The 69,806-nt window shown below is 55.6% G+C and overlaps 1 protein-coding gene and 1 non-coding gene across 7 annotated transcripts; one reads left to right on the top strand and one right to left on the bottom strand.

Annotated features, from left to right (window-relative positions):
* Positions 1 to 9,228: 9,228 nt before the first annotated feature.
* PAK4 (p21 (RAC1) activated kinase 4) lies at positions 9,229 to 57,306 on the bottom strand. Of its 6 annotated transcripts, XM_052655319.1 has the most exons (12): positions 29,222 to 29,410; positions 25,991 to 26,117; positions 25,740 to 25,849; positions 20,990 to 21,060; positions 18,848 to 19,102; positions 15,923 to 16,384; positions 15,304 to 15,741; positions 13,586 to 13,719; positions 13,264 to 13,390; positions 12,048 to 12,173; positions 10,679 to 10,813; positions 9,229 to 10,196 (listed from the first exon to the last, which is right to left on the bottom strand). In XM_052655319.1, the coding sequence occupies exons 5-12, from the start codon at positions 19,049 to 19,051 to the stop codon at positions 10,041 to 10,043; spliced, it is 1,782 nt and encodes a 593-aa protein (XP_052511279.1). In that variant the 5' UTR covers positions 19,052 to 19,102; positions 20,990 to 21,060; positions 25,740 to 25,849; positions 25,991 to 26,117; positions 29,222 to 29,410; the 3' UTR covers positions 9,229 to 10,040. The 6 variants fall into 6 exon arrangements, with proteins under 6 accessions (XP_052511279.1, XP_052511281.1, XP_052511283.1 ...); XM_052655321.1 differs by lacking the exons at positions 25,991 to 26,117; positions 29,222 to 29,410 and adding an exon at positions 57,177 to 57,306; XM_052655323.1 differs by lacking the exons at positions 25,991 to 26,117; positions 29,222 to 29,410 and adding an exon at positions 57,177 to 57,286 and having other exon boundaries at positions 25,740 to 25,886.
* TRNAG-CCC (transfer RNA glycine (anticodon CCC)) lies at positions 45,824 to 45,896 on the top strand. Its single transcript has one exon. It is a non-coding gene; the product is annotated as a tRNA-Gly (tRNA).
* Positions 57,307 to 69,806: the final 12,500 nt, after the last annotated feature.

The raw sequence follows: 69,806 nt of genomic DNA, 5'->3' as shown, positions 1-69,806 counted from the left end.
CCAAAGCTTAGCTTCTCATCTGTAAAATGGGTCTATCTCCTCCCCACGGTGCTATGTGAGGTGGTCCACACTTTCCTCTTCACCCACCATAAGTCCTGTATTTTTGCTGGTCCTTGACCCGCCAACTTCCTTCCACCTCAGGACCTTTGAATATGCCTCGCCTTCTGCCTGCAAGGTCTTCTACTCCATGCCTCCTCCTTCCTCTCCATTCAAATGTCATCTCTTCATAAGGCACACACCCCTCTTCCTTTATTCTATCTAACAAAGCGTCTCAGTGATTGTTCCCTATTGGTTCATATAAAGCAACTTGGGTGCTCCCCCACCAGGTCAGTTTCCTAGCCCCTGCTCTCCTCTGTCACCACACCCCGTTCTTTCTTTCTCGAACTTCGTGTGGTCTTTAAATGCCTATGAGTATGTGGGTATGTTCACTTGGTCATGAACTGTGTCACCTGGTGAGAATGTCAACCTCACCAGGGCAGGGCCTTGGGTGGGGGTTTGTTATTTGTCCCCAGCTCAGGGTTGACACAGACTGGTTGCTCTGTTTGTTGAGCAGGGAGGGCAAGAAGGCTGGGTCCCCAACAGGAGGACAAGGCTCTGTGTAGCCCAGAACCACATCCAACCTGCTTCAGTCTAGCTTCCCATGACTCCTGATGAAAAACCAGTATCACCCCCAGGAGTGCCAGTTGGGCCCAGGGTCCAGTCCTGCTGGTACAGAGAAAGAAAGGGTGGGGGTGGGCACCAGGGCACCAGGGCTTGGACCAGCAGATGGTGGCTTCTCCACCAGGACTGCAGAGGATGGGAGAGCCCAGCCAGGTCAAGAGAAGCGTGAGGGTGGGAGAAAGGTGTGCTGGGTGGGGTACCACATCCCCGGAGAGAAACCACTGGGCTCTGAGGTGGGGACATGTGTTGGGCCAGCTTCACCTTGTAGGGGGCCACAGAGAGGCGAGATGAGTTGGGAGATAACAGGAGGGAAACAAGATGGGATGGAGGGAGAGAAAGAGGAAGACAAGGGAAGCTGGTAAGGAGGAAAACAAAGAGAGACAGAGATGAGGATGGAGACAGAAGGAAAGAAAGGCAGAGAAGTCTAGAGAGGCTGAAGCAGAGAGGCAGACAACAGAGATGCTTATGGAGACTGGAATGGAGTTGACCAGATCCAGGGAAGGATCCAGAAGGTCAGAGATCCAGAAGACATCACCTGGGGGCAGCGGGCGGGTGGGAGTCCAGGGGCAGGCAGGGGAGGGGGCAAGATAAATTTGCCAGATAGAAAATACGTGCAAGGTCTCTCCTGTGGCATTGCTTAGGAAACCACCGCAAGCTCCCTGAACGTCCAGCATCAGAGGCTGTTCCAGTGAAATCAGGGTTCATATGCACCACGGAATACTACTGAGCCATCACCATGGGCAAGGTTGCTTAGGTACCCCACCTGGGACCGACCACCAGAATACACCGTTAGGTCACAATTAGAAGGATGTGCACATTTTGTGAATGTTTGTGCAAGGTAGAATATACGCCAGTATACGCATGTAGGTATTTCTAGGTACGTGCATACATTTCTGGAAGGAGATGCAAGAAACTTGTCTCGGTGGCTGCCTTGGGGGACGGGGACCCGGGGGCGGGGCATGTGGAGGAAGGAAGGTTGACTTTGCAATTTAGTCTCTTTGGAATCTTTTATATTTTGAACCATGGGCTTCTGTTACCTGTTCAAATACTCAATACGATTAAATGGCAGAATAAGAGAGATAGAAAGTTGGGGATAAAGGTGTAGAGAAGGGGGGGGGGGGAGGAAGGAAGAGAGAGTTTAATTCTGTCTAACCCAGTGATCCCCAGACTTCTGCAGACACCTTTGGTCAACCTGGAAAAGGCTGTGAGCTGGCCCCAACCCCCAAGCGACAGGTCAGGACCCTGTTTGCTGCCCCATCTTGTCCCATGCTCCAGCCCAACACCTCTCAGCGTCTTCCAAGAACAGCCATCTCTCTTCTGGAGTCTCTTTTTGGGGGTCTGGCCTAGTTCGGTTGACTGCAGCCCCAGAAGACAGAGGCTGACTCTTTCCTGCTCAGACCTGTGGTCCCTCAGGTGCAGAAGGGAGAGAGTCTCAGTCTTCAGGAGGCTGCGGCATGGTGATGGCTTTGAACCCTGCCTTGACCACTTTCTTGCTGTGTGACCTCAGGCTGGTAACTCGGAGTCTCTGTTCCACAGGGTCCCAGCTGTAAAACAGGACAAGGAAGGTACTTCCTCAGAGGGCTGCTAGGAAGGTTGGTGAGCCTGGAGAGTTAGTCACTCAGTTGTATCTGACTCTTTGCAACCCCAAGGACTATAGCCCACCTGGCTCCTCTGTCCTTGGAATTCTCCAGGCAAGAATACTGGAGTGGGTTGCCATGCCCTTCTCCAGGGGATCTTCCTGACCCAGGGATCAAACCTGTATCTCCTTTAATGCAGGTGGATTCTTTATTGCCTGAGCCACTGGGAAGGCCCTAGGAGGACTGGGGTTGCCATTATGAATTGCCACACACTGGGGTGGCTTGAAACAGCAGTAACGTATTCTCTCATGGTTCTGGAAGCAGGGAGTCTGAAGTCATGGTGTCAGCAAGGACTTGCTCCCTCTGGAGCTTTAGGAGGAGATTTTTCTGCCTCTTTCGGCTTCCGGAGGCTGCTGGTGTGGTTTTACTCATGGCTGTAGGACTCTAATCTCTGCCTGTCTTCACAAGGCCTTCATGGGTGTCTCAAATTTCCCTGTTTTTTTTCTTATAAGGACATTTGTCACTGGTTTTAGGGCCCACCCAGATAAGCCAGGAAGATCTCACCTCAAGGTCCTTAATCACATCTCAAAGTCCCCTTTTCCAAATAAGGTCACACTTACAGGTTCCATGGGGACGTATCTGGTTTTTTTCTTTTTGGGGGTTGGTGGGGGAAGAGGGGAACACTATTCAAGCCTCTACAGGGTTAAATGAGGTAACACTAGGAACTCAGCAAAGCGCTGGACACCATAAGGTTTTGATGAATGCTAACTATTCCCTCGATTTTGCTTGGCCCACATGATACTGTTAAATGTTTTTAATTAGTGACCTACCTTTGAGATTCAAGGACTTTCACACGAACACGGGGATTTCTTGAGGAAAATCAGAACATTTGGCATCATCAGACCAAACTTCTGCCAGGCTGTGGAGCCCTGAGAAGTCACTGACCTTCGAAGGGACCTGTGTGTGGCCACTTCCTCCCCCTGCCCCATGTCATTTGCCTGGCCCTGGGGTGTCAGAGTCGGAACATCCTGCTCACTGTTGCAGCCTCTCTGCCCAGCCTGAGGCCTGGCTCAGAAAGTCAATGAGGGCATCCTTGGTGCCTCAGTGGTTGAAAAAAAAAAAATCCGCTGCTAACGCAGGAGACCAGTTTGATCTCTAGTCCGGGAAGATCCCACATGCCGAGGAGCAACTAAGCCCACGTGCCACAACTATTGAGCCTGTGCCCTGGAGCCCGGCAGCCGCAACTACTGAAGCCCATGGGCCCTAGAGCTCGTGCTCTGCAGCAAGAGAAGACACCACAATGAGAAGCCTGCACACCACAGCTGGAGAGTAGCCCCAGTTCAATGCAACTAGAGAAAAGTCAGGGCAGCAAGAAAAGCCCACCACAGCCATAAATAAATAAACAATCTTTTTTTAAAGAAGAAAGCCCATGAGGGACTCACGGCTTTAGGCCTGGCCATTGTAGGCCATGTGACCTCAGTCTCCTCATCTGTGAAATGGGGGAAGGTGTGGAATGATTCCTTGGCCTTTCCCCTGTGGGACGTGGCGGGAGGCAGGCACGAAGTTTGAGGTCAACAATGACTCACTGTGGCAGATAAACTGCCATTCTCATTCCTGGCTGCATGTTAGAATCTTCTGGATAATCCTCATTTTAAATACCTGTAACCAGACCCCAACCCACACCAAAGGGGGTTGCCCTTTGCTTACAAAACAGACCTTCATTGTGGCCTTCAAGGCCTTTATTTCTCCCAAGACCTCTCTCTTCTTTCATTCCTTCTTCTATGCCCCTCCTTTTTCCCATTCTTCTCATGGGAGTCATTCTATTGTGTGAACAAGTCTCTTTTTTGGTCTTGCAAAATGTTGCTGTTTAGTCGTGTCCAACTCTTTTGGGATCCCATGAACTTTAGCCCACCAGGCTCCTCTGCGCGTCGAATTTCCCAGGCAGGAATACTGGAGTGAGTTGCCATATCCTTCTTCAGGGGATCTTCCTGACCCAGGGATCAAACCCGAGTCTCCTGCATTGGCAGGCGGGTTTGTTACCACTGAGCCACCTGGGAAGCCAGGATTATTTTATATACACAATTTTTGATTTGCAGACTTGGTTGGCTTGGCTCTTTGCTATGGGCACAGGTGGGCCCTGGCTCCTGATGACGTCGCAGGAAACTTGCCTTGTGCCCTCAGCTCCCACATAAATACTGCTGTCGCGAACATCCTTGGGCACGCCCCCTCACGGTCCCAAGAGAGAATTTCTTTGGGAAGTCACCCAAGAGTGGAATTGTTAGGAGATTCGTACTTGCAGCACTTCATTTGACTAAGCCAGACATTAATTTTTACCAGATTTATAGTGTTAAAATGACAGCTCATTGTTAAAATTTGCCTTTTTTTAAAAAAAAGGTAAATGTTTATTATTATTTGTGGCACTGGGTCTTAGTTGCAGCGCTTGAGATCTGTCTTCATTACAGCACATATGATCTTTAGTTGCAGCAAGTGGGCTTTTTTCTGTTGTGGCATGGAAAGTTACTTGCGGCATGCGGGATATATTAACAATTCCCTGACCTGGACCCCCTGCATTCTGAGCTCGGAGTCTTAGCCACTGGCTCACCAAGGAAGTCCCTGGAATTTGTGTTTGTCTGATTACTAATGAGTTTGAGCACCTGTGCACATCCTTGTTGGTTTTTGGAATTTTTTTCTTAGTTGCTTGTTTATACCATTGTGTATGCCCATTTTTTCTGTAAGGAATGCTCTTTTTCTTGTTTAAAAAATGTATCTTAAAGATGTTAGGATTTGCAAATATTTTCTCCCATTCTGAAACCCAGTACATTTGCCCATTTTGTCCTTCCTTGAACAAAATAAATTTTGGCATAATCAAACTGATATTTTTTCCTTTGTAATTTATTCCTTTGGGGTTTTCAGAAGTCCTTCTCTGCCCCTAGGTTTTCAATTATTTTCCTCCATCAACATTATAGTTGACCTTTCATGGTGATGTTTAATCCAGTTAGCGAAACACTGTCCGATAAACTAAGGTAATAGTTTTCACATCTCTAATGTGTAATTCTCAGCCACTGGCCAGAAGCAGCAACTGAACGTGTGAAATGTGGGTAGTGCAACAGAGAGACTAAATATTTAATTTTATTTCAATTTAAAAGTAAATAAGCACATGTGAATAGCGGCTACTGCCCTGCACAGTACTGACCTCAGGTTCCCTTGTGTTGTATTTGGTAAGGAGTCAGGTTTTTTTCCATCAGTTCAGTTGCTCAGTCATGTCCGACTCTTTGTGACCCCATGGACTGCAGTGCACCAGGCCTCCCTGTCCATCACCAACTCCTGGAGTTCACCCAAACTCTTGTCCATCGAGTCAGTGATGCCATCCAGCCATCTCATCCTCTGTCGTCCCCTTCTCCTCCTGCCCCCAAACCCTCCTAGCATCAGAGTCTTTTCCAATGAGTCAACTGTTTGCATTAGGTGGCCAAAGTATTGGAGTTTCAGCTTTAGCATCAGTCTTTCCAACGAACACCCAGGACTGATCTCCTTTAGAATGGACTGGTTGGGTCTCCTTGCAGTCCAAGGGACTCTCAAGAGTCTTCTCCAACACCACAGTTCAAAAGCATCAATTCTTCGGCGCTCAGCTTTCTTCACAGTCCAACTCTCACATCCATACATGACCACTGGAAAAACCATAGCCTTGACTAGACGGACCTTTGTTGGCAAAGTAATGTCTCTGCTTTTCAATATGCTATCTAGGTTGGTCATAACTTTTCTGCCAAGGAGTAAGCGTCTTTTAATTTCATGGCTGCAATCACCATCTGCAGTGATTTTGGAGCCCCCCAAAATAAAGTCTGACAGTGTTTCCACTGTTTCCCCATCTATTTCCCATGAAGTGATAAGATGAACCAATTTCCTCAACACTGTTATTAAACTATCTATTCCCCCTGCCCCTCATCCGTTTGCTCTTGCGTACACTTGGGTCTGCCTCTGAGTTTTCTGGCGTGAAGCCTGGCGCACCTAGTGAACAGCAAGATCTTGTAGTGACAGAAGTTTCAGACGCACAGCCGCCCAGAATAAAGACTACATTTCCCAACAGCCTTTGCTTCTGGGCGTGGCCGTGTGACTTACTCAGGCCAAAGAGGCCACGGGGAAATCTTAAACGGAAGGGGCGTGCCCTCCTATTCACGTGGGAGGGGCCGCAATCCTAGGATGGAGGAGCCGCAAAGTGGTAGGAGGCTGGGACCCTGCTGACTGAGCAGGGCTGCGTCCCACGCTCCTTGGCCTTTTACCAAGAGCAACTGTGGATCTCAGTGGTTCTCAGACTTGAGTGGGCATCCGCGTCCCCTGGAAAGCTTGTTACAATACAGATTGCTGGCGCCACCCAGAGTCTCTGATTCAGCCTGGCGTGGGGGCTAGCAATTTGCATTTCCAGCAAGTTCCCAAGGATGGTGCTGGTCCAGGAAGCACACTTTGAGAGCCACCGGTCTGACTTGTTTCAATCACTCATTTTGGGTCGGTGTAAACACACCGCTGATCCACAGGTGAGTACATCCCTGACTCCCCTTCCTGGGCGTCTGCAGTTCAGACCGGCACCCAGAGCGCCCCCTGCTGCAGCGGAGGTAACGTTCACTCGGTGCCTGGTCAGTAGCATGTGGACAGAGGGAGTCCTCCAGGCCACGTGGCCGGGAGGGACGCGTCCGCTGCTGCTCTGCCCCACTTGCGCTTCTAAGAGCTCCCTTGTTCTGTAGAGGCTGCTGCTGCTGCTGCTAAGTCGCTTGAGTCGTGTCTGACTCTGCGACCCCATAGACAGCAGCCCACCAGGCTCCCCCATCCCTGGGATTCTCCAGGCAAGAACATGAGTGGGTTGCCACCAGGCTCCCCCGTCCCTGGGATTCTCCAGGCAAGAACATGAGTGGGTTGCCATTTCCTTCTCCAATGCATGAAAGTGAAGTCGCTCAGTCGTGCCCGACTCTTAGCAACCCCATGGACTGCAGCCTACTCCTCCGTCCATGGGATTTTCCAGGCAAGAGTACTGGAGTGGGGTGCCATTGCCTTCTCCTCTGTAGAGGCGGGAAGCCTGAAAACTCGTAGAACTCCCTTGCCAGTGAACATCAGTGAGGTCCTGGCGGTAGGAGGCACTGGAATGGGAGCAGAAGGCAGAAGTGGGGAAAGCAACCCCATTCCAGCCACGGCAGACCCATTCTGGGTCTGACTGACTTACTCCAGCCTCCAGGAGGCGGCGGCCTCCCGCCTTTAAATGACTGCTGGCTGGGTCACTGGCTCAGCGGTAAAAAATCTGCCTGCAATGCAGGAGATGCAGGTTCGATCTCTGGGTGGGGAAGATCCCTTGGAGGAGGCAATGGCAACCTGCCCCAGTATTCTTGTACGGACAATACCATGGACAGAGGAGCCTGGCGGGCTACAGTCCAAGGGGTCACAAAGAGCGACACAACGGAGCAGCTGACCACTGCACGGCTGGGTCCTCTGGCTCCTCCAGTCTTCCCAGTGCCTTGGTAGCCAACCCCCTGGATTAAGCCCTGCCCCTCCCTGCTTCCGGACCCCACTGGAAACAACTGGAGAGGCTGACTGATACCCTGGGACCGCTTCTGCATGGTACCTGGAGGGAGGTCTGGAGGAGATGCCCTCACACCACCCAAGACCCTTCTTGATACAGCAGTGATGGTGACTGAAGGTCTCCATGGAACCATGCAGAGCTGCCCCCACCACGCAATGGACGGGCAAGTGATTCTCGTCCCGAAACCTAGAGCTCTCTGGGCATCGCGTGAGCTCATCACACAGGACTGTTAGAGACAGCCATCTTCTCCCCTGGCCTTAGCTGGCTCTTGGCTTACGGGTGTAGCAGCTTCCGCAAGGAACCAGGAGCTAGCCTCTTTTTCTATTTTCTGGAACAACTTGTATAGGTGGGAATTACCTGATCCATCTGTCGGGTGGAATTCATTTGTAAAAGCACTCACGTTTGAAGCTCTGCATGTGTGTGTGTTGTCATGGGTGGGTGTGGAGGGCGTATTTCAGTCTTTTCTTGTGCTGTTTCTCCCCACACCAATTTTGGCATATATATATATATTTCCCCCCACAGAAAATGTATCCATTTCACCCAGGCCTCAAACACACTCATATAGAGCAGTAGTTGGCTGTACTGCTGTTTTAAATCTCTATGTCTGTCTATCATGCATGTGTTCAGCCAGGCGGTCACAGAAACAGAGCCCTGATTCTCAGGGGACTCAGGGCCTGTGGAGAGGGGTGCTCAGGGGGCAGGTGCTGACAGCTGGGGGGAGACAGGACTAAGCTGGATTCTCTGGGTCTTCTCTACACTTTCTGACCACACACCAGCTTGAGGTCCCTGGTGCCACTGATGCCTGGAGGGCTCTGGGTGGGGGGTTCCCTCCTTGCTCTCCCAGGTGCTGGAGAGGGCATGCGCAAAGCCCACCCCAGCCTGGGGCGGTCACTGCCCAGAATGCAGAAGCAGCGGTGTCACCTGTCAGCCGGCTCTTCTCCTGAGACCCAGCCTCAGCCTGGAGGGAAGGACTCAGCCAATGGAGTGTTTCTGAGGCTGGGAGCCCTGGGTCCCTCCGTTGTAGCTGATCCCCCCAAAGCCCATCTGCCTGCTGACCAGTTTCCTAACGTCAGCTCCCAAGGATCAGTTCTTCTCCACTGAACGCACTCCACCCAACCTTTATGTTTCCAGCAAATCGCAGACATTGCAAGCTGATCATCCTGGCATGTGGACTGGTAAACTGGCTGCCTTTCCAGGCCTGGGTCGTCGATCCGGTCCCCATGAGAAGACGCCACTGGCTGCTGGGCTGGAACTCACTCCCCACCACCTCCTTGCCAGAGGCATGGCCCTGGCCCTTAGTGGGGCTGGAATCCTGGGGTCAGCCAAGCCTCCCCCCAAGCCTAGAGCCCCACCCCATCAGCTCTCCCCACCAGCAGGCCTGGACCTGGGGTGGGGGGGAAGCTCCACACACACTGCACACACACAAAACAAGAAAATGTTTTAATTGTAAAACTAACTTGAGGGAGGGGAGGGCAGGGCTGCGCTGAGGGGCCAGGAACCTGATTCTTCAAGTGGTGGTTCTGTCCCTGGAGCCACCCCGCGGGCCAAGGACCGTCTGTCCCCAGATGGGGGCTAGAGTGTTATAAAATGACAATATAAATAGACTTCTAGAAAAGAGGAGGCTGTCCAGGTGCAGTAGTCATGTTCTGCAGAGGCTGGGGGTGGGTGGGAAGCCCCGCCCCCTGGATCCCAGGTCCAGCCACACAGAGGGGTGCGGGGCGAGGGAAAAGGCCACTCTTCAGACATTCATGATCGACCCCTGCAATGGCTCGGGGGGAGGGGCTGCGTGTCAGGTGAGGTCTCAGACACCCCCACTTGTAGGCTGGAAGACACCGGAACTGGACCTTCCACATGCACACCCACGCGCGCGCACACACAGACACACACACACACACCTTTCGTAGTGTTGTCTCCACCCTGGCAGTCCCCACAGCGGATTTCCAGTGATGGGAGGCCGCCTGCCCTTCCTGGAGACAGGAAAACCCCGGGGACGGGCCTGTCCCAGAGGGTGGGGGGTCTTGGGAGCCTCACTTGCTCCCATGAGTCCCTGTGTTTCTTTCAAAATCACAAAATCAAAACTGGAGCTCAGTAGTAGGGTCCCGCATACCCCCCGGCAAGGAGGGCGGCGCCACACGGAGTGTCTCCGGGGCTGGGAGGAGCGGGGCCAGCCCCCCACTGGCCTCTGGCCAGGCAGGGGTGACCCAGGGGGCTCTTTGGTTCAGGGGTGGGGGTGGCACCGGGCCTCATCGGGTGCGGTTCTGACGCATGAGGGGCACGATGCTGGCGGGTGGGCCCGCTTTGGCCAGGAACGGGTGTTTGAGCAGCTCGGCCGCTGTGGCCCGCTGGGCCGGGTCACGCACCAGCAGGCGGTCCAGGAAGCCCTTCAGGGACGGTGACACCTGTCGGGCGGGGCGAGAGGGTCGGTGAGCAGTTCCACCGCTCACTTGCCGACAGGCCCCCGGTTTCCTCCTGCCCGACGGGCTGATGGCATTTACTCCCCAGGGAGGGGCAGAGAGGCCCTCAGCACAGACAGCTTGGCCCCAGGGGCTCACCGCCCCACTTTTGTGACTCAGCAGGAGCTGGCAACAGCTGGACCCTGGAGGCACCCCCTTTTCAGCAGGCAATTTCCCCACCAGAAAGGTCCCTTTGCTGGACCTCGCCAGCCAGCCTGAGCGCAAGCTCCGAGGGGCTGAGGATGCAGAGTCCACACGGACGCTCGAGGCCTGGGGGCGACTTGGCACGGCATGCAGTAAGCACCACCTCAGAGCCATCGGCGCCCGAGCCCCACCCACACCCAGCACTCTCCTTGGGTTTGGGCTGGGTGGTGCCCTCCCCCCACCCATGTGTGGCCTCCCCCACACCCGCCGCGGGAGGGGCCCACCTTGTGCAGGTTCTTCAGTCGGGGTGGCAGGTTGTCCCGGATCATCTTCATGGCTTTGAGGGGTGGCTCATTGAAGTAAGGGGGCTCCCCATCCACCATCTCGATCACCATCACCCCCAGAGACCAGATGTCCACCTGTGGTGGGGGCAGGGCAGCAGGGCTGAGCTGTGTGGGTGTGGCCAGCGCTCGGGGGACACCCACAGACAGGTGGCCCTGCTTCCATCTTTGCCTCTTCACTCTGGAGTTTTTGGGCCCTGAACACTGATACCCAGCCTGCCAGACTCTATGCACTCCTCACCCAGGAAACCCTCTGAAGGGTTCTGCCCACCCTGCATCCATCCCCTTCTTTTTGCTACCCCCTCCCCCTGCCCCTGGACTCCTCTGGAGAACCCCCTCCTTGCTACTTCAGTCCATGCTGCATGCCCAAGCTGTCTTAATCTGCAGAGTGCAGAAACAGTAATTGGTTCAGGAACGGACGCGTGACCCAAGCTGAGCCAATCACAGTCGACCCTGAGACTTGCAACAAGATAGTCAGGAAAATAGTCCTCATTTCTGCTCTGATGGGGGCAGCACTGCCTGAGTGAGGGCTACACAGGGAAAATCAGAGCCGGGAGGGACACTGCACACAGCTGGGCATGAAGCCTGCACCCCCGCCGAACTTTACAGTCGTAGGGACCACAGTTTTCCACTTTGCTAAATCCTTCTTGAGAAGGGTTTGTCACAGGCAGTCCTGGTAGATGGTCCCTCAGAATCTCCTACCAGCCTCCCCTCCCAATGTGACCCCACTCCTGCCTGCAGTTCCCCAAGCTATGCTTCCACAGGCACCCTGGCCAGGCACTGGGTCAAGTCTTATTGACTGACTGTCCTCAGAGCCACAGGCCATAGCTGGAAGACCTCAGGGCCAGGCAGGGAATGGCAGGGAGTGAAGCAGGTCAGTGTAGGCAACACAGACGGGTTGGAGCTGTGACCAAGACTACTAGGGTTGCCCTGCTCCTCGGCACCTGACTGTTGCCATGAGGGAATGTGGCCTCCTTGTGCCCAGATCACTTGGCTTTCCACCAAATTCAGACTCACGTGAGAGCTCTTTTTTAAAAACATGCTTGCAAGAGCATCTTCAGAGCACATCAGCCAGTTTGAAGCCTCTGCCCCAGGCTGGCAGACAGGGTCAGGGCTGCTCCTGCCCAACCTCCTGTTCCCGTTGCCAAGCACTGGCTCCGAACCAGCACTCAGCCAATGAGCAGTGCACGCAGGCAAGCCTACTTCTCCCCGCAAACTGTCCCTGGCAACCAAGCCCCCTCACCCCAACACTCTGGACTGCAACGGTGTAAGCCAGTGCTGACCGCAGGGCAACTGGCTGCCTCTGGCTCACCTCTGGCCCATAGGGCAGGCGGGAGATGAGCTCTGGGGCCATCCAGTAGGGTGTGCCGACTAGGGACTTCCTCCGAGGCACCTCCTTGCTCACCTGGGCGCAGAACCCGAAGTCTGACAGCTTCACCTGGAGCAGGGCGCAGAAGTGGGGGTCAGAGATGCCGGCGGGGCAGAGTGAGCAGAGGCAGTCGCCTGTTTAATTCCTCAGCCTCTGACACTCTGGGTTTCTACATGCCGCCCAGAAGTTAGAGCCTGACCTCGGCGGAGCTCTGCCATCTCCTGGCCGGGGCCCTCAGCGGTGTCAGCTGCCTGAGATCACCCATCTGCCTCCTTGACAGGGTCTGTGCTGGGGCTCCTGGGGGAGGCAGCCCGAGTCCCATGAGTACCAGAGGCTGGGCAGGGGTTCGGGCCGGGCTGGCTCTCCATGCCGTGCCCTGGGCCCCGGCTGCCCGGCAGGAGGCATGTCTTTAGTTGGCAGGGGGTGAGATGGATGCTGCCTCTGCAACAACCAACTCCTCAGAACCAAGGACTTACACCTTCTTGGGAACCAAGGGCCCTACTGAGACTCCCGAGGACGTCAATGGACCCTCCAGAGAGCACGTTCACACACTGCACATACAGTTCTGTGCTCACCCGTGTGCCCCCAACACATCTGTAGAATCTTCAGGTGTTCATGACCCCAACCGAGGCTCCCTGGGAAGCAAAGCCTTCCCCCAATCCCCCGCCTCTGTGAACTGGCTTAACTTTCCTGGGGGAGGGCAGGCAGATCACCAACCAGAATCTGGTGAAAGTCAAGGGCCCCCTCCCCCTGAAAAATCACATCCGCTCTTGGAATACGAATGCAGGTTCTGGGACCAGGAGGCTTATCCATGGACTGCAAGCTTGGAGCTTCAGTGCAGAAGACAGGACCAGGAGTCCACAGCCCAGTCCTGGACACCAGGCCAGGAGCAGGCTGTCACATGGCCAAGAGCTGTGGCTGGCCACCTGGATGCAGTCTCCCCGCTCTGGGTCCGGGGCTAGACTCCAGCTCTCAGCGGCCGGGGCTGATGCTGGCAGAGCCCCCCACTCACCTGGACCCCTGACTCTGGACTGATGCACGAGGAAGGAATACACGTACTGCTCCTCAAGGGACTGAACTGGGGGCTGGGCCCACCCCACCCACAGGGCGAGAGCTGGGCAGAGGCTAGGGGAGGCCAAGCCACCCCACCACTGCTCACCCTGCCGTCGTGGGTCAGCAGGATGGAGTCACTCTTGATGTCCCGGTGGATGACTCCCTGGGCGTGGAGCACGGACAGGGCCTGCAGCACGGCCAGGCACACAGCGGCGATCTGCTCCTCGTTCATCCTGGGAGGGCAGGGCAGGTGGGGGGCGCGGAGTGAGTGGGGAAGACAAGGGCCCCACCCTGGAGGCGTGATGGGGACAGTGTGTTGGTTCTGAGACGTGGCCCCACCCCAAGGGGTCTGGAGGGGAGCAGTCCTGATACGGGCGAGGTCTGGGGGCACTCTGGGGACCCAGCAGCGTCCAGCTGCCCGGCTGTACCTGGTGTGCGTGACGATGTCGGTGAGGGCGCCTCCCTCCAGGAACTCCATCACCACCCAGAGCTCGTCCCCGACCAGGTAGCTGTTGTACATCTCCACCACGTTCTCATGCTGGTAGTCTCTCATGATCACCACCTGCTCGCGGGAGGCGGGGCTGGCACGGTGCGGGGAGGACCAGCAGTCCCTGCCGCCACAGCCCGCCCTCCTGGCCTGGGGGGGTGCCCTGCCAAACTGCAGGTCCAGTGCCACCTGCCACTCTTGCTCCTCGGGGTCCAGTCCAGGGACTGTCCTCCCACGGCGGAAGCCAAGAGGCCCAGAGGCAGCGAGGGCCTGACATCTGCATTCCATTCCAGGGTGCTCCCACCCCATGCACACCTCACACTGCTGACGCTGACCTCTGGCCAGCCCTGAGTGGGTCTGCGAGCAGCCCTGAGTGGGTCTGCGAGCAGCCCTGATGGCCAGGCTGGCACTGGGAGAGGGCGCTGGGACGAGAGCACTGAGCACAGGGCTGAGACCAGAAGGACAAGCAGGCAGCTCAGACACAAAGTGGGGCTGGGGGTTAGATTCCAGGGGCAGGAAGGCCTAGCAAGGCAAAGCCTGGAGGTGGGGACAAGACGCTCACTGTGTGCAGCTCCGGCAGGCCACGTTAAACGTGCGCCGCTGAGTGCTGCACTGGGGGAAGGGCGACAGGCTCAGGCCTGAGGGGCTGGAGTGGGAATGGGGAGGTTCAGGGCCCCAGCCTGGGGACAAGGGGTGGTGGGGCCTCTCTGAGATGGGGAACCAGGAGAGGCAGGTGTGGGGTCAACAGTCTGGGGCCAGTATTGGACTTAGTGGTGAGGGGCCTGGAAGGCAGATAGAGAGTCAGGGGGGCTAGGGCCTGGAGCTGGGGCTTGGGGCCTGGCCAGGACAGGACGGCATGGCAGTGGGTATCATGGGGACAGAGGACACAGCCTGGGGAGGCGCAAGGAGCGAGGACAGGAGCTGGGCTCAGAACTCACGCCTGGCAAACCCCAGCCCCATAGGACCTCTCCTGGTTCTCAGCCCTGCATGCCCTCTAAACTGTGGGGTAGGGGAGCCCCAGGAGGAGTGGGACAGCTGCGGGGGGCAGGTGGGGAGGCGGGGAGCCCCGGGAGGAATGGGGGCAGGTGCAGGAGCCCCGGGGGAAACAGAGGGCCCTGAAAGGAGCCGGGGGGCCCCAGGGGGAGTGGGGTAGTTGGGGGGGGCCCTGGGAGGAGTGGGGCTGGTGGGAGGGTGGGGGGGCCCTGGGAGGAGTGGGGCAGCCCTGGGGGGAGTGGGGCAGGTGGGGGGCGCCCAGGGAGGAGTGGGGCAGGTGGGAGGGTGGGGGAGCTCTGGGGGGAGTGGGATAGTTGGGGGGGGCCCTGGGAGGAGTGGGGCAGGTGGGAGGGTGGGGGGGCCCTGGGAGGAGTGGGGCAGGTGGGAGGGTGGCGGGGCCCTGGGGGGAGTGGGGTAGTTGGGGGGGCCCAGGGAGGAGTGGGGCAGGCGCGAGGGTGGGGGAGCTCTGGGGGGAGTGGGGTAGTTGGGGGGCGCCCAGGGAGGAGTGGGGCAGGTGGGAGGGTGGGGGAGCTCTGGGGGAAGCAGGGGGGCCCCAGGAGGAGCATGGGGGGGCAGGGGGCCCAGGAGGAGCATGGGGGGGCAGGGGGGCCCCAGGAGGAGCATGGGGGGCAGGGGGGCCCTATGGGGACGGGGCGGCAGGCCCACCTCGTTGAAGAGCAGCTCCCGCCGCTGCTGCTTGCGCAGGTCCATCTTCTTGACGGCCACCAGCCTACCGGAGCTGCGCACGGTCGCAATGCACACGATGCCGGTGGAGCCCTCGCCAATCTTGATGAAGTTGTCCAGGTAGGAGCGGGGGTCGCCGGGGTCCACCACCAGCTGCAGGGCAGCCCGGAACTGCTCGTGGGACACTCGCTGGGGCTCCCGCTGCGGTGAGCGGGGGCCGGGGGGCCCGGGGACGAGGGGCCCGGCGGGGGCGGTGAGGGTGCGGGCTGGAGGGGCCAGCTGGGGCTCAGAGGCGTGGGGGCCCAGCACTCCAGGGCTGGGGGCGCCGTGGGCTCGGGCAGGGGGCCGGGAGGAGGAGGACTGGGGGATGGCCAGGCCCCCCACCGATGGCCCGTTGGGGGCCATGTTGTGAGGCTCCCCCTGCAACAGAAAAGAGAGGTGACTGTCAGAGGAGGGGCTGGGGGACAGGGACCCTGGCTGCGGGACAGACAATGGTGGTCAAGATGGAGATGGACAGTGGGCTGGGGCAGGCTGGAGTTGGGGGATGGGAACAGGGTGGGCAAGGTGACAGTCAGAGGTCCTGGGGTGGGGGAATGGTTACCTGGGTGCCCCGGGACAGGTGGTCCGTGTCGGCCCGCGGGTACGTGTTAAAGGGCCGGCCAGCCGCCACTTTCGCCCCGCTGGCTAGACTGGCGGGTTGGTGGGGGGTGCCGACGTCAGGCCCAGAGAGGGGGCGCTTGTCCCGGGAGGACTCCTGGGGCCCTCCCGAGCCCTCCCTGGAAGACTTGGGCCTCTTGTCCGGCCCCGCCCGCCGCCTGTCTCCACTGCTGCCACCCGCCTCGCCATGACCGGCTCCCTGGCCTTGGCTGCCCGCCTTCTCTGGGACCCCTCTGGCCGTGGCGGCCTGCTCCGTGGGCATCCCGTTTTCCTGGCGGGCACGGGCAGGTGGCGGCGGGCTGTCTCTCCGCAGGGAGTTGGAGCGCGTCACCGACATGTTCTCAAACTCGTCGAGCAGCAGCGTGAGGGCCCCATCCTTGGCGCCTTTGCTGCCCCGCACGATGGTCTGGGGTCCAGGGCAATGGCAGGGTGGGGGCCAGGCAAAGAGGAGGGGGACACAGGACGTGCATCCAACACAGGCGGACAGGACAACACAACACACAGAGACAAGACAGAGACGGGATGAAGAAATGCCACGGGTGATGGTGGGGCCGGGAGGGCGGGGCGGCCGGGGAGGCCCCCAGCCCCGCCCCCAGCACCGAGCCTGGCAGGAGGGCTGTTGCCCCCGGGCTGGGAGCATCGGTTCCCAGGATGCCCCTCGGAGAAGCACCCCCCGCCTTTTCCTTGTTCTCCAGGCTTGCGGGGGAGGGGGTCCCTGCCCTACGCGGTGCAGGGGAAGGAGGGCAGAGGCCACGCTAGCCCATAACAAGCCCTGAAAAGCTGCAAATTACAGGACGCGGGGGCCAGGGCCCGGCTTGGCACCTCCTTCCCTGCAGCCTGGCAGGGCTGTGAGCCCTGAACACGCCCTCTGTTCCCGTGGAGGCTGAGGGTGGGGTGAAGTTGAAGTGAGAAAGGTCTGGGCCCGGAGCAGAGGGCAGGAGTGCCCGAGGGCCGGTCCCAGGTGCACCCTGCCTGCCTGCACCATCCTGATCCAGCTCACTGCCTCCAGGGCTCCCCCCAGGGGCCCCCACCCACCAGCTCCAGGCACACGGGGCCTCTTAACTGCTCCTCAAACACACCAGACATACTGCAGCCTCAGGCACTGCCTGCTCATCCTGCCTGGAGTCCTTCTGCCCGGGGCTCCCCTCCTCAGTGCGCCCCCTTCAGATCTCCGCTGCAGGCTCTCCCTGACTTCCTGTGGTCTAAAACGCCAGCCTCGAACCCTCCCTATTCCGCTCTCTTGCTTTCCTTTTCTCAGAGCACTTAGAAGCAGCGGACGTGAAGCACACGCACAGCTGTCTGTGGCCTGCTCCCCACGAGCAGTGTTCGTGAGGGTGGACCCTGGCTGCATCTAAGGCCTACAACAGTGGCTGGTATGCAGAAGGCTGAGCCCATGAGTGAGCGAGTGAGGCGGGCAGACTGGGAAGGGGCTGCCAGCGCAGAGCACAGGCCCCAGTCCTGTGCGTCAGTCACTGGTGGGCAGGGCCACGGGCTGCCAGACATCCTGAGGCCAGCACTGCCTCAAATGTGCAGAAAACTCGAGGCACGCAAAACCCACCGACAGGCCACTGTGCCCTGTGGGCAGCCCCTGCCCCTGCCTCTCCTGGACCCTGGCTGCTAGTAGGGCAGCCTGGTCTTGCCCCAGGGGCCCAGTGAAACAAGGGAGACACCTGCTCAGTCTTTGGTGCTGGAATAAGAGGTCAGGAATCCCTGGGGGTCGGGGAGGATTTTTTAGGAAGTGCCTGAATAAGGGCATAACCAGCAGGCATGCAGCCACAGGGCCTGGCAGGGGGAGGAACCGAGGTGGGCTGGGTGGGGCCAGCGCCCCTCCAGTGCTTTTCTAGGCAGTGGCAAAGAATTCAAAGTATCCAAGACCCCTGCCTGGGGCGCACAAACACCTCAGTGGGAGACCCTGGAGGAGAGGTCTGCCTGGGGCTCCTCCCGCCAGGCTGGGCTGGGGATGGCATCCAGGGCACCAGCTAGGATGAGTCAGCCCCGGGCCTGCTGACCGGCCCTTCCACCCCCACCCCCACCCCCACCCCCACCCCTCGGAACAACCCAGGCTGCCCTTCCTGGTTTCCACTGCCCTCCGGGTAAAGTCTGTGCTCCAGGCCGGCTTTGCAGGCTATGGGGGCCACACCCCCTTCCCCCAGACCAGCCTCACCACAGACCACGCCCGGGGAGCCAAGACCGTGGAGACAGGAATGGGGTTAAGAGCACGGGCCTTGGAAACGGACCTTGATTCAAATACCAGCTCGGCACAGTTTGCTTAAGATGGCAGGGAAAAAACTGAAACCACCCCCCACCCTCCGCGCTTCCTGCGGGCTGTTTCCTCCACTACAAGCCCTGGCTCTCCACCATCTATCTGCCTGAATGACGCCTCCTGTCCTCTGCCCTCAGGGCTCAGCTCAGGTGACCCTGACTCCAGGAAGCTGGCCTGGACCCCGGGGATGGGTCAGACGGCTCCTGGGGCCTCTCCTGGCCCAGCTCTGACCACTGGGGCGGTCACCATGTGGGAACCGGTCTGCCCCTCTGCCTGCAATGGGAGGCCTGTCAAGACCCAGGATGAGTCTGTGGTCCTGGGGACAGAAGCACAGGGCTCAGGATAGACAAATGAGTTGGGGCTGGCGTGGGGGATCGTCAGAGGGTCAAGGTCAGCAGGGGCTTCTCAGGAGGGAAGGTGGGCTGGCGCTGGTGCCTGGTGAGGGATCAGTGGTGGATGGGTGAGTGACAGGTGAGGATGGGGGGTGTGGTTGGGGTGCGCCTGTTTGGCGGGCAGCAAGGGCGGGTCCAGTGTTGGGCTGAGGGCTGGGGTTACCCCACGGGGGCCGGCGCAGGTCAGGAGAGGCAGCGGCAGGCGCCAGCGTACCTTGGGGGCCCCAGGCTGGATGGAGGTGATGCAGGCGGGGTCGATGAGGGGCTTGGGCCGGCGGGCCGACTCCTCGATCAGGCTCTGCCATTGGCGGGGCAGCCCCGTGAACCTCTGCTCATGCTGGTCGAAGCCCGTGTGCACGCGGTGCTCGAAGTTAGACGGCGCCGAGATCTCGACCCGCTTCTTCTTCTTCCCGAACATGGCGCCGGGCTCTCCACGTGGAGAGTGCAGAGCGGGGCTCTGGCCGGCAGCCTGCAGAAGGGCGCGGCTCACCAGGACCTGCTGCTTCTCCTCCATCCTCCGTTCCTCCCGTCTCCCCACGCCCCCACCCTTCCCACAGCCTGCACCCCACCTGCAGCCCGAGGGACCCTGTGAGCACCCGAGTCAAGCCCACTCAGGTAGAAAGGCGAGCACTCCCCGTGGGCTCCTCTGCTCTCAGCTCCTCCTCTGGCTCACAGTGGCTTCCGACCTCAGGGCTTCCGCCGTGGCGGTTCCCTCTGTGGGGCTGGCGCCTGACTCCCGCCGCTTCAGGTGGCAGGCAGTGGTGGCGCCTCTCCTGAACATATACCCCAGGGGCCCTGTCCTTCCACCCCGTCTCACAGCATGTCTAACTTCTGGAAACTACGCTGCTCAGTCTTATGTTTGGGCTTCCCTGGTGGCTCAGACGGTAGAGAATCCGCCTGTAATGCAGGAGACTTGGGTTCGATCCTTGGGTCAGGCAGATGCCCTGGAGAAGGGAACGGCCACCTGCCCCAGTGTACCTGCCTGGAGCATCCCATGGACAGAGGAGCCTGGCCGGCTACAGTCCATGGGGACACAAAGAATCGAACTCGACTGAGCGACTCACACACATAGCCGGTCTTGTGTTTACAGTTCAGCATCTGCAACCCCCATCACGACTCCCGGTGCCATGGGCCCGGTCTCATCTGCCCCGTTTCCCACTGTCCTGCCCCCTGTCCCAGCCCCCGCCCAACACAAAGGATGTGCTCTGTGACCCGTGCCTAGTGGCGGCCACCTCTGTGCCTGCTTTCTCAGCCTGGACTGTGGGCTAGAAACAGCACGTACCTCTGGTTACTTGTTCAACACATGGTTACCAAGCCCCTGTCCGATGCGTGACTCCTAGGCAGCCTCACTAATATACTCCCACTTTACAGATGAGGAGACTGAGGCTTGGAGGAGGCAAGTTGCTCACAGAGTGGTGCAAGACCCACTTCATGAAGGATCCTAAAAGACTAAACTGCCCCTGTCTTTCGGGCCTGTGGTTTCCAGGCCGGCACTCAAAACAGTACTGGCAGAGCAGCGGTAAATGCTCAATGAAAGTAAGTCGCTCAGTCCAACTCTCTGTGACTCCTATCGACTGTAGCCCGCCAGGCTCCTCTGTCCATGGAATTCTCCAGGCAAGAATACTGGAGTGGGTACCCATGCCCTTCTCCAGGGGGTCTTCCTGAACCTATGAAAGCTGAATTTAAAAACCGAAGGGGCTGAAGGGGACATGCGGAATGGTGGTGTCCCACAGCGGGGGCCGGAGACATGAAGAGCGGGGAAACCAGATGGCCAGAGTGCAAATCTCTCTCTGCTGCCTGCTGTGTGACCCTGGGCAAGTGACTTAGCCTGTCTGTGCCTTGGCTTGGCCCCTGTGGGGCGGCTGCCAGGAGAATTAATGAGTTAATGATCAGGGCTCGGTGCGGGCATGGAGGGAGGGCCCAGTCAGCGCTTGCTCTTCTGATGACAAGGATGACTCCCAGCTGTGTCAGGAGCCCAGGTGCAGCCCCCCAACCCCAGCCCCACACGCACGCCCCTGGAGCCCAGGGGCAGCCCCCCGACCCCGGCCCCACACGCACGCCCCTGGAGCCCAGGGGCAGCCCCTGACCCCGGCCCCACACGCACGCCCCTGGAGCCCAGGGGCAGCCCCCCGACCCCGGCCCCACACGCACGCCCCTGGGGCCCAGGGGCAGCCCCCAACCCCGGCCCCACACGCACGCCCCTGGGGCCCAGGTGCAGCCCCCCGACCCCGGCCCCACACGCACGCCCCTGGGGCCCAGGTGCAGCCCCCGACCCCGGCCCCACACGCACGCCCCTGGAGCCCAGGTGCAGCCCCCGACCCCGGCCCCACACGCATGCCCCTGGAGCCCCGCAGACCTGCTTTGCTGGCTGTGCTAGAAGTGCCCTTGGGCGGGTGATGTCTCCTCTTGGGGCTTTGGGTTACTCATCTGTAAAGTGGGAAGAAAACATGCTTTGCTTACTCATCCATCCAGCCATCAGCAACTCACTCCTTTGTGCCCAGCCTTGTGCTGGTCAGTGTGAGGGACACAGTGGTGACCCAGACAGCCTCTGAAGGCCCAGGATGGTCGGGGCTGGGGTCATAGGGTGCCAGACCCAGCCTGCAGGGATGGCAGGGTAGGGATACGGAGGCTTCCCAGAAAAGGGCTCCTGTGAACTGAGACCCGAAAGGCGAGGGTAAGTGCCCTGAGTGGGGATTTCTATCTGGCTCAGGCTGGCTCCTCAGCACCTGGCATGGTGCCCGGCGTGGGGTTGGCCCCAGCGCAGTGAGTCTCGTGACCCGGTGAGGACACCCATGAAGGGATCCGTGATGCGGCCCCAGTAGCCCCTAGTCGTCCTCCTGGCTCCTTTCCCGCGGGAGCAAGGTTTGAGGGCGGAGAGGCCACCATCCCCAGCCCAGAGGTGGGACCGTGGGTGGGCAGCCATCCAGGAGAACCGGTTTGGCGGCGGGAGCCCAGTGGGAGGCGGGTGGGGACCCAAGCAGCCAACCTGTCTCAACTGGCCTGGGCCTCCTGGCCAGCAGGTGGCCAGAGCCGTGGCTCTGCCTGGGGAACAGACCTGGCCAGGGTCGGGGGGCCCTCTGCCCCAGCCCCTTCTCTAACCCCACCAAGCCAGGAGCCCCTTCAGTGCGGCTCCCCCATTCCAGAACCCAGAACACTGTCCATTCCACCCTCCCAGGCCTCGGGGACCCTGACCGACCCCGTTTCTCCCTCCAGGCTTCTCTGCCTTCGCCTCCCTTGCAGCCCAGCTCCTCTCCTCATCCCTACATCCCGACTCTCCCCCATCTGCCCAGACGTGCACCCCCCTCACCCGCCCACCCTGGTTCCAATGCCTCCTGTCTGCCCAGATGTGCCCCCGTCTGGCCTCAGGCCCAGCCTCACTCCTCACCTTGGCCTCTCTCACTCTGCCAGCCCATCCCTGCCCCCCAGCCCGTGGCTTATGGGCCCCAAGTCAGCTTGGAGCCCTCTGCAAGACAGGATTAGCCGCATGACCCCTCACTAAACCCGGGAGAGGGAGGAGCTTAGGATCCAGACAGGGTGGGCAGGAGGCAGCCTGTTAGAGAGGGCAGCCAACCCAGGATGCCCACCCGCAAGGCCCCAGGCCACCCAGCCCCTGCCCCCTGCGGCGGGTGACTGCAAAGGATGGGGAGAGAGGGGCACACCTCCGGATATTTGCCTGGGGCCACCCCTTCCCTCTGGGCGCTGCACAGAGGGCAGGACAAACAGAGGAACCGGCCGTGTTTATAGTGGCCAGGCGGGAGCCCCACCCCAGGGCAGCTCTGAGCACCGCTGGCTCCCCTGACCTCTCCATCAGTCCCCAAGCTCCTGACTTTACTGGAGTCACAGAGGGGAGGGAAAGGAGCTGCTACATGTGAAGGGAGGGGCCTGGCCAGGAGCAGCGGGGCGTCAAGGAGTGGGCGCTGGGTTCCCAGGCACACCCAGAACTCAGGAGTCAGACAGCCCAGGGCCCGGAGGCCGGCTCTGCTGGGAGGCTGAGCCAGCCCACGGTGGAAGCACGCTGTGTGGCCCTGGGCCAGCAGCTCTGTGCCTCAGTTTCCTCTTCTGTTAGAAGAGAACCGAGACGGTACCTGCTTCCAGGAGTTCTTGCAAGCAGTCACAGAGAACCCAGCGCGATGGCCTGGCCCCAGGGCCGGTGCACACAAGGGGGCGGGCGGTAGACATCGGTCACCGTGTCAGTACCAGCCCTGCTGGGACCTCTGCTAAGCACTTGACCCGCAATCTGCACGCCCGACCCCGGAGGAAGGGGCCAACTTGGGCCTTGTGTTACACACAAGGAAGAGGAAGCGCAGAGAGGGCACCCGCTGGCCCAGGTCACACACAGCTTGGGAAGCAGAGTGGACTCAAGACACCAGGCTGGTCTAACCTGAGTCCAGGCCCTGCCAGTTCTCGGAATGATAGCAGCCACATCCTCGGAGACACGTGTGTGCCCGGGCCTGCTGTGTCTAACCGCATTCCACCCTCGCCCCTAACCTGGGAGATAGGCATGCCCATCATCCCCAATTCACAGGTGGGAAGACTGAGGCCCAGCAAGGGGAACCCTAGGACTTGAACCTGGGCAGTTGGAGACTCGCCTGTCCTGTGGTTGTGCTTCTGTGTCATTATCGTCATCAACTCCCAGGCTGTCCCTGGTCTCTGCCCCTTCCTCCCTCCATCCCCTTCCTCTGTTCACCCAGACACTGCTTTTTCTCTCCTGCCCTGACCCGTCCTGGCGGAGAGGGTCCCTCCTCCTCCAACCTGCCCAGGCCCCCAGTGGTAGGTGGGAGGCGGCATGTGGGGACCCACCCTACCACCACCCTCCACCCCCCAGGGCTCCTCCCTCGCCTATTCCACAGGCCTTCAGCACGTCCGTTTGCAGCGAGAAAGCAGCCCAAGAGCCAGTGCCAGCCACCAAACGTGGTTTACCGCGGCTCAGCCCCAGGACTCACACCACCACCTCCACCACCGTGGGGGGCCCTGAGCCTGCACAGACGCCGATGCTGAGCTCACTGCCTCCCAGGACTTCCGTGGAGTGGCTGACCTCACTCCCATTGTGCAGATGTGGAAACTGAGGCTCACAAAGGTGAAACCTCTTGCTACGGTCATGAAGCAGAGGTGGGCATGGAAGACAGTTGCTCCACTGCAGAGTCAACATCCTTAAACTCTGGCCCGTGGCCCATGAGGTTTTGCATGATCAGCCGGTCGGCTCTCCTCCCACAGGCCCCCTCGCCCCCTCTGGCACAGCCGCCTAGGCCTCTTCACACCCTGGACATGGCCCATTCAGGGCCTTTGTTCTGGCAGCTGGCCCCCACCAACTCTCTTCTCACTCATCTCCACAGAGCTCCCTCCCTCCCTCTCTGTCTCTGCCCAAGTCTATGCATGAATGTCCCCATCCGGTTGGTCCTCTTCTCTTCGGCGCCCTCCCTGCTCTATTTTTCCCCACTGTACTCTCCACGTAACTGTGTGTGTGTGGGCGAGTCTTCGGTGTCTGCTCCTACGAGAATGTCAGCTCCTGCAGGGGAGCAGGGCCTGGCCTCTGTCGAGCTCCCCACTGTGCCCCAGTGCCTACGACGCGGCGTGGCAGGCACTCGAGGAATATCTGGTGAGTGAACAGTTCACCTGAACCCGCTCCGCAGCACCCCTGCTTGGACACCTCAGGCTCTGCCTGGGGTCTCTCTCTGGCGGAGAAAGGCCTGGAACCCAGAGGCAGAGGGTGAAGCCGTGACCCCAGAGACGTGGAACACGGGAGGGCAGGGCGCAGCTTGCAGCCACCAACCTGGGCAGAGAAGCCTCTGAAGCTCACTGCTCATTGCTCCCCCAATGCAGACACATGTTGATCCTACGCTAAAATGTTTATTTCAATTAAAAAAACCCCAAAACTTCTGAATGATTTCACATGTGGGATGGGCAGTTTCCGACCTGTCCGAGCAAAACCTTCCCATTTTCCAGTCACCCCCTGCGCTCACAGGCTCTGCCCGCTGACCTTCCATGAGAAAAAAATGGCACCACTCTGCGGCTCCCCGCACCAAGGAAATGAGTGCCCGTGGAGGAGCCCAGTCTGCGAGTGTGATCGCGCGCTCGGGAGTGTGTTGTGTACACGTGTGTGTGTGTGTGTGCAGACTTCCTTTCTTCCTGCCCTGCCTGCAGTCCCGAATAAAACTGCCCCCACCCCACAGGGCAATGGAGGGTGCTGACTCAGCCAGGGCCCTGGGGCCCGAGCGGAGGACGCAGCAGGGGCCACGGCCGCCCTTTCCTAGTCACTGAATGAAACTAGAGCAGGAAGCGGGTGAAGCAGACGCGCTCACCGGCCCCCTCACCCTTCTGCCATCATCTGCAGCCACTGGCTCCAGAAGCCCCCCGGCTGCCTGCCTCCCTGCGCTGTGCTCTGACGCTGGACGGGGGTCTGCCTTACCTCGGCAGCCCCGGCAGGCTCTCACGGTCCCCCTGAAACCCCAGACCATTCCCCCTCACACCTCTGCTCACCCCATCCACGTGCCCATCACCCCCCCTTCACCGTTCTCCTCCTGCCTAGTCCTTGCAAGGAATCCTCAGGTGCCCTGTCCCCAGACCCCGCCTCAAGCTTTGGGGCTGACACGTGCCCAGGCGCTCTCCTTGGCAGACACCTGCTCTCCCCACAAAGGGCCCATCATACCCACTCGCCATCTATTCCATCATTCTTGTCGGGTGAGAGCTGAGCTCTGCCAGGCCCGGGGCAGGGCCCACAGCAGAGGCCAGGGGAGCCAGGGATATCCCTGCCCTTGCCAAGCTCACATTTGAGGGGAAAGGAGACAGCTCACGGCAAGATACACCAGAAAGCCAGCTAGTGAGTCAGATGGTGAGTGCTGAGAAGAAAAAGAGCAGGGGTCAGCTGGGTGTGCAGGGTGAGGGGACGTGGAGAACGTCAGTGACGCGGTGAGGGAGGGCCTCGCAGAGGAGGTCGCACTGAGCAGGGTGGGGAGAGGAGTGGGTGCCTGGGGGAGCAGGACCCCGGCCGCGGGAACAGCCAGCGCAAAGGCCTGGGGCCGCAGTGTGCTTGATGGCCCAACAGCAGAGCGAGGCCGAGTGGCTGGGGCGGGGCGGGGCGGGGGGCACGGGGAGGACTCGGCTCTTACCTGCGTGAGATGGAGCCGCAGGAAGGCTGTGAGCAGGACAGGAGCAGGGAGGCCCGGAGGAGGAGGACGCCTGAGGCCAGCAGGAAGAGGGTGGATGGGACACGTGGGGCCTGTGGAAGCGGGAGCAGTGGGCAGGCTCTGGGTGCGCTGGACAGGTCGAGAAGGCGGGAGGCTGTGGTCTGGTCTTGCCCATGGCTGCATCCCCCCAGAGCCTGGCACCTGATCCGTTCTCTCCCAGCCCTTAGCATCACCTAACGTGTCACATGGTCACGATCGTGTCAGCTGTCTTCCCGCTAAGTCGGTGGCTCGGCGTGGGCAGGAACCGTGTTCCGGCTGTTATAGCTGCATCCCAATACAGGGTTCTGCCCTGTGTGGTTACTGGGTGGGTGGAGGGGATACACGGGTTTCAGCGCTGACTTTGACCACGCTAAACCCTCTGGGCAGTTCCTGGGTATATGGGTGGAGAGGCTTTCCTCTCCTGTTTCCCAAACTAGGAAACTGAGGCCCAGAGACGGGAAGTCCCTGCCAGGGCTGCCCAGCGCCGGGGCACAAAAGTGTCCGCTCTGCCCCCTGGAGAAGACCTGTCGCTGCACCCTTAGCCTCCTGCCTCCCAGCAACCCCGGCTCCTGCCAAAGCTTCTGCTCCAGGTGCAGAACCTAGAGGCATATGGGACGAGAACACTCACAAGAGACAGCTCAGCCTCCGATGACCAGGACCAAGATCAGAGAGGCCGCGTGGTTAGCAGGGAATCTGAAGAGAACAAACCCCTCCACCGGGATGAGACTCCCCACTGAGACTGAGCAGGGCCCTGCCCACCCCGGGGCCTCACTTCCTCCCCACACGAGCGCCTCCTTTCCAGGCCTAGACACGTGGAGCTTGCTCCAGCCTCAGGGCCTCGGTGCCCACTGCGCCCTTGGCCCACAGCCGCGCGGCTCACCCATCCTCGATCATCAGGTCTTAGTGCAAACACATTCCCTGACCCCCTGACAAAATTTGCACCCCAGCTTTATACTTCTCCGTGGCACTTATTACCATCTGGCATTTTATACACCGGTCGATCATAAGTCCTGCCTCCCGCCCCTGCCCCCAGCAGGGGAGCAGTGGCTCCCCAAGAACAGGGGCCGTCGTCTGTCCTGTTCTCGCTGCACCCCGGCGGCTGGAGCAGGGCCTGGCGCACAGCAGGCACCGGCAATACCTGTGCTGTGACTGAGTGATGCCATTGCCGCAGTGATGAGGCTGGACCCCGGGAGGAGCAGGGCAGAGGGTTAGACAGGAGTCCCCAAGCCCTGTCCACACCGCCTGCAAGTCTGACCTTGACGCCTGCAAAGGAACTGGGCCTCCTTAGAGTCTGAGTCTGGCTATTTAGCAAATAACCTGGTGTTTGTTCCAAACACAAGAGGTGACCAGCTGTGAGCCCACTTCCCCAGGCCCTCCCACCACACAGCCTAGGCAGGGAATTTGAGCAAGCGGCAGTAAATCTTGGCTAGAGGCACATCACACAGGGGGTATGCCGCCAGAGATCCGTGAGTCCCCACGATGGGTGAAATCCCACAAAAAGACACAGATCCGGGGCCACCCTGGCCTGGGGGAGCAGGACCTGGAGCTGGCCGGGTGGGGAGCGAGGGGCACCCTGCTCTCCATGTTCCGGCCACACCGCAGGCCTCTGCCCACAAGGACTCCGAGGGCAGCTGGTGAGGAAGAGTGGACACCCAGGCTTGTGGCTGCTCTACCACCGTCAAGCTGTGGGCCGGGAACTCGTGACTCTGGGCCTCTATGTCCTTGTCTGCAAACTGGGGGTCATGACGGTTCCTCTCTCCCCTGGGGTGTTTGAATGATCGAAAGAGATGACCTAGCAAAGCATTCAGAGCAGTGCCTGGCACCTAGTGGGTCCTCACCGCTACAGGCTGACTGCGGTTATTAGCGCTGCTGCTGTTTCCGCGCAAATAAAGGAACAGATGAAGGAAAGAGGGTCCCCAGAGCAGGGCCCCCCGAGCAGGTCCCCCAGAGCAGGGCCCCCTGAGCAGGGCCCCTGGGCAGACATGCCAGTCCTCCTGTCTCTGTTAAGGCGCTCCCTCTCCAGGGCTGGGATGGGGCAGCACAATGGGCCCGCTTTATGTTCCGAGGGCCGGTCTGCCTCTCTCGCTAGACTGTGTCCCCCCGGAGGACAGGCCCTGGGGCCATCTCGGCCACCCTGCCCAGCACAGGTCGGGGCACAGCTCAGAGAATGTGGCTGGATGAAGAGACGGTGCTCTGAGCCCCCGGGAGGCCAGGCGGCTCCTGTGGCAGCCCCAGGCTTGGCCCCCTGCCACCCGCCCCCCGGGCAGGCTCCACGGGGCACAGACAAAAAGGGGCGCTGTTGGAGTCCCTCAGCCCCCCAGGGAGGGGAATGGATGCCATAACAAACCTGAGAGTGTGGGCGAGCCCCCGGAGACTGGGGAAATCAGATTGAGACTTCATTCGTTCCTCCCCTGAGGTGGGGCAGGAAGGAGGGAGGGGGCGGGAGGCAGAAAAGAGACTCCAGAGGCCTCCCTGGCCCCCCTTACGCAAGTCCTTCCCCACCCCCCGCCACAGACGCACGCGCACCCCCAAGATAGAGCACACGAGGACGCGCCACAGGGCACAGAAGCTGACACAGACACGCAGCACGGGCGTCCAGCCACACAACCCCAGACCACAGGGACACACACTCTCGTCACACGGCAAAGCGCCTGAGACGGGGCAGCAGGAGCTAGGCGCAGGAAGGGCTGGCCTGCCCTGAGCCTCAGCTCCTGCCTCGGGAACGCGGGCCCAGCAAGTGGCCGGAGCCGACTGTGCGGCGTCAGCGGGAGAAGGTGGGGAGCAGTCTTAAGAGGGGCCTGGCTCAGAGGAAGCCCTGAGAAACGGAGGGTCGCAACACTGGGGACCCACAGTCGGGACCCCAAGAAGTTAAGGACCCAGAAAGCCCTTCCACAAACAGTGTAAAGAGCCATACACTCCAAAGATGCAAGGGCTCCGGAGAGACCCAGAGGCGCATACAAAGATCCTGGGGGAAGCCGACAACACAATCCCAGACACTCCGGGACGGCTGGACTCACCTAGGAAGGCAGAGCCCAAGACCCCATCCACCTAGGAGCCCTCCTGATACAGAGGGAAACCATGGGAACCACACACAGTGGGCAACGAGACCTGCCACAGGCCCAGGCACACACACCACCAAGTCCGCGGCCACCCAGGGACCGCCTCGGAACCACCCCCATGCAAACCGGACCCCGAGAACACACTCCCACAGAGACGCTTGGGGGAGGGGTACGTGTGGAGGGGGAGCCTGTGCTGAGACCTGGGCTAAGTCCCAGAGCACAGACACCTGGCATCTCCGCCTGAAACACACATGCGACCCCGCCCTTTGCCCCATGAAGGTGTGGCCCCTCGCATGCGCTCAGGTGGCTGCCCTCCCCCACACCCAGGCGGCCCGCCCCCTCTTCCTCGAGGCCGGGCCAGCTCACCTCCACCATCCTTGGCCCTCCCTCAGGCCTGGGCTGCCCGCAGTGGGGTAGGCCAGCAGACAGGGGGCTCCCAGCTGAAACCAAGCAGGGAGCCAGGATCGAGGGGTTCCCCTGGCCCACCGAGGAGAGCTGGCTGGCCTCTGTGCCCCAGCCGCCCTGGCAGCGGCTGGCAACTCGGCCCTGCCCTGGCAGGAGTTGAGCTTGGCTGTGGCTCTAACCCCCGGGAGGGGGAGGGTGAAGGGCAGGGCGGAGGGAGGCGGGGCTGAGCCTGGAAAGCCTGGGCCACGTGGCCCACAACTGGCCCCGTGGAGGGGAGGGGACCCAACCACCGCCCCTGCTCAGGCAGGGTCACTCTCCCACCACACACGCACGCCCCCATCTCACATCCAGGCCAGGCGAGGTGCCAGGGGAACAGAGGCTACACAGCCCGGGGCTGTGCATCTGAGAGGGGCAGCCGGGCCAGTTAGGTGTGAAATACCAGCCAGGGCTGTGGTGCGGGACAGGGCGCCAGGGCGTAAGCGTCCTCTCTGATGGGGAGGGTGGCGGGAGATCTGGGGCTTGCTGCGTCCCCTGACACCCAGACTGCGATTCTAGCAAGAGCTCCAGAGGGCACAGTGACCGGGGCGCTCCTGCTCTGCCGCCCTTGCCCATCAGGATGAACTTGAGACTTGCAGGCTCACCAGGGGAGATCACGGTGAACCCCCCCCTCATTGCCATATCTAGGTGTGAGGGGGGCTGGAAGACTCTGACGGCGATGGGGAGAGAGAAAGGTGGAGACGGCCAGGACTTGTGTGTGCCATGCTGGCTGGCTGGCCAGGATGTAATTAACCCTTCTGAAAATAAGTGGCCTGACTTTCTGGAGAACCTCCTCTGGGCTGGGGCGTGCTCTTAGCAGCATGAAGTCGGTTTAGCTCAGCACTGCCCTAAACGGGCGGGTACTTTATCAGGCTGTTTTATCACGTGGACCAGGAGGCCTGACTGGCTTGGAAACCCCATCTACCCCTTCTGTCCACCACCTGCCCACTAAGCCTGGGGCTTCCAGCTGAGCCTGGGGCCGCCGCAGGGCAGGTCTCAGGGCCCCTCCCCAGGTCCCAGGCTACCAACCCCCTCCCCTGGCAGCGAGAAGCACCTGTCAGGCAGCCACCCAGACAGGAGCCAAATGGGGCGGGTCCCCAAACCGGACCGGCTGGTTTGGGCTCTGGTGAGGGAGGCGGTCAGGACTGGGTAGGTCTGACCAGCCAGGGAAACTAGGTCCCATGGGAAGGGACAGGGGAGGGAAGGGAAGGAGGGAGCACCCCTCCTCCAAAAGGAAGTCTCCCTGGAGACAAGGGGTCCTCCTGGGGACAGGCCTCAGGGGCAAGGAGAGGTCCGTTCAAGAGCCTCTCTCAGGGACTTCCCTGGTGGTCCAGAGGTTAAGACTCCATGCTCCCAGTGGAGGGGGGCACTGGTTCGATTCCCGGTCAGGGAACTAGAGGCCACATGTCTAAACTAAGAGCCTGCATGCCACAACTAAACACCTGGAACAGCTAGAGGGGGAGAAAAGAGAGTCTCTCACGCCAGAACAGATCTTCATAACAAAAGTTTTAAAACATACTCCCAAAGAGAGACTAAACTAGCGAAGCCCCATAAGATCCATCACTCAGATTCTCAGCCATCAAGTTCTGCCATATTTAGGCTTCATCTCTCCCCTCCCTTTCTTTCCCTTCTCTCTGGCTCAGTCTGTCTCTTTATAACATGGAACACAGTTCAAAAGCCAGTGGCACCGAAGGGTAACACTGACAGGTCGGCGCCCTCCTGCTTGGCCCCAGCTCGGCCGTGGAGTCACCTCTACTGGAGATTCTACTGTCTTCTGAGAGCCTACGCATACCTGTGTGAGTGTGCATGTATGTGCACAGGCACGTGCACACACAGATGCTTTCACACTTAAAACAATCATAAACGGCAGCACACCACACACGCCACCACACTTTGCTTTTCTCAAGGCTGTTCCTTGGCTCCTCTGTGCCGCGGGCACCAGGAGGCGTTTGGCAGCGACCGGTGGAGGTGAAGACACGCTGGGGACCTGGCGTGCTCTCCCGGACCCACCCCCAGGGGCACACACGGGGAGGTGCACACGGCACAGTCTGAATGGGCGAGAGACTGGAAACACCAGCAACGCTCGCCCACAGCAGGCGGATCCACTGGCCTCACACGAGAGTACACAACGGTGAGAACGAGTGACCCACAGCCAGGTGTGGACGGACATCAAACATGATATCAAGCAGCGAAACAAACCCAACACATCCTAGGACTTTGTTCAGAAACAGTTCAAAACCAGGTAAAATGAAATATGCTCCTTAGGGATGCACACAGAGGGGGCAAAACCAAAGAGAAAAGGGAGGGAGCGACTGCCTCGAAGTCAGGGAGGGGCTGCCTCCAGGCGCGGGGGTGGGGGCTGGCGCCATCTGCTACTTCAGCTGGAGGAAGTGGTTACATGGGTCCTCCCCTCAGAGTAATCGGTCACACTGTACATTGCTACTTTATGTGCTTTCCACATGTAGGCTGACCGTGATTTTAAATGAGAAAAATAGATACGTCTAATGATCTTTCCAGGCTTCCATCTCTGCAAAGCACAGCCCTGCTGCTTTAGCAGCTGCGTGCAAGGGCCACGATGCCTTGAGCCAGTCCCCACGGGGCCAGGCCAGTGGCTTCCAGCCATTTGCTCTTACACATTGTGCAGCAGTGAAAACCGTGGGCAGAAGTCACTTCACAGGTGTGCCAGTATGTCTGCGGGCCAAGTGCCTACCAGCAGGACTGCCGGGCAAAGCACAGCACTGCCAAGCTGCCGCTCTCAGCCCTTCCCTTGGCCTCAGGCCCAGGGTGTTGTCACACCCTCCCATCTTCCCCACTCAGAGAGGTGAAGTCTGGCCCCTCTTGGCCTTGTTTTCATCCGCCTTTTGGTGCTTAGTAATTGCAGGCTTCCCAGATGGCGCAGCACCTGGGAAGAATCTGCCTGCCAGTGCAGGAGACTCAGGTTTGATCCCTGAGTCGGGAAGATCCCCTGGAGAAGGCAATGGCACCCACTCCAGTATTCTTGCCTGGGATATCCCATGGACAGAGGAGCCTGGTGGGCTACAGTTCATGGGGTCACAGAAAGTCAGACACAACTTAGCGACTGAGCAAGCACACAGGCACTTTGTAATTGCGCATCCTTTTAAATTTGTAAAAGTCACCAGAACTCCTTTTCTGTTAACAGTCTCTTCAAAGCCTCTGCCTCCTACATGCCGCATGACGTAGACAAAAAAGAAAAAAAGAAGAAAAGATTGATTTGGGGACTTCCCTGGTAGTCCAGTGGTTAAGCCTCCACACTTCCACTACAGGGGGTTCAAGCCCTGGTTGGGGAACTAAATTTCCACATGCCACACAGCGTGGCCAAAAAAAGAAAAAGCCTTTGTCTATTTTTCTGTGAGGGTCAAGATCTTTGTACACCTACCCCAGCTCCCACCTCTTCCCCTCTCCAGCCTCGTTTCTCCACCACCACCCCCAATCATGGGTTCTATCTCGCATTCATGTATTTTGTCAACAGAAACAGAACACGTGTCCACCATGTGCCGTCCAGGCTGGGACAGGGGTGCAGCATGGTCCCTGCCCCCTGGGGCTTACAGTCCAGGACCACCCAGGGAAATGTGAAACTCCAGCTGAGAAGGGTGGCTGGAGGGATGAGGGCACAGCGGCGCCGAGCTGGAGCAGGGCAGGGGCCAGGCCGCCAGGGGACTCCGGGGAGCCAAGGCAGGCGCTGAGGAGGGCCTGCGTCTGAAGACAGAGCTCTGGCTACGGCCTGAGTGGGCGTGGAGACAGGTGACGAGACCGAGGCGCTGCTCCGGGCAACTGGTGAAGGCAGCCACGGCCGGGCATGCAGGGAGGGCCCCAGACCAGAGGTGTGTCTGCCCGCAACGTGCAACTCCTGTTGATGAGTCACATGTGGGGGCCGAGGGCAAGGCAGGCGCCAAGGGCGACTCTGAAAGTCGGTAAGTCACACTGCTGTCTTTCACACAAGGGTGCGCCAGAGGGGCTCCAAAAATGCCAGGCCCCAGAACTACTCAATTGTGGAAGAGATGAATAAAGCCCGAAGACTCACTTTCCCTGATGGTAAGGCCTGGGGTACACAGTAATCAAGACAGTGGGAAAAAACACAGAAGTCAGCGAATAGAATAAAGAATCCAGACAAAGACCCAAACATACACCCAGCTGGTTTTTAAAACACTGATTTTTTTTTTCATTGTGGTAAAATATACCTTGTCTGTTCTTCAGTTGCTAAGCTGTGTCTGACTCTTTGTGACCCCGTGGACTTTAGCACGCCAAGCTTTCCTGTCCTTCATTATTCCCCAGAGTTTGCTCAAACTCATGTCCATTGAGTTGGTGATGCCATCCAACCAGTTCATCCTCTGTCATCCCCGTCCCTCCTGTCTTCAATCTTTTCCAGCATTACCATCTTTTCCGATGAGTCGGCTCTTCGCATCAGGTGGCCAAAGTATTGGAGCTTCAGCTTCAGCATCAGTCCTTCCAATGAATATTCAGGACTGATTTCCTTTAGGATGGACTGCTTTGATCTCCTTGCAGTCCAAGGGACTCTCAAGAGTCTTCTCCAGCACCATAATTTGAAAGCATCAATTCTTCAATGGTCCAACTCTCACATCTATACATGACTATTGGTTAAACCACAGCTTTGACTATATGGACCTTTGTCAGCAAAGTGATGTCTCTGCTTTTTAATATGCTGTCTAGGTTTATCATAGCTTTCTTTCCAAGGAGCAAATGTCTTCTAATTTCATGGCTGCAGTCATTGTCCGCAGTGATTCTGGAGCCCAAGAAAATAAAATCTATCACTGTTTCTACTTTTCCCATCTATTTGCCATGAAGTGATAGACCAGATGCCATGATTTTAGTTTTTTGAATGCTGAGTTTTAAGTCAGCTTTTTCACGCTCCTCTTTCACCCTTATCAAGAGGCTCTTAAGTTCCTCTTCACTTTCTGCCATTAGAGTGGTATCATCTGCATATATGAGGCTGTTGATATTTCTCCCAGCAATCTTGATTCAAGCTGTGATTCATCCAGCCTGGCATTTTGCATGATGCTATATATAAGTTAAATAAGCAAGGTAACAAAATACAGCCTGTCGTACTCCTTTTTCAATTTTGAACCAGTCCATTGTTCCATGTCCAGTTCTAACTTGCTTCTTGACCCGCATACAGGTTTCTCAGGACACAAGTCAGGTGGTCTGGTATTTCCATCTCTTTAAGAATTTTCCAGTTTGTTGTGATCCACACAGTCAAAGGCTTTCTCAGGAGACAAGTCAGGTGGTCTGGTATTTCCATCTCTTTAAGAATTTTCCAGTTTGTTGTGATCCACACAGTCAAAGGCTTTAGCGCAGTCAATGAAGCAGAAGTAGATGCTTTCCTGCAATTCTCTTGCTTTCTCTATGATCCAAGGGCTCCCTGGCGGCCTAGACAGTAAAGAAGAATCCACCCACAATGTTGGAGACCTGGGTTCGATCCCTGGGTTGGGAAGATCCCATGGAGGAGGGCATGGCAACCCACTCCAGTATTCTTGCCTGAAGAACCCCATGGACAGAGGAGCCTGGCGGGCTACAGCCCATGGGGTCACGAAGAGTCGGACACGACTGAGCGACTAAGCACATACATACTTTATGATCCAACGGATGTTGGCAGTTTGATCTCTGGTTCCTCTGCCTTTTCTAAACCCAGCTGGTACATCTGGAATTTCTCAGTTCACATGCTGCTGAAGCCTAGCTTGAAGGATTCTGAGTATTACCTTGCTAGCATGTGAAATGAGCACAATTGTATGGTAGTTGAAACATTCTTTGGCATTGCCCCTCTTTGGGACTGGACTGAAAACTGACCTTTTCCAGTCTTGCGGCCACCACTGAGTTTCCCAGATGTGCCGACACGCTGAGCGCAGCACTTTAACGGCATCATCGTTCAGGATCTGAAGCAGCTCAGCTGGAATTCCATCACCTCCACTAGCTTTGTTTGTAGTAGTACTTACTATAAGGTCCACCTGACTCCACACTCTAGGATGTCTGGCTCTGGTAAGTGACTATCATGGTCATCCAGGTCATTAAGATCTTTTTCGTACAGTTCTTCTGTGTATTCTTGCCACCTCTTCTTAGTATCTTCTGCTTCTGTTAGGTCCATACTGATTCGGTCCTTTATTGTGCCCATCTTTGCAAGAAATGCTCCCCTGGTATCTCTAATTTTTTTGAAGAGATCTCTAGTTTTTCCCATTGTATTGTTTTCCTCTATGTCTTTGCACCGATCACTGAGAAGGCTTTCTTATCTCTCCTTGCTATTCTCTGGAACTCTGCATTCAGTTGAGTTGGGTACATCTTTCCCTTTCTCCTTTGCCTTTAGCTTCTCTTCTTTTTTCAGCTATTTGTAAGGCCTCCCCAGACAACCACTTTGCCTTCCTGCATTTCCTTTTCTTGGGGATGGTTTTGGTTACTGCTGCCTATACAGTATACATAACGACTTCCCTGGTGGCTCAGACGGTAAAGAATCTGCCTGCAATGCAGGAGACCCTGGGCCAGGAAGATCCCCTGGAGAAAAAAATGGCTACCCACTCCACTATTCTTGCCCAGAGAATACCATGGACAGAGGAGCCTGGCTGGCTGTAGTCCTTAGGGTTGCAAAGAGTCGGACATGACGGAGCTACTATTATATATCTATCTATGATTTTAACCAGCCTTAATCCTAGAGTGTGAACTACAGTAGCACTGAACGCATTCACAACGCTGTGCAACCACCACTGTGACTCATGCTCCAAACTGTGTCATCATCCTCAGCAAAGACCCTGTGCCCATGGACGCTAGCTCACCACTCCCTCCTTCCCCCCAGCCCCTGGCAACTCCTCTTCTACTTTCCTTCTCTATGAATCTGCCTGTTCTTTGTGGAATATATAAGTGGACTCCAACAATATTTTTCCCGTGTGTGGCTTATTTCACTAAGCATAATGTTTCAAGGTCCATCCATTTTGTAGTATGCATGTAAACCCCATTCCTTTTTATGGCTAAATAATATTCCATTGCATGTATACACCAAATTTCGTTTACCCATTCATCTGCTGGATGCCTGGGTTGTTTCCACTTTTAAGCTATTGTGAATAAAGCAACTATGAACATTAAAGTGTACAAATATCTGTTCAAGTTTCTGCTTTCAGTTCTTTGGATACATATCTAGGAGTCCAATTGCTGGGTCATATGGTAGTTCTATATTTAACCTTTTGAGAAATGACCAGACTGTTTCCCACAGCAGCTGCACCATTTCGCATCTCCAATAGCAGTCCACAAGGGCTCCAATTTCTCTATCTCCTCACCAACACGTTAGTTTTCTTTTTTTTTTTTTAAGATAATAGCCGTCCTGGTAGGTGCGAAGCTGTATCTCATTGTTGTAATTTATTTTTGACAAAGAACTGTAAGCAATTCAATGGAGGAAAGACAGCATTTTCAACAAACAGTACTGGAACAACGGGACATCCATATGCTAAAAAAATGAACCTGTATCTGAACTTCGGACTTACACAAACCTTAACAAAACTTTTAGAAAACAAACCAACACATCTGCACGATCTAGGGCTAAGCACAGGCTTCTTAGACTGGATACCAAAAGCACGACCCATAAAAGGAAAAATTATCAAAGTAAGCCTCATCAAAATTAAAAACTTCTGGTGGATTTCCCTGGTGGTCCAGTGGTTAAGAAGCCGCCTTCCAGTGAAGGGGACATGGGTTTGATCCCTGGTTGGGGAACTAAGATCCTATACGCTGTGGGGCAACTAAGCCAAATCACCCCAACTAGAGGCCACACGTCACAACTACTGAGCCTCGCACACTAGAGCCTACGCTTTACGAGAAGCCTGCAAGTAGGGAAGCCCAGTCTAATCTGCAAGTGGAGAAGCCCCCAGTCTAATCTGCAAGTGGAGAAGCCCCCAGTCTAATCTGCAAGTAGAGAAGCCCCCAGTCTAATCTGCAAGTGGAGAAGCCCCCAGTCTAATCTGCAAGTAGGGAAGCCCAGTCTAATCTGCAAGTGGAGAAGCCCCCAGTCTAATCTGCAAGTAGGGAAGCCCAGTCTAATCTGCAAGCGGAGAAGCCCCGAGTCTAATCTGCAAGCGGAGAAGCCCCCAGTCTAATCTGCAAGTAGGGAAGCCCAGTCTAATCTGCAAGTAGAGAAGCCCCCAGTCTAATCTGCAAGCGGAGAAGCCCAGCCTAATCTGCAAGTGGAGAAGCCCCTAGTCTAATCTGCAAGTAGGGAAGCCCAGTCTAATCTGCAAGTGGAGAAGCCCCTAGTCTAATCTGCAAGCGGAGAAGCCCCTCATGTAAGGCCATACCGCCCTCAACGCACCCGATCTCGTCTGGTCTCAGAAGCTAAGCAGGGTCGGGCCTGGTGAGTACTTGGATGGGAGAAGCCCCTGTGTCCCACACTAGAGAAAAGCCTATGTGCTTCAACGAACACCCAGAGCAGCCAAAATTTAAAAAACAATAATAAATTTTTTTAAAAAAATTAAGAACTTCTGGTCTGCAAAAGTCCATGTAAAGAATATAAAAAAGTAACAGATTGGGGGAAAATATTTGCAAGCCACATACCTGACAAAGGACTAATATTTCGAAGACATAAAGAATTCTCAACACTCAACAGTAAAAGAACCCAAACAATCCAATTAGCAAATGGGCAGAAGACATGAAGATGATTCACCAGAGAGGATACACAGATGGCAGATAGGCTCATGAAAGGATGTCTGACAGCATTAGCCATTAGAGAAATACAAATTAAAGCCACAGAGAATTATCATTACATGCTCATTAGAATAGCTAAAATAAAAAATAGTGATAACACCAAATGCTGGCAAGGACGCAGAGAAATTGATCACTCATTCGCTGCTGGTGGGGATGTAAAGTTGTACAGCCATCCTAAAAAACAGTTTGGCAGTTTCTTTAAACATGCATCCACCTACATACCAGCAGCTGCACTTCTGGGTATTTGTCCCAGAAAAAACGAAAATTTACATTCACACAAAAACCTGTATAAGACTGTTAACAGCAGCTTCATTTCTAACAGCAAAAACTGGAAACACCCCAGATGCCCCTCAGTGGGTGAATGGTTCAATAAACTATGGCACATCCACTACTCAGCAAAAAAAAAGGAACCAGCTGTTGACACAGGCGACAACCTGGATGAATCTCCAGAGAACCATGCTGAGTGAAAAAAATGCCAACACCCGAAGGTTATGTACAGTACGATCTTATTTACACAACACTGTTGAAAGGACAGAATTATGAAAATGGGGAACAAACAGATGAGTGGCTGCCTGGAGTGAGGGGCAGAGCAGGGACGGGATGCGGCTGTTAAAAGGGCACGGGGAGGGGGGGGGGGGTGGTGATCCTTGTGAGGGAGTCTCCTCCATCCCGACTGTATCTGTGACAACGTCCTGGTTGTGATCTTGCACTGATTCTAATTCTGCAGAATGTCACTACTGAAGGGAGCTGGCTAAAGGCTACAGGGGCTCTCTCTGTGTTGTTTCTCACACCTCCAGATTAGGGCACAATGATCTCAAAGTGAAAAGCTTCATGAAAAAATACTAATATTGTCGTTCAGTCTCTAAATCATGTCTGACTCTTTGCGACACCATGGACTGCAGTGTGCCAGGCTTCCCTGTCCTTCATCAATCATTTCCCGGCGTTTGCTCAAACTCATGTCCCTTGAGTCGGTGATGCCATCCAACCGTCTCATCCTCTGTCACCCCCTTCTCCTCCTGCCCCCAATCTTTCCCAGCATCAGGGTCTTTTCCAATGAGTTGGCTCTTCATATCAGCTGGCCAAGGTATTGGAGCTTCAACTTCAGCATTCAATCATTCCAATGAATACTCAGGGCTGACTTCCTTTAGGATTGACCGGTTTGATCTCCTTGCTGTCCAAGGGACTCTCAAGAAGTCTTTTCCAGCAACATAGTTCGAAAGCATCAATTTTTCGGCACTCAGCCTTCTTTATGGTCCAACTCTCACATCTGTACATGACTACTAATAATTTATTAAAAATTTCAGACCCTTTCCCACCTTAGAACATGCTGTTCATTTTCCTTGGAGCACACAGGCTTCCACACACTGACTGCTCTTACAGCCCGCAGCTCCGATGTCTCCTCCTCCAGGAAGCTTTCCCTGATTTCCCAGGCTGGAGCCAGGGCTCATCTCAGTCCTCAGGGCTTCCCCCACCCAAGCCATGACACAGGGGCCTGTGCTTTCCTCAAGGTCACTCTGGGGCCATCACTGCCTGGTGCCGCGTCTGTTTCTATCCCTGGACATGAGGGCAGGGTCGTGGTGGGAAGACAGGTCAGAGGAGGAGCGCAGTGATAATCTACAAAGTGCAAGAGAGAGTGGCACTGGCAGTAACACTGGCAGCTAACTCCTGTTAGAGAGATTTCTACGTGCTAGACCTGTTCTGAGAGCTTTACATGGATAAAATAACCTGTATAACAACCCCATTTTACAAATGGGGAAACTGAGGCCGCCGGGGGTGGTGGTGGAGGAGGGATGAGGGAGGAGCTACGAGCCCAAGGTCACCCAGCTAGCAGGTCGCAGAGCTGGGAAGCAAACCCACGCCTCCAGATCAGGGCTTTCGACAGGATCACTATCCACAAGGTTCTCCAGGAAAGGCTGGATGAGACCAGCTGAAGGGGAAAGCCAAGGGGCAGGGGAAGAGACCCTGCTGCCTCTTCCCTAGTCCCTAGTCCATTCCCACGTGGAGGGGGGGGCGGGGCGCACTCACCCTCCTCCATGGAAGGCCCCTTCTGTGAAAATGACACACCCAGAATGGTACCAGAACCCCCTTCCCACCTAACAGGCATCTGGGAAGACCTCTTCCATGTCAAGGGCCTGTAACTGAATCCCATTTATCACCCTGGGAAGCCAGCAGTGCCCTCTATGGAGAGGAGTGCCCACCTTCACTGGACGCATGCCTGCGTGCGTGCCAAGTCTCTTCAGTCGTGTCCGACTCTTTTGTGACCCCATGAACGGCAGCCCGCCAGGCTTCGCTGCCCATGGGATTCTCCAGGCAGGAACACTGGAGTGGGTTGCCATGCCCTCCTCCAGGGGATCTTCCTAGCCCAGGGATCAAACCTGCATCTCTTATGTCTCCTGCAGTGGTATCAAACCAGGGAGTGGGGCGGGGGAAGGGAGAGGGTGGCGAGCCAAGAGGAGCCCCCAGGCGCCCTCCTGAGGCTCCCCCAGGGCAGGGCTGCCTTCATCTGGCTGTGGGAGGGGCTTCCCTCTGCATTCCCACTGGCAGGCGACTTCATCTCTCCACTAGAGAAATCTCCAGAGCACAATACTGAGAGCAAGCTGCAGCTGAGCAGGGAACCACTTACATCCAGTTTTCAAACCTGCAGCACGACATGATACGGATACTGTTTGGGGAAGCAACGAGGAACCACAGCGAGGCCGGGGTACCTGCGGGAGGGGACCCTGGGGACTCTAGCCACGGCAAGTGTGTTTCCTCTCTTAGTTGGGCAACAGGCCCAGGGGAGGCCTTCAGGTGGCTCTCTGATCTCTCACAGTCTCTTTTTGCTCTCTCCCTGTCCATCTGTCTCTAGCACACACACACTCTCTCTCTCCACCCACCCCCAAGGCTGTAACTGGTCCTGTGATCAGAGCAGCGGCTCTCCTCGGTCCCGTGCAACTCTTGGGAATGTGCTGTGTGACTCAGGGAGCTCACACCGGGGCTCTGTGACAACCTAGAGGGGTGGGATGGGGTGGGAGGTTCAAGAGGGAAGGGACACATGAGTACCTATGACTGAGTCATGTTGACGTAGGGCAGGAACCAGGGCTTCCCTGGTGGCTCAGACGGTCAAGAATCCACCTACAATGCAGGAGACCCCGGCTCCCTGGGCCAGGAAGATCCGCCTGGAGAAGGGAATGGCAACCCACTCCAGTATTCTTGCCTGGAGAATTCCATGAACAGAGGAGTCTGGCGGGGTACAGTCCATGGGGCTGCAAAGAGTCGGACACGACTGAGCGACTAACACACACACACGTAGCAGAAGCCAACACAATGTTGTAAAGCAATTATTCTTCAATTAAAAGTAAATTAAAAAAACCAGAAAGAACCAGGATTCCATGGCAGGTCTGACCCAGGCTGGAGTCCCTCACTTAACCATGTTTACACTCTCATTCGGCCATGCACTCAGCAACTCTTGATGATACACTCAGTGTATGCCAGGCATTGTTAGGCACTGGGGACCCAGTGCATAAGACAGTCCCTCCTTCCCGGAGATGACATGCTAGTGACTGAGGGAGATAAGATAACATAAAAGCGAACAAAAAGGTACATGACCAGTGGGAGGGGGAGCAGAGCACGGCGTGTGTGTGGGGAACGGGGTGTCTAGGGGGGTGGGGGTCCCTGAGCAGGAGCAGGGGGAGTGAGGGAGCCACGCGGGGAACCCAGGGAAATGCTTTCAGGGTAGAAGGAACCACAACTGCAAGCTCATTCCAGAATGCCTGAGGCTGGCCCAGGAGGCCGGTGTGGCAGGAAGGGAGGGAGGGTGTGAGGGGAGAGTGGCGTGGCTGAGGTCAAAGAGAGTCTACCCTGAATGCAGAAGAAGACCCGCTTGGAGCCCAGACCTCCTGACCACAGCCCTCCCGGAGGTGCAGCCGCCCTACCACCATCATGTTACGTTGAGGACGAAGCAGGTGGGGGGATGGGAAAGCTCCCCGGGGGCCCAGCTGGCCAAGGGCAGAGCTGGGGCAGGAGCCCCTAAAGATAAGCAGAGGGGAGGGTGAAGAATGAGGGTGGGGGATAGGGATGGCTCTCAGCTGGGGGCCTCTGGCCCCAGAAGAGCGGGAGCCCAAAGCTACGGTTCGGTTCGTGAAGAAGGCTCACTGGAAGCCAGGGGCTCAGCACAGCCCTGTGCCCCCAGACCCCGGTCGCCTGTTCTGCTATACCGCTTACCAGCCTCACTAAGAGCAACTTAAGAATTTCCATTTTAATCCACTCACTTGCAAAAAAAAAAAAAGGAAATTACTTCAAAATAGTCAGCCAGACATGAAGGTTGGCCTGAATTCCTACAAAGCACCATCTATGAAGTAGCGGAACCCGAATCCAATCGCGCCTCTAGACCTAAGGCCCAACATACAGGAAGCATGGGGGACAGAGGAACCCGTGAAATGACACCACGAGGATGCCCCGGTGAGACCCGGACCGTGGGGAGCTCCAGAGGACGGAGGATCGGGCTTTTGGTAGGTCAGTGACCCAATCAGCGGGCACAGGGAAGAGGGGCCTGTCGGCCAAACGCGGAGCAGACCTTGTCCGGATGCCAAGTCAAACACACATGCTGGAGAAAACGACGACAGGACAACTGGGGAAATGCGAGGCTACTCAGAAAGTATTGGTTCTTTTTCTCCTGTGACCACAGTATCGTGTGTGGGGGGGTGTTTAAAGACTCCTTATCTCTTATATGCAAAAAATCTGAGATATTTATGGCTGCAGTATACCGATGTTTAAGAACTGCGTCCAAAGAATCAGGGAGGTGGGGGGTGGGGTACAGATGAAAAAGCCAGGTGGTGACAGATAACTGCTGAAGCTGGGGCGGGGGCCGTGAGGAGGGCGGCAGGCCATTGTTCAGAAGAACGTGTGGACACTTCCATCATACAGAGGTTTTAAAAGTTTCGCAAAAGGGAATGTGACCTAGTCAGGACAGTGACGAATTCGTGGGTCGCTCACCTTGTGAGCCTTAATTACTAAATCCAAACACGTATCCTGCCTCTAGTAACTGTAACAGACCTCATGGCAGTAGTAGCTATAACGACATGATGATGTGACCTAGTCAGAACAGTGACGAATTCGTGGGTCGCTCACCTTGTGGACACGTATCCTGCCTCTAGTAGCTGTAACAGACCTCATGGCAGCAGCAGCTATAGCGACGGCAGACCTGGGCCGAGAGTCGCTCTGAACGGGAACCAGTGCAGAGACACCCGGGGCTCAGGGCCTGGCCCCGGGTCACAGAGGAGGCTGGGGCAGCCGGGTGAGGCCAGCAGGAAAGCTGGATGCCCAGTCGTTGCCCGGAGGGGATGGGGGAGAGGAGGCCAGAGGGCCTTTGGGGAGCGGGGGCACAGGGGCTTCTGGCCTCTCAGCTCCCCTCATGCCCACTGAATGAATCATAACGGCTCCTGCGACGCCACAGTCACATCTGAGCACAAACCTTTCCTGAAATTAAACCATCAGCCACTCCATGGGAGCCTGAAATGGTAACCAGCAACGGATGACAACATCAGATTTGGCGGCCCACAGGATCTGGGGGGTCCACCAGCCTGGGCGCTCCTCCCTGCAAGGTTGCAGGGCTGGTCCCAGGACCCCAGGCCCTCCACAAGCAGGGGCATGCATGCCCTGCCCCCCACCCCCTCCCCCTCCAGGTGCCAGGAGCAGCCAGGGCGGCTGGCATGCGGGGACCAGCACCGCCCCCTCGTCCTGGGTCTGCAGAAACCATCTCCCCTGTGTGGCTTCGGCAGGATCCTGCCTGCAAACAGGGAAGCCTCTGCAGGGGAGTTGAGGGAGTAGAAACTGAGGGAGAGGAGAGGAGAGACAAGAGGCAAAGACTCGGGAAGAGAAAGACGGGAGGAGGAGGAGGAGGAGCTGCCCAGACGGGCTGGTGGGCCCAGGGATGAAGCAGCCCCGACGCCTCCTCTGGGGCCTCAGCTCCCTTGTCAGTAACGTGGGAATAACAGTCACATCTTCCTGTAGTGAGGCTGTGGGGGTGACAGGGCTGACACGACTTAATCACGCCATGTCAGAAGCCTAGAAAAGTGTCCAAACACTGCGAAAGCTAATGTGATTTCTACCGTTTCTGTAAGCCAGTGGCTCTCATCTCGGTTCAGAATCACACTACAGTCGCCCAGAGAGCTTAAAAAAAAAAAACACAAAACCCAGTGCTCAGGCCCCACAGCCAGAGATTCAGATTCAAGTGGTCTGACCTTTTGCTGTTTAGTCGCTCAGTGGCGTCCGACTCTTTGCGACCCCATGGACTGCAGCGCGCCAGGCTTCCCTGTCCTTCACCATCTCCGGGAGTTGGCTCAGACTCATGTCCGTTGAGTCAGTGATGTACACCTATGCCAGGTAACCCTAAGGACCATGGGATGGGGGCGGAGAGGAGCCTGGACACAGAGTCCCAGGACTGAGTCCTCAGGGGGTGGTATAAGTGAGACAGACTGATGGGGGGCGGGGTAGGGGGCGGAAAGGAAAAGGAGAGGGAGGGGCAGGTCACGCGACCCAGGAGGCCCCTCTCTGCCTGCCCACCGGAGTCTGGGGCCGGCTGAGGAATGCAAGGAATGAAGCCAGGCCTGGCACGGCCATCCCCAGGTCCCCTCCCCCCTCACAAACTGCCAAAAGCCCATCCTTGGCCAGGTCACTGGCCAGGCTGTCAACCGCCCCCTGCTCCCCCAAGGCCTGGGCAACCACTCAGTCCTCTGGGCCTGAAGCCTACTCCTAGCCCTCTCCTTGGGGTGCCCGTCCTGAGCCCCTTTCTCCTCTTGGGTCCCCCGAGCCCCCAGTGCTGGACCACAGAGCGCAGCCCAGGCGAAGAGCCCTGATCAGTGCTGGGTGCACGGTGCTGACTGCAGCATGTGGCGGGCAGAGTTCATCTCCTGCTCTGGAGGCGGGAGTGGCCTGAGAAGGCTGCCCAGAGGTGTGACCTTTAGCCCAACCCCAGAGAATAACCGAGGTGAGAGCGTGAAACAAAGGCCTGCGAGGCTGGAGCGCAGGAGGTGAGTGGAGGGGTCAGGCCCAGCCCACCAGAGGGGACCTGGAAGGGTTTGGAGCCGGGAAGGGACGCGCTCAGACCGCAACCACAGGCGCCGGCTGCCCTGCACCTGGTCCCCTCGCAGGGCTGGAGAACCACGGCCGGCCTCCAAGGGTGCTCAGCTATCCCCACATCCCGCCACCACCCCAGGGGGAGCGGCCCGGCCCTGGCTCCCTCTGGCCACTCTGTGAGGAGAGCCCAGCGAGCTGCTTCCTGCATCCCTGAGCCTGTTTCCTGATAATTAAACCGTAAGCTGATTAGTCAAGGAAAACCTTTAATTAGCCCTTGAAATCATTCAGGAAAATTACAACCTCCTCTCCGGGCAACCTGCCCGCCCTCTGCCAGGGCCCAGGGGCGGTGCCTGGGAGGAAGCAGAGCATGGGGGAGCCAGGCTCCTGCCTCTGCTCTGAGGGCCTCACCCAGCCAGGCCGAGCCCAGGGAGCAAGACGCCGCGCGGGAGGGGCGGCCACGGGCTCCCCTCTGCCACATCACCAAGTGCCCGGAATAAACCCCGCAAGAGGTGGGCAAGGCCCGGCTGGAGAAGTGTGACCCTCTGCTGAGTGACATCAGAGGAGACCTAAATAAACCGAGAGACAGACCACGTTCATGGACTGGGAGACTCAACGTCGTGTCTGTTTGTGGGGCACGAGGCTTGTCTCATATCTAAGTGGCGGTACAAAAAGTCAACTGGCTGAGATACTTGGGAAGAAGGACGCATGCGTGGGAAGGCTTGCTCTCCAAGCCATCAAGACTTATTATCAACTAGTGGGACTTCCCTGGTGGTCCAGTAGCTAGGACTCTGCTTTCCCAATGCAGGGAGCCCAGGTTCGATCCCTGGTCAGGGACCTGGATCCCACACGCTGCAGCTGAAGATCCTGCCGGCTGCTAAAGAGACTGAAGATCTCTTGCGCCACAACTAAGACCTGGCTTGGCCATTTAAATGGAAATATTAAGAAAAAAAGACAACTATATGAATTAGGATAGTGGGGTACTGATACAGGAATAGGCAAACTTGAGCACAAGAAAGAATGAGAGCACCCAGAAACAGACCCACTTACAGAGACATGACTTTATGGCCCAGGTGGCAGAGGAGAAACGACGGCCTATTGTCATAATGGTGTACGAATGACTGGAGATCCAGGTGGAAAATGTGAAACTGAGTGAATACCTCACACCACACACATGCGTGCGCGCGCGCACACACAAATTCCAGAACAAAGAGCGACTAAATGTGAAAAGTAGAACTATAAAACTATAAAGGAAGTGGGTGATAAATCTGCCTACAGTAAAATTAAAAGCTTCACCAAAAGACACAATTTAAAGAAACTGAAAAGACAGGCCACCAAATGAGAGAAGATAAGGAGGACCAGCTTAGAAACACAGGTTCTGGTCCAGACTCTTAAGACTTAACTCACAGAAATTCAAAATGAAAATGCAGATAGCCTGGAGGAGAAAGAGGCAAGCGGCTGGAATGGGCCCTTCACAGGGGGCGCTCCAGATGTGCACTCCAGATGTGCACAGAGCGGGGAAGGCTGCTCTGGCCCGGGAGGAGACGCCACCACGCCAGCTCAGCACCAGTGGGCAGGATGGGCCCAGCACTCAACACTGGCGCTGCCCTCACCTCCCTCATCTCTGAAATGGGTCGAATCCTTCCGGGAGGACTGAGCAGAAGCAGTGTGGGAGTTCTGTATAGGCACTGGGCCTGGCACGTGCAAACCCTCAATTAGTTCTCCCTATTAATCAGCCTCAGGAATAAGGACTCCCCAGGCTCAAGGTCATTTGAGGCCTTCTCTCGCCTCCGAGATGGAGCTGGGATATGTCAGGGGTGTGGCAAGAAGGCTGAGAGTCCAAGAGACAGGCTCCAACTGGGTAGCAACTGGGTTTGTTTATCAGCACAGTGTCCCTGGAGGCCACAAAGGGCCAGGCACTCCTGAGTATTTGTTGGAAAAAAGATAATAAACCAGTCACATTCCTATTTCTCTGCCAGGCCCGAGGATAAGTGTGTTAGGAGCAGAACCTCAGATATGCCCTGGGACACCCAGAGGAGCCTTGGTTCTAGAGAGGAAGAAACTGGGACACAGAGAGGCCCAAGTGGCTGTCAAGATTCAATTCCAGAGCAGACAGAACCAAATGCCAGTCTTCTTTCAGTTCCTCAAAGGTGCCCTGCGCTCTCCTGCCTCGGACATCAGCTCCCTCAACCTCGAACCCACGACCCTCCACCTCCCCGAGTTCATCCTTCAAGTGGCAGCTCCTCCTCAAGAAAGCCTGCTCTGGAATCCTCACCTGGGGGGAACTACCCCCCTCCCCCCCATCCAACATACACCCTGGCAGAGATACACTCCACTTCTTACACCCTCTCATTCATTCATTCAGCCCACCAGTGCTTAGGGAGCAACTAGTGGAAGTCAAGCCCTGAGGATACAGCAAGGGACACAGTAAGTGGCCCACCTGCCCCCGCCCCGAAGCTAAGTTATGGGGGTGGGTGGGCGAGGGGGACACCAAGCAACACACCCGGCCACCCTGGAGCAGTAGTGATGGTGAGTGGACCAGGGAAGCCAAGCAGGCGAAGGTGGGGAGCGAGTGACAAGGACCTGTAGACCTAGGAGGGGCCGCTGAACAAAGAGCCCGAGGCAGACTCGGCCCGGAAGGCTCCAGTGACAGGGCCGCAGAAGGTGAGTGAAGGCGAACAGGGAAAGTGGGCCAGAATCTTCCGGGACCTTGAAGGCTGCTCCCCAAAAGAGATGAAGCCAGGGAAGGGGTCCCCCGCAGGAAAGCGGCGGGATCTGACCTGGGCTCCCTCCAGCTGGGCGTGCGGACCGACTGTGGGGCAGTGGCTGGCGGGTGGGGGGGCGGGGGTGGGCTGCCCCCACGGTGGAGGCTGGAGTTGAGGGTAGCAACAAAGAGTGGGAGGTCCCAGGTTCTCATCTGAAGGTAGAAACGCAGGCTTTCTGGACATCCTGGATGTGGAGGAAGAGGCCAAGAGGAGTCAGGATGACATCAGATTCCCAGCCTGACCAGGAGGGTGGATGGGACGCCCGTGAACGAGGCAGGGCCGCTGGGAGAAGATGGGGCCTGGAGTCTGGTCTATTTCCCGTGTCTCCATGTCACTCGTGGTCCATACAGAGTCCCCTGCCAGACCGAGCCCAGTGAGGGAGCCTGTTGTGTTCACCGGGGTCTCAAGAGCCCAGAGGCAAGCATAAGAAGCGGGATGGGTAAGGAACCCCGGGGAGGAGAAAAGACAAGAGGACTTATCTTGGTGATAAGCTTCTGCAGGAGATGAGAATATAAAATGCTCCAAGGTCAATTACAGAATCTGACAGGCCCCGTGTTAGGAAGGGAGGCTGTGCAGCTGCCGACGGGCAAGGACAGCTGCGTGGCGGGGTCTGCTAAAGGTGACGAGACACACCCCCCACCCCACCCGAGCACTGCACCCTGGACGTGATCCCTAGGGAAGTGTGGGCACAGACATCCTGGCAGACATGTTCAAAGAGCACGTTCACACCCGGGCAGTGGGAGCGGAGAAGTAAGTTACGGTTAGAACACTGCACGGCGAACAGACCACTCGCACCCGAGACCCCAGGGATGCACCTCCCAGACCAAGGATGAGGGAGACCAGACGGGGCCGTGCTGGAGGAGTCCGTTTGTGCGAAGGGCCCGAGCTGCCAAGGTGGCGGCTAGGACTCGGGATGCAGACCTGGTAAAACCGCCAGACAGGCAGGGAGCTGGTGAGCCCCAAAGTCAGGGAGGTGGCCGCTACTGGGGTTGCGGTCAACAGGGAGGTCCTGGGGTAGGGTGTTCTCAGTCTCCGCCTAGGTGTGGGGAAATGCTGCTCACCCTATAATTACCTGTTAGACTGATATGTGCACTGATGCACTTTTCCGTAGGTATGTTAAGCTTCACAATTATTAAAGGTTGAAAAAGAGGTGGAATTATCAAGGTACCTAAAACACACACACACACATACAGCGACCTGGGGCCAGGCTTCTGCTGAAGACTAGGAGGAGGGAGAAGGGGGCTGTGGAGGCGCTGGAGGCAGCAGAGGAGGGGGTCCCTAGGGAAAAAGAAAGCACCAGAAAGAGGGAGCGCGTGCGCTTAGGGCTTGATGGGGGAGGGGTCCTCACCTGGGGGACGGCGGGAGCCCGGCCCTCTCTCGATGGCCTACTTCCTCCCCATTCCCAGCACTGAGTGAGGAGGGCCGGGGGAGGGGAGGCGGCCCAGGCCGCTTCCTGTAGGGTGGGAGTGGCTGAAACCCGCTGGGGGAAGCCAGCCCGAAACTGCCACACAATGCCGCTTTATCAGGAGTTTCCAGGGCCGGGCTGGGGCTGGCGGAGGGGAGCAGAGGGCGGGGGAGGGAGGCTCTCTCTGTGGGGCCCCTGCCTGGCGCCCCCACCTGCCAAGGTGTGCCCTCCGAGCTCCGCTGCAGCCAGCCCTGAGTGGGCGCGGGGCGAGAGGGACAGCCTTCTAATCCCTTGGCTCAGTGAGGGGGGTGGCTCAGGGAGTGCCCCCCAGTGGTTAGGAGCCCCGGGCCAAACCCCAGCCCTGCTGACTCTGTGACACCAGGCTGGTCTCCTGGGATCTCAATTTCCTCCTCTTAAAAGGAAGAGAAGAACAAGTGCGGGGTTTTCCTGATAGCTTAGTTGGTAAAGAATCTGTCTGCAACCTGGGTCGGTAAGATCCGCTGGAGAAGGGATAGGCTACCCACTCCAGTATTCTTGGGCTTCTCTTGTGGCTCATCCGCCTGTAATGCGGGAGACCTGGGTTGGATCCCTGGCTTGGGAAGATCCCCTGAAGAAGGGAAAGGCTACCCACTCCAGTATTCTGGCCTGGAGAATTCCATCGGCTGTATAGTCTATGGGGTCATCAAGAGTCAGGCACGACTGAGTGACTTTCACTCACTTCACTCAAGAACATGTACACCTAGGGTTTCCCTGGTGGTCAGCGGTCAAGACTCCGAGCTCTCACTGCAGGGGTGCAAGCTCGGATCCGATCAGGGAACTTAAGATTCCACGTGCCACTCAGCGCAGCCGAAACAAACAACAACAACAAAAAGCCCTAAATACCTACATCTTGGGGTTGCTAGGAGGATGGGATAAGTTCATTTACTCAAAACACGCAGAACGGTACCTGCTAATACCAATAACATAGAGAACCCCTATGAGGACTAATACTAGCAGCTAACAGTCTTTGAACATTGACTATGCATTCTGCCTGATGAGCAGGCATCTACATCCTCAGAACAACCCCATAAAGGAGGTATCGTTATCATCCTCATTTTACAGATGAGGACACGGAGGTACAGAGAGGTGAAGCGACTTGTCTGGGATCACACAGCCAAGAGTGGCGAGCTTGGTTCCAGAGTCCGTGCCCTCAATCTCCACTACCATCGGACAGGTTAAGAGCTCCGGATTGGAGAGGGCAGGCCTGCCTGGGTTTGAGTCCCACATTTGCCTCTCACATGCTGTAGGGTGTCTAGCCTCTGCCTCAGTTTCTTCTTTTTAGGGAAAGCAAAATATCACACATAGACAGGAAAGGAATTCCAAATGGCTTTCAACAAAGATGCTCCCCTTTGCTCATGTTAAAATTAGAACCACAGTGAGGACCACTCGGCACCTGTCTGACTGGCCGAGGTCAAAGCATCTGATGACACCCGTCCGCAGGGTGAGCATGGGAGGAGACAGAGCCTGGTGCCCCTGGACACTGGGGGTGGGGGTGCGAACCGGCACGGACTCTCGGCAGACCAGGACACTACTGCAGGGCTCCTGGGCACACATCTCAGACCCCAAGCACCTCCAGAGGTGTGCACAGCTCACATGCGTGTGCAGGAAGACATCACACCATGGAACCTGCCCCAGCCGTAGAAAGTGCAAGGGAGCCCCTGACCTCCTGACACAGAACTTAAAAGTGAAAAGTGCAAGGAGCAGGACAGAATACAAACGTGAAAAGTCAGCTCCATGTGAGCAAAACAAAAGTGGGAGAGAACACGGGCAGGAACAAATGTCCAGGAAAGAAGAGAAAGCAGAACAAGGCTGTCTCTGGGAAGGGGCCAACCACCAGGGTGGGAAAGAGACCTACAGCTGCACAGCCTCTGCGCTCTGCGCGGCTTCTCAACTGCAAACAGATCATACATGCCGCTGGGGCAAAAATGGGCCTTCTTAAAATTAAAATGCAGGAAAAGAGAAATGAGGTTAATAACACCCCTTCCTCAGGGCTCCGGGCTGAGCTGCTGGGAGATGCTTATAAAGCACACATCTAGCTCTTAGCACTTGGGAGCTGGGGGCTCGCGCAGTGTCCTGAGGGTATGGGAGCAGGTGAACAGGAGGCTGCAGCCCAGAGGGGGGCACATCCGATGAGCTTACTCTGTGCCCGGCAACATGCAAGCACGTCGACATCAGTCTCCTCCAACCCTCGCAATAGCTCATTTAACAGCTGAGGAGGGCATCCCCGGTGGCTGAGCTGTAAAGAATTCGCTTGCAATGCAGGCGATGCAAGAGATGCGGGTTCGATCCCTGGGTTGGGAAGATTCTCCTGGAGAAGGAAATGGCATCCCACTCCAGTGTTCTTGCCTGGAGAATCTCATGGACAGAAGAGCCTGGCGGGCTGCAATCCGTGCGACCTCAAAGTGTTGGACACGACTGAAGCAACAGCATGAGCACCATGTGAGGAAGGAGAGGCTGGGGCAGCCCTGCCTTCCGCCCCCCGCCCCGGGGTCCCCGCTAGGGGGTCGGGCTGCGGGGTGCGGGGAATGCATGGCCCTGGCACGGAAGCTGCCACTGCTCCCAGGATGGCAGCAGAGCACCTGGCACCCTGGGGAAGGGCAGGGTGGGACCAGGGGCCCTGTGACACCGGCAGCAGTGAGTGGTGGCTTCTGATACATCTGCCGTAGCTGGCTCCCCTGGGACCTGGGAAAGCTCCCCTTCTGACCCTCCTTGCCTCCCCCTCAACCTTCCTGTGGGCCAGAGCAGCTGTGAGACAATAAGCCCCAGCCCCGGATGGGTGGCTGGGCCGGGAAGGGTCCCATTTCCCTGGCCGTGACTTGGAAGGAGACCGCTTCCTGCTGGCAGCATCTGTGGCCGCCTGGCTGGGGTGATGGGAGAAACAGCTGCTGGGGACACCCCAACCGCCGTCTGGCCAGGAAGTCTGGCTCACTGGGAGCCAGCAGGACAAGGAGGGGTGACGCAGTGGACCAGAAGGGGAAGGAGCTGTGGGAGGTCCTGAGGGAGTCGCGGGCCCAGGGCTCAGAAACTACCCAGGCTGCCCCTAAAGAGTTTCTGTCCAAACAGGAACCTGGGTTAAGAACAGGAAGTAGCCTGCCCTTATCAAAACCACTTCCAAATCACTGGAGGGCCACTGTGAAAACAAGCAGTGACTCTGGAGCCCAGAGGCCTGGAGTTCAAGTCCTGCCTCTGCCACCTGCCTGCTGTGTGGCTCAGGCAGGTCACACACCTCTCTGGGGCTCATTCTGTCATCTCTAAATGGGTTAATAACTGTACCTATGGGCTTCCCAGGTGGCACAGTGGTAAAGAACCCGCCTGCCAATGCAGGAGATGAAGAGACATGGGTTTGATCCCTGGGTCGGGAAGATCCCCTGGAGGAGGAAATGGCAACCCGCTCCAGTATTCTTGCCTGGGGAATTCCATGGACAGGGGAACCTGGCGGGCTAGAGTCCATGGGACTGCGAGGAGGTGGGCACGACTGAGCGAATACACCCCCACAGAGCGGTGCCTGCCTGTAGGCTGCTGTGAAGATCAAATGGGTTCATATGAGTAAAGCACTCAAAACCTTAGCCAGCACTCAGGACCCTTCTCCATCTCCACCAGTCTCATGCAGCCCACGCTCCCCAGCATGGACTATCCCTCTCCCTCCCCCACCTTCCCTGATCTGTTCCCCACACGGAGCGATCTTTATAAAAGGGAAAGCAGATGCTGCTTAAAGCCCTGCGATGATTCCTATCACACACAGAAAGAAATCCACACTCCTTGTCTCAGCCCATCGACCCCTGCTGTATCCTGTTTGCCAGACCTCCCCAAGTCCTTGGCCTCGCTGCTGACTCTGCCACCCTGGCTTCTTTGGTGGGACCCAAACATCCCAAGCTCCTTCGCACCTTGAGGCCTTCACACTTTCTGTACCCGCTACCTGCTCTGTTCTTCCCAGCTCTCCCTTCTCCAGAAAGCCCTCACTGGGTCCCCAGGTGGGGTGAGGAGCCGCCTCCGGGTTCCTTTAGTCCCTACCTTGTCCCGGCCCTGACCATTCTGCTTGAGCATCCCTACCCAGCCTGACCCCTCTGGACCGTCACTCTGGGGCCAGGTCTGTCTCCTTCACGGTCCTGCGACCCCTGAGGACTGGGCTTTGACTGCGCTGGTCACCACGGGGACCGATGAGCAGTGTAACACACACACACAGTGTAACCAGGTTTTCCTCGTCCCCTTCCGAGCGGCACTTCCTTTCTCTTTGCCTCCTTCCTGAGGAGGTTTAAGTCAGTATGTTTCCCTTTCCAAAGGCCAGCCCTGGCAGATGATCCCCTAGGAGAGGTGGGTCAAAGTTTCAGCCACTGTCCTGGATGTCCTGGAGGGCAAAGGTCAAAGCCTTTCCCAGCCTACCTTCTCCTCTGGGTGTGGGGGTTCAACAGGTGTCAGACCCCAGCTAAGCTCATCACATGAACCATACCCCTGTCTGCAACCAGTCCGGGGAAGGGGTGCAGGTGGCACAAAACCCACCACCTCAGGGCTGAGGAAACTGTTTCGGCAAGGACTGCAAGCTTGCCCGAAGCAGCACGGAGCCCAGGGAACCCTCAGGCACTGCTGGGAAACACGCTGGTACAAATGCTTAACAGAGCAGTTTGGGAAGGTCCAGCCTTTCCACTGTGCGGCATATGCCTGAGAGACTCTGGCTGCAGGACACAGGGAAACACACTCTAATGTTCGTGGCAGCGCTGTCTGTCCAGTCCCAGTGGAAACCACCTAAACAGCCACCAAAAGATGAACGGGTAACTCTGGTGCAGCACCACCATAAAAGGAAACACACAAGGGGGAAATGAACAACCTGCTCCAGATCTACACTCGTCCACACGAGAAACAGCCACACTGACGCAGAGAAGCACCAGCAGGCTGTTTCCCGTGGTGCCATTTGTAACGACCTGTGAAACTGTGGACAACCCTAGCCGGCCATTACCACCACGTGCTGAAGCTAGCCCCACCCCAGACCAAGGGCACCCAGGCCAGAGTCTAGGAGGGGGCAGGGGGCTGGGGCAGCAGCGTTCTGGAAAGCTCTCCAAGTAACTGCAGCGTGGAGCCAGGGTTGAGAGCTATTACTCTGTCGTTTGCGAATCCCTCTGAGGGTAGTAACAGTAGGAAAACCTGTGAGGGAAGGCTGGAGGCCAAATCCAGCCCAGTGGCTACCATCGGGAAGGCGGGGCAGAGAACAGGGGCCTGTAACTGTATCCTCAGTCCCAGGCTGGACGCTGGAAGCCTGGGTGTTTTGCTATATTGAAGCTCTACTCTTTCCACTAGTCTAAAATGTATCATAAGAACAAAACTGGCACACAAGACATCACTTGCCCAAGGTCCCACGGCTGGTAAGTGATGGGGAGGGAACCTGAATGTCGGTGTCCAGCGCCAAATCCCTATCCAGCACCAAAGCCCGCCTTTAACTGTGCGGAGCCCTGAGACGCCGCTGAGCGAGCTGCCACTGCGGGGATTGGTAGTGCTCCCTGGCCACGTGCCCACCCAGTGACCCCGCCAGAGCAAGCCAGGAGGCAGGTGGAGACGGACGGACTTCACCTCTGAGGCCCTCCCCAGGCAGCAGCAGCTGCAACAGCCTGAAGACTAGGGCTGACACAGCCGCTACCGCGTGCCAGGCCTTGGGCCAAGCTCTTTACGCTCCACATCCTCACAGCAGGTCTGAGGTAGCCACTATCATTATGCCCATTTTGCACAGGGGGAAACTGAGGCCCAGAAAAGTTAAGCGACTTGCCCACGATCACACAGCCTGAGAGTGACGGAGCTGGGTGTGAGCCAGGCATCCCTGTCCCAGCGTCCCCTCTCTGAACCACTCCCAGGTACTGCCTCAGAGCTCCACACACGTGGGGCGGCCACTCCTCTGCCTCTGCTCCACTGCCCGCCCCACTCCAAGCCGGGAACCCTAGGGGTCTCACTCAGGCTCCATGCTGCCCACAGCCCCCAATTCTGCACCCCTGACCTCCACGTACGCCTTTCCTTCTGCTTGGCACACTCCTTCCCATTCCTCCTACCCATCCTTCAGAGACTGCCCAGGGGACTTTCCAAGTCTGGGGCCCCGTGTCGGGGCTTTTTCCTCGCCCCCGAGCATGTGTTCCCAGGTCACAGCACCCTGGGCGAGATGTAGCCATGTCTCACTGGCTAGGGGTCTGCTCCCAGTCTGCTCCCACCAAGGGACACTGAGGGCCCCTGGGGGCCAGGGGCTCCCCGCGGTCCTGTCCACTGCTGCAGACCCAGCACCATGCCCAACATTCAATCGCCACCAACCCTGTGGGGATTCAGGGACAGAACGTGGGAAAACTGCCTGTGAGGGGCCCCTCTTCTAGCGGGAGGCAGATCAACTGCGCTCTGGTAAATAAGTTAAGCACAGAGTGAAGCGCTGGCAGAGAACAACAGTGAGATAGAGTGTGTGGGGGCAGGGTGGTCCCGGTCAAGCTGCGAGCGACTGGTGACTGAGAGGGCACAGAGCAGAGACGGGATTCCAGGCAAGGGAGCAGGAAGGTCGAAGACCTGGAGACAGGCATGAGCCTGCAGAGCCGAAGAACAGCAAGCAGACCAGCGTGGCTGGGCCTCCCGGAGGGGTGGGGAGAGCAGCAGAATCAGAGGCGGGAGCAACGGACGGCCGTGATGAGAGGTTGCGGTTTTAAGTACAGAGAACACCCCCAACTTTGTACAGAGTACCACCCAAGGACACCCTCCCTAGCCAGTAGCCTGCCAGACTCACTTGGACTCTGGGCCACCCACAAACACCGCATCCCATAGGCCCAGGGGAACCTCTCCTCCCAGATCACACCCTTCCACGGAGGCCAAAGAGACAATCTATTCCTGCCCAAGGAGTGGCCCAGCCTTGCCCAGCTCCCTGCTTCCAGGAACAGACTGCCAGCAGTTTACAGTGTGGCGACTGGAGGCTGGAGCTCTGGAATTATTCAGATCCAGCAGGGAATCTTCCTCCATTACTTAGCAGGAGCTCTCCGTGCCTCACTTCTCCTGGCTGTGAAGTGGGTCTATCCAGATTGTGCTACAGTTAAGACTAGACACACAGGGTGCTGAGAACAGCCTCAGCACTCATTAAGTATTAACCAACAGAATGAGTATTTGAGAGTCAGCAGAGCATAGAACTCTGAGCCCAGGACTCCAGAGTTGAAATCTCAGCTGCAACACTAACTCATTAGGCGGCCCTGTGCAAAACACTAAGCCTCTTAGTAATGGCACCAAGCCCATAAGGTTGTGGTCAGGATTAAATACACGGTAGGCTTCAGAACAGGGCCTGGCACACAGTAAGTGCTTTCTGAGTTTGTTATTCTTTTCATCATCTGGGGGAGGGGAGGTTCCTTCTCCCCCTTCGGAAAGCACCTTTGACCTCTTTCTTGAGTGTCCTCTCCCTCCCCTCCAGCAATATGTCCCATTTGGGTTTTAACTTTTGACCCTTGGGACCATCACCTGTGATCTTTCTACAATTTGGTCACGTTCCACCTTTGGTCCCATAAAGATGCCCCCCAAGCCAAATCTCATTCATCTGCTTCACTGGCTGCTGCCTTAAATCCCCAATCCGCCGACCCCAAGGCTGTGACCTCTGACCCTCATGGGCACATCCTGCCATCAAATTATTAATTTTGACCCCCCCATTTTTGACATTCACCCCGTGCCCCTCCAACGAGCTCCCGCTTCAAACTTTGAATTTTGCGCCCCCCTGGCCACGCCCCCTTCGTTAGTTTGACCTCTGACCTCCTCTACAACTCCCTCCCGCTCAGCGTTGACCGGCGACCCCCTGGAAGCGACCCTTCCCTCCACGAGTGAACTTTGACCCCAGCGGCCCCGCCCCCTACTCGCGTAAACGCTCTTCCACCGCATTGCCCAGCGCACATCAACCCCCCGGCCAGACAGCTTATCCTACCGGCTCGGCACCGCAGTCGCTCGCGGCCTGGCCGCTCGGCCTGGAACTCGGCGCCCTCCTGCTGCCCTCAACTCTCTGGCGCCGCCGCCGCCACCGCCACTGCCGCCGCCATGTTGAATCCCCAACGAACATCCGGGGCTTTCCCCCTTCGCCGCCCACCAGTCCCCATAGCAACGGGGCTGATCCGGCAGGGGGCTGGGCCGGCTCAGGGGCGGAACTGGACGCCTGGCTGCGCCCTCTCCAGCCTCTGATTGGTGCATGTTGTCCAATCGGAGACCTTCGGGCGGAAAATGCCAAGCCGGGATTGGAAAATTTGGAAAGGGTGCGGGTAGGCTGGCTCCAAGCCCACCTGGATTTTTAAAGGGGAAAATGACTATTCTCTTGTAACTGCATCCCACCTTCCACCCAAAGGAATTAGGGAGTGGAAGCCAGTAGTGGGTAATAATGGCCAGAAACGGCTCTGAAGCATGAACTATGTGTCGGACACCCTGCCAAGTGAAATTTCTTGGTGAATACTCAGTGCAACCGTGTTGTATATTAATGCCCATTTACGGATAAATTGAGGTTCAGAGGGGACAAACCAGCTGCTTGGGGACCACAGAAAGTAAATAATGAGTTTTGAACGACGTCTGTCAGTGTGAGCCCGAGAACTTCACCCTGAACCAAGACACTGTTTTTGATAAGTTTTATGTTTCTTGCAAAGAAATAGAGGAAAACAACAGAATGGGAAAGACGAGATCTTTTCAAGAAAATTTGAGATACCAAGGGAACATTTCATGCAAAGATGAACTGAATAAAGGACAGAAATAGTATGGACCTAACAGAAGCAGAAGATATTAAGAGGTGGGAAGAATACACAGAAGAACTGTACAAAAAAGATCTTCACGACCAAGATAATCACGATGGTGTGATCACTCACCTAGAATGTGAAGTCCAGTGGGCCTTAGAAAGCATCACTACGAGCAAAGCTAGTGCAGGTGATGGAATTCCAGTTGAGCTATTTCAAATCCCGAAAGATGATTCTGTGAAGGTGCTGCACTCAATATGCCCGCAAATTTGGAAAACTCAGCAGTGGCCACAGGACTGGAAAAGGTCAGTTTTCATTCCAACACCAAAGAAAGGCAATGCCGAAGAATGCTCAAACTACCGCACAATTGCACTCATCTCACACACTAGTACAGTAATGCTCAAAATTCTCCAAGCCAGGCTTCGGCAATACGTGAACCGTGAACTTACAGATGTTCAAGCTGGTTTTAGAAAAGGCAGAGGAACAGAGATCAAATTGCCAACATTCAGTGGATCATTGAAAAAGGAAGAGCATTCCAGAAAAACATCTATTTCTGCTTTATTGACTATGCCAAAGCCTTTGACTGTGTGGATCACAATTAACCGTGGAAAATTCTGAAAGAGATGGGAATACCAGACCACCTGACCTGCCTCTGGAGAAACCTATATGCAGGTCAGGAAGCAACAGTTAGAACTGGACATGGAACAACAGACTGGTTCCAAATAGGAAAATGAGTACATCAAGGCTGTATATTGTCACCCTGCTTATTTAACTTATATGCAGAGTACATCATGAAAAACACTGTACTGGAAGAAGCACAAGCTGGAATCAAGATTGCCGGGAGAAATATCAATAACCTCAGATATGCAGATGACACCACCCTTATGGCAGAAAGTGAACAGAAACTAAAAAACCTCTTGATGAAAGTGAAAGAGCAGAGTGAAAAAGTTGGCTTAAAGCTCAACATTCAGAAAACGAAGATCATGGCATCTGGTCCCATCACTTCATGGGCAATAGATGGGGAAACAGTGGAAACAGTGTCAGACTTTATTTTGGGGGGCTCCAAAATCACTGCAGATGGTGACTGCAGTCATGAAATTAAAAGATGCTTACTCCTTAGAAGGAAAGTTATGACCAACCTAGATAGCATATTGAAAAGCAGAGACGTTACTTTGCCAACAAAGGTCCATCTAGTCAAGACTATGGTTTTTCTAGTAGTCATGTATGGATGTGAGAGTTGGACTGTGAAGAAAGCTGAGCGCCCGAAGAATTGGTGCTTTTGAACTGTGGTGTTGGAGAAGACTCTTGAGAGTCCCTTGGACTGCAAGGAGATCCAACCAGTCCATTCTAAAGGATATCAGTCCTGAGTGTTCTTTGGAAGGACTGATGCTAAAGCTGAAACTCCAGTACTTTGGCCACCTCATGTGAAGAGTTGACTCATTGGAAAAGACTCTGATGCTGGGAGGGACTGGGGGCAGGAGGAGAAGGGGATGACAGAGGATGAGATGGCTGGATGGCATCATTGACTGGATGGACATGAGTCTGAGTGAGCTCTGGGAGTTGGTGATGGACAGGGAGGCCTGGTGTGCTGCGATTCATGGGGTCGCACACGACTGAGCAACTGAACTGAACTGATGTTTGTTTTTAGCAGGCATTTGTTAAAAAAAAAAAAAAAGGGTAAAAAAAAAAACCCCATAAACTAAACTCAGACATCTTTTTCTGTGATTTCACTCGTTGGGTTCTAGCCAATGAGTCTGTGTGTGTGTGTTAGTCTCTCAGTCGTGTCCAACTCTGCAACTCCATTGAATGTAGCCTGCCAGGCTTCTCTGTCGATGGAATTCTCCAGGCAAGGATAATGGAGTGCATTGCCAGTCCCTTCTCCAGGGGATCTTCCCAAACCAGGGATCGAACCCAGGTCTCGGGCAGTGCAGGCAGTTTCTTTGTTGTCTGAGCCACCGGGGAAGCCCAGTCAATGGGTTTGCTCTTCCCCATCCCCACAAAAAACTCAGGTGCTCTCCCACTTCAAGAACATTACATTGATTATTCCTTTTTTCTGGAATAGACTTCCCCCAGGTACCCTCATTTCAAAATGGGGAAAATCAGTGTGATAATGCATGCAAAGTGCTTGCTGGTACCTGGAATTTAGTAAACGGGGCTTCCTAGGTGGCATCAATGGTAAAGAACTTTCCTCCCTGTGCAGAAGACATGAAAGACATGGGTTCAATCCCTGGGTTGGGAAGATCCCACATTCATTTGGGATTGCCTGGTGGCTGAGACAGTAAAGAATCTGCCTGCAATGAAGGAGACCTGGGTTTGATACCTGGGTCAGGAAGATCCCCTGGAGGAGGAAATGGCAACCCAATGCAGTATTCTTTCCTGGAGAAGTCCATGGACTAAGGAGCCTGGCAGGCTACAGTTCATGGGGTTGCAAAGAGTTGGAGAGGACTGAGCGACTAACACATTAACATTTAACACAGCTACCCTCATGGCTTCTTCCTCCCTTCTCTCCTTCAAGGTTTACTCATATGTCACCTTAACAGGGGAACTGTTCCAGCCCACCCTGACTAATGCAACAAACACCCCTCTCTCATGCTACTAAACTCCTTACCTTGTCTGGTTTTATTTTCTGTTGCTCACCCTCTAATATACTATCTAATACACAGAATTAGCTAATCGTAGTTATCGGGTTTTGGCCATCTGCCTTGCTGGCATGTCTCTCCGTGAGAGCATGGAGTTTTGTTTTGGTCACTGTGCATGCCCACTAGTTGAATGGATGGTTGGATGAGTTGTGAATCCACCTCTGCAGAAGTACTCTTAAATGTTTAGCGCATATCTCTTGCCCCAGCACAGTGTCTTACAGAGTAGGCATTTAATTAATATCTGCAAAAGCAGTGAATGGATGATGCATAATTTCTTTTTTTTCTCTGTACTGTCAGTGTGCGTGCTCAGTCACGTCCGACTCTTTGCAACCCTACAGACTGTAGCCTGCCAGGCTCCTTTGTCCATGGGATTCTCTAGGCAACAATACTGGAGTGAGCGGGTTGCCATTTCCTTCTCCAGGGGATCTTCCAGACTCAGGGATCAAACCCTTGTCTCCTGCATCTCCTGCATTGGCAGGTGGATTCTTTACCACTGAACCACCTGGGAAGCCCTGTACATTCACCTACCTTTTAAAACAGAATCAGAAAAAAAAAAAGATAAAATAAATAAAACAGAATCAGAAACACATTTATAATTTTGTATCTTTTTAAAACAAGACTATAAATACCACTAGTATCTTTCCATGTCATTAAATATTCTTCAAGAACATTTGTTTTAATGGCTGCATAAGATGCCATTCTGTCAGTGAACTCTAATTCGTTTGAACCATTCGTTGAACATCTAAACTGTGATAAATATTTTGCTATTATAAATAACCCCCCCCCCCCCCAAATTCAAGTAGCTGAATATTTGTGCACATCTCTAATTATTCCCTTTGAATAGATCAGCACAAATGCAACTGTTGGGTCAAAGGAAATGTACATCTTCAAGATATAATAATAGCTGTTCCCATGCCTCAAACATTTCTATGCACTATGCACGGTGCTAAGCTGTGTAATTTAAACAGCAGGGACTGTGATTATCCCTGCTTTGCAGAGGAGGAAACTGAGGCTTAGAGAAGTAACTTCATTTGCTTAAAGTCACACACTGGGCTCATCTCCAGCTTTAACTCCCAGGCAAGGCTCTCGCTAATTGCCCTCTGCTGCCTCCGTATGGCCTGGGACTCACATTGCAAGTTGTGCTGTAGGTTGGTTCAGTGCAGTCCCTCAGCCGTGTCGGATTCTTTGTGACCCCATGGACTACAGCATGCCAGGCTTCCCTGTCCTTCGCCATCTCCCAGAGTTTGCTCAGCTTCAAATCCATTGAGTCGGTAATGCCATCCAACCATCTTATCCTCTGTCATCCCCTTCTCCTCCTGCCTTCAATCTTTCCCAGCATCAGGGTCTTTTTCAATGAGTTGGCTCTTCACATCAGGTGGCCAAAGTATTGGAGCTTCAGCTTCAACATCAGTCCTTCCAATGAATATTCAGGACTGATTTCCATTAGGATTGTCTGGTTTGATCTCCTTGCAGTCCAAGGGATTCTCAAGAGTCATCTCCAACACACAACTGGAAAGCATCAAATCTTTGGCCTCTTGATGAAAGTGAAAGAGGAGAGTGAAAAAGTTGGCTTAAAACAATATTCAAAAAACAGATCATGGCATCCAGTCCCATCACTTCATGGAAAATAGATAAGGAAACAATGGAAACAGTGAGAGACTTTATTTTTCTGGGCCCCAGAATCACTGCAGATGGTGATTGCAGCCATGAAATTAAGAAAACACCTGCTCCTTGGGAGAAAAGATATGACCAACCCAGACAGCATATTAAAAAGCAGAGACATTACTTTGCCAAAAAAAGTCCATGTAGTCAAAGCTATGGTTTTTCCAGTAGTCATGTATGGATGTGTTAGACTATAAAGAAAGCTGGGTGCCGAAGAACTGATGCTTCTGAACTGTGGTGTTGCAGAAGACTCTTGAGAGTCCCTTGGACTGCAAGGAGATCCAACCAGTCAATCCTAAAGGAAATCAGTCCTGAATATTCATTGGAAGGACTGATGCTGAAGCTGAAACTCCAATACTTTGGCCAACTGACTCATTGAAAAAGACCCTGATGCTGGGAAAGATTGAAGGCAGGAAGAGAAGGGGACAACAGAAGTTGAGATGGTTGGATGCCATCACCTACTCAGTGGACCTGAGTTTGAGAACCTCCTGGAGTTGGTGATGGACAGGGAGGCCTGGCGCACTGCAGTCCATGTGGTCGCAAAGAGTCAGACATGACTGAGTGACTGAACTGAATTCTTTGGCGCTCAGCCTTCTTTATGGTCCAAATCTCACATCTGTACATAACTACTGGAAAAATTATAGCTTTGACTATGCGAATCTTTGTTGGCAAAGTGATATTTCTACTTTTTCATACACTGTCTAGCTTTGCCATAGCTTTTCTTCCAAGGAGCAAGTGTCTTTTAATTTATGGCTGCAGTCACCATCCACAGTGATTTTGGAGCACAAGAAAATAAAGTTTGTCACTGTTTCCATTGTTTCCTCATCTATTTTTCATGAAGTGATGGGACTGGATGCCATGATCCTAGTTTTTTTGAAGGTTGAGTTTTCCATCCAATTCACACTTCTGCCAGCACTCAGAGGGAATACCCTCTTTAAAGTATCCTTGCCAGCATTAACCATTCTTGTTCTTCTGCCCTTTTGAAATCTTTCTGCCTTACTGGGTCTCCATGTTTAAAATACCAAGTATTGGAAATTCCCTGGCGGTTCAATGGTTGGGACTCTGCGCTTCTAGTGCACGGGGCCCAAGTTCAATCTAATCCCTGGTTGAGGAACTAAGATCCTGCAAGCAAAACAAAAAAACCAAACACCAAGTCTAGAAGCCGAGATGATGGCACTTTATTCAGGTCACAGTGATGGGAGGATGGCCAGGTGCAACCTTTGCCTTTTTAAAAAAATTTTATTTTGTAATGGACTATAGTTGGTTTGGGCTTCCCTGGTGGTTAGATGGTAAAGAATCCACCTGCCATCTGGGAAACCTGGGTTCGATCCCTGGGTTGGGAAGATCCTCTGGAGGAGGGCATAGCAACCCACTCTAGTATTCTTGCCTGGAGAATCCCCATGGACAGAGGAGTCTGGCGGGCTATAGTCCATGGGGTTGCAGAGAATCGGACACAGCTGAACAACTAAGAACAGAAGAGCACAGCACAGCTGGTTTACAATGTTTTGTTAGTTTCAGGTATACAGCAAACTGATTCAGTTACACATATATCTAGCCTTTGCCTCTTTGGGAGAAGGCGATGGCACCCCACTCCAATACTCATGCCTGGAAAATCCCATGGGTGGAGGAGCCTGGTAAGCTGCAGTCCATGGGGTCGTGAAGAGTCGGACATGACTGAGCGACTTCCCTTTCACTTTTCACTTTCATGCATTGGAGAAGGAAATGGCAACCCACTCCAGTGTTCTTGCCTGGAGAGTCCCTGGGATGGGGGAGCCTGGTGGGCTGCCATCTATGGGGTCACACAGAGTCGGACAAGACTGAAGTGACTTAGCAGCAGCAGCAGCAGCAGCCTCTTTAATGTCCTGCTCACACTGAAGACTGTCAGATTCTAGAACCCATATGTGGGGAAGCCCTCTTACAACTTAGTTGGGGATCCCGTTAGCAATCAGAGCCCTGGAACAAGCCCAGTGGCTGATCTACTCCAAGGGTTTCCCCAGGATGGGCAATCAGGTTCCCCTATGGCAGTGCCCTCAGAGGGGAAATCAGACCCCAAAGAGCTTCAAGTAGAGGACTTCCTGGAGGGGTTTGTGAGGAGATGACCCTCCAATGGATCAAAATAGATGAGAAGAGTGAAGCAGATTTGGCCTCATGAAAGTTATAAATTTCAGTACATCAAAGAAAAAGATCAGTGACAATATATAGATGGCAAACAAAGCTTTCTGCCCTTTATATGTAAAGAGCATTTACAAATCAATAAGAAAGATGAATATACAACAGAAAAGTAAGCAAAGAATGTGAACAAAAATTTGAAAGTACAGACAATAAGGAAAAACGGAACTGATGAACAAGAAACTAATAAAATGGATATCAGACTCTTAAAAAGATCTTTTTTGGTCTCTCACAAAAATATTTATTTAATATTATAATCACTGCTGATGAGAAGATAAGATAACAACCACTCTCATACCCCACATGTGGGACTATGATCCTGGACAGGTTTTGACAATATTCATCCAGAGGCTTAACCAGTGGTAAAGAACCTGCCTGCCAATGCAGGAGACTCAGGTTCAGTCCCTGGGTCAGGAAGATCCCCTGGAGCAAGAAATGGCTACCCACTCCAGTGTTCTTGCCTGGAGAACCCAAGGAATGGCAGAGCCTAGTGGGCTGCCATCTATGGGGTCGCACAGAGTCGGACACGACTGAAGCGACTTAGCAGCAGCAGCAGCATGACCCTATGGACTGAGGCCCACCAGGCTCCTCTGTCCATGGGATTTCCCAGGCAAGAATACTGGAGTGGCTTGCCATTTCCTCCTCTGGGGCATCTTCCTGACCCAGGGATCGAAAGTGTGTCTCCTGCATTGCTGGGGGATTCTTTACCACTGAGCCATCTGGGAAACTATATTTAGGCTGCGCTGCGTCTTAGTTGTGGCATGTGGGAGCTAGTCCCCCAACCAGGGTTTGAACCTGGGCCTCCTGCACTGGGAGACTGGAGTCTTAGCCACTGGACCACTAGGGTAGTCCCCTGGAATGTATACTTTAAATCATCCCTGGATTACTTGTAGTACCTAATACAATGTAAATACTATGTAAATAGTTGTAAATGCTATGGAAATAGCTGCCAGGATCCAGCAAATTCAAGGTTTGCTTTTTGGAACTTTCTGGAATTTTTTTTCTGGGTATTTTCCATCCACGGTTGGTTGAATTGAAGGATGCAGGACTGTAGCCAACTGTGTACAGTTTCACTCAGAGCATTCCAGGAAAAGCAAATCTAATCTACAGTGACAAAGAGCAGATGAGTTGTTGCCTGAAGCTGAGAGAGAAGAGGGAAGCACTAGCTGCAGTTATGGGGGACGCTTTGGGGTGCAGAAATGTTCTGATTCTTGATTTTGATGGTGGTTTCACGGGAATACACATCTGTCAAAACTCATCATGATGGGAGGAGACCTATGGCTGATTCATGTTGCTGTTTGGCAGAAACTAACACAATATTGTAGGACAATTATCCTCCAATTAAAAATAAATAAATTTAATTATTAAAAAACTCGTGGCTGTTTCTCAAACACACAGGTTCAGTCCTGCCTCGGCCTTTGCACCTGCTGGTCCCTCTGCCTGGATCACTCTTCCAGGTCTTTACTTTGACCGACTCCCTGTCCTCTGGCTCAAATGTCACCTCTTCAGAGAGGCCTTCCCTGGACACCACATAGAAAGCACTCTTTCCATTCCCACACTTTAATTTCAGTGTATTTTCTTCACAGTGCTGATCACCATCTGGAGCTACCCTGTGATGGCATTTTGGTTTTCATGATTTCTTCGCTACACCCCTTCCCCCAGTAGAAGTCAGCCTTCACAGGGGCCACCACCGTGTCTCCAGCACGTGATCATAGTAGGTGCATAGTTGTTTTTTGTTTTTGTTTTTTTGGCTATGCCATGTGGCATGTGGAACTTCCCTGCCCAGGGACTGAACTCTGCCCTCTGCATTGGAAGTCTGGAGTCCTTACTATTGGACCACCAGAGAAGTCTCGCATGGTTCTTGCAATCCACAGAAACCATGTCTGGCTGATTTAAGCAATGCAGGACTTTATTAATTAAAATATTTGTCAGTGACTGAATCTAGAGACCCGCAGCTTCCTCCTTCTAATCTCTCCATAGTGCCCCCGCACCCCACAACCAGACATCCCAGGAGCTTTCCAGGCCCTGATGCCCTTTTTTGGGAGCACTCACAGCCCCCTTCCCATTCCACCTCCCTACACCTCCCTCCCTGCCCCCACCTGCCAGGCAGGCATCTGTGTAACTTGACCCTTGCTCAAGCTTTGCCTCCTTGAAGCCTCAGGGTCTCCGGCTTGCAACCTGTCACTTCCTGTGACACACTTCCTGTGTGTGTCAAACGTCACAGGTGTTGCAATGAGCCGTGCATGCCTTATGTCCTACGTACCCAGCCGTGGCAGCCCCTAGGGCTGAGCCACTTTATCTGATTCACCGAAATAACTTTTCTGTCATTCACCTGCTCCCCCAGCATCAGGTGCCCTGCCTTCCTTCCTTCCTTCAACCAAAGTTTGTTGAGCAACTACTGTGAATCAGGTGCTGGGGCTACAGGGGTGAACAGAACCAGGAGAAAACCCTGCACCCTGGAAGCTCACATTCTGAAGGAGGAGGTAAAGAATAAATGGTTAGGGACTTACTTGGTGATCTGGCTAAGACTGCTCCCCCAGTGCAGGAGGCCTGGGTTTGATTCCTGGTCAGGGAACTAGATACACACACCACAACTAAGACCCAGAACAGAAAAATACATACCACAACTAAGACCCAGAACAGAAAAACAAATACCACAACTAAGACCCAGAACAGAAAAATAGGTTAACAGATATTTTTTTAAAAAAGAAGAAATGGTTAAACATCTATCCATATAGTAGGTCACAGTGTCCGAGTGCACTGAAGGGAAATAAAGCAGGGAGAGTTCTCTGATGGCCTAGTGGTTAGGACTCCAGGTTTTCACTGCTGTGGCCTGGGTTCAGTTCCTAGTTAGGGAACTGAGATCTCACAGGTTGCATGGTGTCGCCAAAATAGAAAAGAAAGCAGGGAAAGGGGATGGGAGGAGGGGCTGAGGATGCTGGTTTTGACAAGGTGGTCCAAGAGGGACCAAAAGGGTGAGATTAGAGCAGAGCCCTGAAGGAGGGCAGGGATGGAGCCAAGCAGATCCCTGGGGGCAGCCTCCCAGGCAGAGGAACAAGCCGTGCAAATGTGAGAGGGTGACCTGATGTATTTGAGGCCAGCCTCCCAGGTGGCGCTAGTGGTAAAGAACTCACCTGCCAGTTCAGGAGACAGAAGAGATACGGGTTTGATCCCTGGGTCAGCAAGATCCCCTGGAGGAGGGCATGGCAACCCACTCCAGTGTTCTTGCCAGAGAATCCCATGGACAGAGGAGCCTGGCGGGCTATGGCCCATAGGGTCGCAAAGAGTCAGACACGATGGAAGGGACTTAGCATGCATGCACGGACGGGGCTGGAGCAGAGTGCCAAGGGACGGGTGGTGGGAGATGAGCACTGGGAGGGGATGGCAGTAGGCTGATTGGGGTGGGCTATGGGAAGAGCTCTGGCTCCCCAACTCCAGTGACCACAGGAATGTATCTAGGGAACAGACTATGGAATGGGGATGGTGCAGGTGGGGAAGCAGGGGAGACCAGGCGGGAGGTGGGGGGCAAGGTGACAGGACAAGGGTGGGAGTCTTGCAGGTGGGAGGAAAAAACGAATTCTAGATAGATTTTAAAAGTCAAAGCCAGGGGATTTCCCCGGTGGTCCAATGGTGAAGACGCCATGCTTCCAACATGGGGGTGCGTGGGTTCAATCCCTGGTCGGGGAACTAAGACCCCACGTGTTGATTGGTCAGAAAAAAAAGCCAACAGCGTTTACTACTACCTAATTAAATCTGGGATGAGAGAAAAAGAGGAGTCAGGGACAACACCAAGGCTTTCAACCTCATTTAATCCCAAGGACACCGCATAAAGTACGATCACCCTTTTGTAACAGGTGAAGAAACAGAGGTTCAGAGAAGGGTGGCGATTCCACACCCCACAGGACGTGGCAGAACGGAGATTCGAACCCGGTTGCTGCCTGGTGGTCAGTGCCAGGCCAACAGAACGTGCCAGACCCACACAGACATCAACTCAGTCTTTGGCCACAGCGTGCAATGAATGACCCCCCCCCCCCCCACTGGTCACTTGATGGGCTTGGTGCCTCCCTCTGCGGCATTCTCTTGCTGCCTCTCATCCGTATTGTGTAACCATATTTCCCTGCCGGCCCTCGGGCTCCCAGAGGATCTTACCGGGCTGATTCATCTCTGTCCCTGGCATTGCCTGGCTGGAGCCTGACACATGGCAGCCTTCATTAAGGCACAAGTATTTATTAACCTCAAGAATTTATCTAGTGCTGGGCTGTGCTGGAGTGAGCCCTGAACATCGCCCTCGTGGGGTTGACAGTCCAGTGGGGGAGACAGACCCACCCCTAGACAGTGACAGTCCAGACTGGGCAGGGCCGCCACTCAGTCTGAGAAGGGGTCTGGGAGGAATTGGTGGAGGTGAGTGTGGAGGTAGGGACCCATGAATGAACAAGATGGCCTTGGTCTCCACCCTCACAGACCACCCCCAGCCCAGTGAGGCAAACTGCCAGTGAACGAGGTAACCAATCAGTCGATGAGCGAATAGCAGAATGCCAAGAGCTGGACATGAAGTAAGACAGGCTGAGACAGGGTGTGACCGCGACCCCTTTAGCTGGGGTTGTCGGGGAAGGCCAACCCCTGGGGCTGAGCAGATGCAGCCCCAAATGAGCGGAGGGAGGGCACTCACAGGATGAAGAGCCAGTGCACAGGGCCGGGGGCTGACAGTGAGAGAGAGCTTGGCGCTCAAGAAAGTGCAAGGAGGGAATTCCCTGGCCGTCCAGGGGTTGAGACTCCATACTTCCACTGCCCAGGGTGTGGGTTCTATCCCTGGTCAGGGAACTAAGGCCTTCCCTGGTGGCTCAACAGTAAATAATCCACCTGCCAATACAGGAGATAGGGGTTTGATCCCTGGGTGGGGAAGATCCCCTGGAAAGAAAATGGCAACCCACTCCAGTATTCTTGCCTGGGAAATCCCATGGACAGAGGAGCCTGGTGGACTAGTCCATGGGGTTGCAAAAGAGTCAGACACGACTTAGCGACTAAATAACAGGGAACTAAGATACCACATGCTGTGCAGCCAACAAGTAAAAACTAAAATAAGGATAAATAAATAAATAGAGCCACGATTAAAAAAAAAAAAAAACACCACTGCAAACAGCCTTGGGCAGAGTGGGTGCTGGGTGGGGAAGAGATCTGAGGAGGCCGAAACTGCACAACACAATGGACGAAGCCATGTGCCGTCAGCCTGCAGAGCTAGGAACTCACCGGCTTCACTCAGGAGAGCCCTCATCCTTGAGGCCGGAGCCCAGCATTTGCCTAGGACCTCTGGAGTCAGGGCCTGCCCATCAGCAGCTCAGAACCCTGCTGTGGCTCCATGTCACTCAGGATAAA

The sequence above is a fragment of the Budorcas taxicolor genome, chromosome 18 (genome assembly GCF_023091745.1).
Source record: "Budorcas taxicolor isolate Tak-1 chromosome 18, Takin1.1, whole genome shotgun sequence".
Lineage (NCBI taxonomy): Eukaryota > Metazoa > Chordata > Mammalia > Artiodactyla > Bovidae > Budorcas > Budorcas taxicolor.
This window is presented reverse-complemented; position numbering and strand designations above follow the sequence as displayed.

Bases quoted from the DNA above. Each gene is read 5' to 3' on its own strand.
- PAK4 (XM_052655321.1), bottom strand. From the start codon at position 19,051: ATGTTCGGGAAGAAGAAGAAGCGGGTCGAGATCTCGGCGCCGTCTAAC. The intron at 15,742-15,922 runs GTAACCATTCCC...TTTCTGTTGCAG, and splicing joins ACCTGTCCCGGGGCACCCAG to GGGGAGCCTCACAACATGGC. The intron at 12,174-13,263 runs GTGAGCAGTGGT...GCCCTGCTCCAG, and splicing joins TGCTGACCCACGACGGCAGG to GTGAAGCTGTCAGACTTCGG.